This window comes from Triturus cristatus, chromosome 7 (genome assembly GCF_964204655.1).
Source record: "Triturus cristatus chromosome 7, aTriCri1.1, whole genome shotgun sequence".
In the NCBI taxonomy this organism is placed as follows: Eukaryota; Metazoa; Chordata; class Amphibia; order Caudata; family Salamandridae; genus Triturus; species Triturus cristatus.
In genome coordinates this window covers 399,650,938-399,723,026 of record NC_140590.1, presented here as the reverse complement: position 1 = coordinate 399,723,026, position 72,089 = coordinate 399,650,938, and the positions used below count along the sequence as shown (strand labels likewise).

Sequence of the window (72,089 nt, the reverse complement as noted above, 5' to 3'; positions counted from 1 at the left end):
CAGCTTTTCCTCTTCCTCTATTTTTCTGTAGACTGGTCGTTTGGCTTGACTATCCAAAGCACTGTCTAATATGTCCATTTCTTGACGATTTTTTCCACAACAGAACTGATTTAATGAGCACAGTTCTTTTTGTCTTGTTTGTTGAGATTGTTAAGAGGGCTATCTGATGTTTCTGTTGACTTTGGAATTTCCAGGGTCGAGATTTAGTTGGTTGATGAAACGCTCTCTTTTAATTGTGGAGTCTCAACCGGGGGTTTGAAACTCTTCTTGGATTCGTCAAAGTTTTGACTTGTTTCTGACCTTACTGCCTGTGCTCTTATTTCTCTCAATAAATTCCTCATTGATAAGAGAGACCTACGCACTCTTATTGAAAGCTAAGAAAACCAAACCCACTGACTGATAAGCAGAAGCAGTGCACAATCAATCCAAGCCAAAGGCTACCTACCTATTTCCATCATCATCACAAACGGCAGCTCCGCTGAACCATCTCACATAACCAACAAAAATCCCACAAACCCTATCCAAGTTCCAATCGCACCCCCTAAACACCGTCTGCCTAACCTCACCAGCTCTTCTCTCGGATGCGTGCTTTTTAACTTCCGCTCAGCAGCCAGACACTGCTATGAGACTTTGGAAATGGTTACGAGTTTAAACGTGGACATCATGTTTCTCACTGAAACGTGGCTCATGATGCCACAAACAATGTACTGGACCTTTTTCTGCGTCCGCTCTACTCCATTCTTCGCTATTTCCAGGAGGGCAGGCACGGTGGCATTTTAGCAATCATTAACAAAAAATTCACTACGTTGCATGTTCCTCCCCTTGAATTGCTATCACTCCTTCAAGTGTATGTCTCCAGGAATCTCCTCCCTCACTGCTCCTAATCTCAGAATGAATGTTATATATCACCCTCCGGTTGAAATTAACACTTTTGTTGGAGAATGCATGAAATTTGTCACATCCCAATTAATTTGCTCTGACAACATCCTCTTCCTTGATGAATTCAATCTTCACTAGGCTACCAAGAGCTGTAAACTAATGAACACCTTCTCCTCTTTTCTCAGCAACAACGATCTACTGTAACACTGCCAGAAACCCACACACTGCAAGGGCTCCACTCTGGCTTTGATTGTATCAAAAATCCCTCACCTAACAGCCAATTAGCCTATCCTGGTAGATATGTCTGACCAGCTTCGAATCCCCTTTATCTTTATCTGCATTAAAAACTCTTATCAACCATAGAAGGCGAAAACCTGCTAAAGGGACACAAAAAACATTGATATTAAGGCAATTGCAAAAAAGACTCGCCCTCATCTCGACTTTGTAGTTCCCTAACTTGACAACAACGCTGCTACAGACAAATTTAATAAACGCATGGAAACCTCCATAGAGGAATTTGCGCCTCACAAGACCAAGTACAGCAGACTCAAACCTTCTCTACCTTGGTTCTCAAAAATCCTTTATGAGGAAAGGATGTACCTCAGAAAGCTCGAGAAAGAATGGAGACAATCACATCCTCCGAGTCTGGTTAGGCTGTGAGCCGTAAGAAAGAGCTGCAAAGCCCACGTCTTCAGAGTCAAAGCATATCAGATATCTTCTGGACACAGCAAAGAAAATACGTAAACCTCTATTATTCAACGTGATCAAGCAGGCACACAACCCTCCATATAAAACCACACCCATGTGCTCTGAGGCCCTATTTAATGACTTAGTGGCATTTCTACGCCACAAAATTGAAGGCCATAGACACTTCCTTGCCGGCCACCTACTACAGTATAACCGAGGAACATTTTACTTGCAAAGCGCAGAAGTCCTGGTCTTCTTTTCGCCCCAGTTTCATTTAGAACTACTGGACACTTTAAGTAAGGTGAAACCATCAAACCACCCTCCTGACTTTATTGCTGGTTCTATCAGTAAAGATCTTGCCAAAAAGCTTATCCTATTTTGATCCACCTTGGTTAACTCTTCCACCGAATGCGGTACTTTCCCAGACTGTCTGAAACTCTCCCCTCTTTAAAAAAAAAAGCAGTCGCTGGAGAACAATGACTCAAACCACTTAGGTCCACTTTCCACTCTTCCCTTCTTAGGTAAAGTGATAGAAAGCTGTGTAACTGACATCTTACATTTATGCAAATACCCACCTAGACACTCTCCACTTTGGCTTCAGAAAGGGTTATTAACACGAGACTGCAATTCTGCAGATCATTGGTGACTCACTCTTCATCATTGACACTGGCAATTCATCTTTTCTTGTACTGCTGAATCTCATGTGAGCCTTTTATACAGTCAACCACCCAGCTTTTATCCACATCCTGAGCAGTTGAATGGGCATTGAAGGGATAGTGCTTGATTCTTTTACTATCTGATGAACGGTTCACAAATAGTGAAAACTGACAGCTCTTTCTCCATCAAGTCGGCCTATAACAAATGCTTCCTCATTGCTCAAACCTATCACCAACCCTATTTAATCTTAACCTTCAGCCGCTTTGTGAAACCCCTAAGGGGTTTGCGATCCTATTTCACCAGTATACTGACAATACCCAGATCTGCCTGAAGAGCCCCTCTATGAAAGAAACTAGCCTTCTCTCCAACACCTTGAAAATAATTCAAAAATGGATGGAACTCATCACCTGAAAATAAAACCTGCAAAAATACAATTCCTTCTTGTATCTCAGAAAAGGTCCAGCCTAACTGTATAGGAATGGATAGAATCCCTCTCTGCACTAGTGTCAACCAGCAGCGTTCAGAACGCAAAGTTGCTTGGCTTCATCTTCAACAGTTGGTTTAACCTCCGGAGTCAAACGCAGCTATGGCCAAGAGTCCTCAGTTCCAACTAAGACTGCTTTGGAGAATCAGGCAGCTCATTCAGGTACAGAACCTAAAATCAGTTGTTTAGGCATTAGTTCTCTCCAGGCTAGACTTTGGGAACTCACTCCTCTCAGGCCTCCTCAAACTGCTTTGCTAGTAGACTCAAGAAATTTGACCACATTCCTCTCATCTTGCTATTGCTCCAACGGCTTCCTGTTGAGACAAGAGCTCAATTTAAAACTACCTGCACCACACACAAGGGCCTACATTCCTCTTCGTCCATATACCTATCTGGAAAATTGAAACTCTTAGGCATTTAGCTGGCACAAGAAATGCACATTCCCTTGTCAGGGACCGTCCCACCTTCAAACGAGAATGATACATGAATCAATCATTCTTAAAAAGCATCACAAGAATCTGCAACTCTCTTCCTCCATTTTACCCCATACCACGAACCCTTTAAAAGGAATTTAAAACTCTCCTCTTTGAAAGACACTTTGGCAAAATCTATGATCACCCACACATGTTCTTTCCATTCCAGAACCCTTCCTCTTTAATCTTAATACACTATCTTTTGCCTTCTCACCAATCCTATTGTAGACTGGGAGTCTTTCTTATGTCCCCACGAGTAAAAGATTTTCTAGCTTACGCAATAAGAATTTTTAATTCTATTAAGGACACTAAGCAAAGTATTATGCTTATCTATCTTTACTGCATGAATCACCAGCAGCCAATTACAATAAAGACACTAAAAAAACTACATATCCCATAACCGTTAAACCACCAATAGTCATATTCTTCAATCACGGATAACCAAGTCGGTTAAGATTAGGAACCACCATTTTGTATTCATCTTTCTTAGCAGATGTAGCTGAAACCATCAATTCAATAAAGACATTACTGATTAACTAAATCCAGGCCGGAGCCAAGGTAAGGATAAGCTCCTAAAAGGGAGTCAACTTAATTCACGAGCGAACTTGTGACTCATCTTCTGCATCAGACTTCAATCCTTAATCCATAGACCATTTTACCCTGAAAGCGTCCAAACTCAGGTGTGCTTCTGAATGTTTCCTGTGAAACCAGAAAAGGAAGTCATAGAGTCCATTCCACAAGGTATAATAGCATACAAATCATGTTAACAGGGTAGGCAAACTAAGTGATTTCACAATTGTATACTTCTGCATGAACCCAATTAAAATACATAAATGCATAACAAATCAGGGTGGGATAATCCTTGCCTCTGTGTCCTTAATAGAATTGTTTTTAATTCTATGTCAGGGCCAGAGGCTCGGAATAGGTGTGTTTAAAGCTGTGCTATCTTCACTGACGCCACATCAACAATCAGTTACTTAAAGGTTGATTCAGAAGACAAATCTGCTGCTTTCAGAATATCATCTAAGTAAGAACCCAAGAAGAAAGATTTTAAGGCCATTCCACCTCTAGCAGATTGAGTTTCAAAAACTGATGTATCAATACCAGCTTCCAACAAGAGCCAATACATTCATCTAGCTAAAGTAGCGAATGCCACAGGTTTGAAAGGTTTGTGCAACTCAATGAATAGTTTAGCACCAGGGTCCATTCGGAATTCGATAGTAGAGGCTTCGTATGCCCTAAGAAATTGCAGCACACACAATTTTGTATTAGGAAATGTGGGGCATGATAGCCACCTGCTATTAGACTTAGTCCTCCTGCAAAAGGAGAAAGAAACATCATCAAGGGAGAAAACTCTACCTGAGAGATAAAGGGCACGGACATCTGAAACCCTTTTGCAAGAGATCAGACACAACAGCATTGTAAGTTTGGCCAAATATTGGTTGTCAGGCATTTTATACAAACAATTGAGGACAATATTCACATCCCATAAGGTTTATAAAGATGTGTGCCCCTCATAAGCTTACACAAACCTGTATGTTCTCACACCGATTTCCCGTCAACTGGAAGATGTCCAGCACAGATGACAGACCTGTAATTATTAATAGATCAATATGCTAGCCCCAATGATGCCGAAGAAGATAACAAATTAACACCAGGTAGACATTCTACCCAGCGGGAACGGCATTCCGTTCGCAACTCCATCATCTCCATGCCGAAGCCTAGCATTTATGTGTACTGGAAGCCCGGGCCTCATTGATGTAGAAGGAAGACTCTTGAAAAATGCCTGGCAAACTCCATCTTTACCTGAAAGTTTCTATGCGATTAGCCTGAGCTGATACCTGAGGATCAATGGATGAGGTTGGCCTGCTGCGTACGACAATAGATTCTTATTGGAGATGCACAACACAGTTTCAGCGCCATCACAAACCAAGGCTGAGACTTTCAGAGCGGACGCACATGAATGATCTCTGCTTTATGACAATGCACTTTAAATAGGACCCTGGTAATCATAATGAATGGGGGAAACGCATACCACAGTAAAAGAGATAAATTCTAGAAGAAAGCATCCATTGCTTCGCCAACTGAAAAATTAAGGAATCTGCCGATTGAGGCGGGAAGCAAACAGATCAACTGTGCAAAGGTCCCACATATGACTGACAGTGAAGAAGATCCTCGGGTGAAGTCTCTAATCGATGTAATCCTTAAGGTGGCGCGAATGCCAATCTGCCACTGTGTGCTTCTACCCAGGGAGCTACTACGCAATGACAGAAATCCGATGTAGAGACAGAAGTGCTAAAAGTTCTTGGCAATCTCCACTAACAGATAGGATTTCGTCCTCCTCAGTTTGTTAATGTTACAGACTGCAGAGATGTTGTTCATCCTCGGCAATATACAACAATCCGTCCAAGATGGGGAAAGACTGTATCGTAAAAGAACCCGCTAAGAGTTTCAGGCAATTGATATGAAGGCAAAGTCCCTTCTCTGACCAACGCCCCCCCCGTGGAGACTGGGCTGCATCTCGCCCTCCCACCCCCCCATCTTCTGGCATCCGATTCCAGAATGATGGCGGGAGTGCTGCCAAAGATCCCCTTGCCATTCCAGGCATCCATGTGGTCGAGCCACCATGTCATTTTCGTTTTGGCCTCGTCCAAGAGGCAAATTTGATCCACATAAGATAGTCCTTTCTGAAGGTGCTGGATCTTGAGCTCTGTAGTGGAGGGGGCTTGGAAAGATGGCTTTAATGGAAGCCTAGCCACCGCTTTCAACTAATGCATATGGCTACACAACGCAGACCTAAACTCTTTCTTGATGGCTCGGATATTCTGAGACTGGATCGAGTCTATCTGAAGCCCCAAAAATTCCATGCGTTGAGACGGAATTATTCATGACTTGGGTTGGTTTATCATGAAGTCCAGTTCCTGTAGAAGTTGAATTGTCCAGGACATTATTTGGCAACCCTGAGCTAACAGGATCAGATCATCGATGTAGACAATCATCCTCAAACCTTTGGCTCGAAGGGACTCCACAATGGGTCTCATCAATTTGGTAAAACACCATGGAGTTAAGGAGAGACCAAAGGGGAGGACCTTGAACTTGAAGCAATGGCCTTGCCACATGAACTGAAGGAAGCGCCTGTGAGGGGGAAAGTTGGGAATTGTCAAGTAGGCTTCCTTCAGGTCTAGACGGAGCATTCAGTCTCCCTCTTGAAGGATGTACCGAAGAAGGTGAATACCCCTTATCTTGAAATGCCTGTACACAATCCAGGCATTGAAGTCTTTTAGGTTCAACACTAAACAAGAATCGCCTCCTTTCTTGTCTACCAAGAATTTGGTACTGAGAAAATCCTCGGGATGAGGCGAGGACCAGCAGATTGTGTCCTTCTGTAGAAGAGTTTGAATTTCTGCTGAGATGAAATTCTATTCTGTTAAAGAAAAATACAGTTCTTGGGGTGGGTAAGGTTGGGGAGCATTTTGTAAAACTCCAGTTTGTAACCCAGTACCGATTCCAGGACCCAAGTGTCCTATGTTAGGAGTTGCCAGCTGTGGAGGAATAAGCGTGTTCTGCCCCTCAAATTCACCTCTGAAATACGTATAATTATCACCTTAACATTAACACATTAACTCCGGAATCGCAATTGACTCCTTGATGGCCTCTGTTAAAACCTCTGTACCAGCGTTGGCAGCATCCCCGAAACTGGGAGGGGAAGAAGGTGTTGCCTGAGGAAGGATCATGCCAGCCAACCCGACCGCGGGAGAGTACTCCCTCTGGGATCCTTGATAGTATCTGCAGTCTGACGATTAACCCTGAAATCGCCTGGCCCTGCCAAAAAGGGTCTGGAAAAAGACCTTTATTAGACATAGTTGTGCCTTGTCCATGGTGCTGCACATGGAGGCAAACTTGGCTAAATCTTTCACAAATGGATGTCTGAAGAGGAGACCCTGGGCCACTAATCCCGCTTCTGAGGAGGCTAGATCGGTTAACTTGGGGTCAGTTCGCATTAGAACTGAACGCTGTCTCTCAGTGGAGATGGCAACGTTTGCATTCCCCAGCTGGCATACTGCATGCCAGCCAACCAACCAGATCATCAGGATCTATATGTGCGGAAGTATTTTTAGCCTGGAAGGATAGTTCTAGGATCTTAGTTAGAGGACCTGAAACATCCGAGAGTGTATCCTGACAGTTATGCCAGGCCCTATTGAGGCCCTTTTTGGGATCCTTAGCCCCTTCTTCATAAAGTTAACCATAGTGGGGTCTGTTTCAGTGACTTTAATCAGAACGTCAGCTCCATGGCTCTCGGCGAGGAGTCTAGCACAGACCTCTTTATCAAAACTATGTCTAATATGCATATGCACATAATCGGTTACCTCCAGGGGAGGGGCTCAACTAGACGACCCTGGTGGATAATGTCAGCAGGTTCGAAATTCAATACTTTCCGGATATTAGTAAACAATTGAGCTGATCAAAGTGCTTACTCTTACTTGGTCCTGCATTGTCTTCGTGATCACTATAAGACTCTGTTGTGGAAGAATCTATATCTGTAAGGCTGGAAGGTTTTGTAAGGCCTTGTGAGGATTCCGGGACGCTGGACTTGGGGGGCTGAGGGGCACTATAATCTTGGGCACCCATGAATGTATCAGATAGTTTCTCATAGACCTTCATATTGGGCCAACGCTTGTTTTAGATTTCACCTTACCGGGCATTTGAAGAGGAACTGGAGCATCTTCAGATGAGGTGAGGTGTTGGCAGGCAAAGCCCTTGAATTGCTGGGTAAAGTGACCCAGAGCCCTAGCCAAGGCATTGTTGATTAACTGTTGTACACTATTGTCTAGGGCATCAACCAGATCTTGCTTCAAGGAGTTTTGTAAATTCTCTTGATAACATTCCATGTCTGCCTCAAAAGGATTGTACTGGGCCATATTGCCGAGTTATAGAAGGCTCACATTTAACAACAGAGTTCCACCTAAGGGCAGCCAGATCCTCGCACTGACACTTGGCCACTTCTATTCCCCTCCCCCTCGGTTGGATCTAATGGGCCTGGAACCACCTCTGTACCATAGGGAGGATTATGTAAATTCTATTCCCCTGGGATATCGGACTTACCCCTTATAAACAGATTTGCTCCTCTTTCTGGTATGGACCTTCGTGATTGACTATCCCTATGCCCAGTCGAGGGCCCCTCCTCACCTGAAGTTACTCTGCTCAAAACCATTGAGTCCTCTAGGACTTCAAAACGTAAGATTGGACAACCTAGCTCATTTCTATTAGCATCCTGGAATGTGGTGGGTATAGCAAATAAAGTGGGCACAGATCAATTGGTGAAAACCTGGCAGGAATGTAATATAATCTCCTTCCAGGAAACCTGGGCAACGGATCCCATTTTTGTAAATGGCCACCGTTCCTTTCAAATGAGGGCAGCACCATCGTCATCAGGGAGGGCGAAGGGGGGTCTGCTAACACTGATTCCAAATACGTCAGCACTGAAAATAAAAACGTTTATAGAAAATAGCATCTTCTTCCATATTCTTATCCTTGAGTTGGCCAAACAAGGCTCTTGGCTCTTAATAAACTTTTACAACAACAACTTTGGGCCTAATATGCATTGGCCGTAGATGAGGTAAATAAGGAACTGGATGCTATTTTAAAATCACAAAGGATAAAATAACCCCTACATGTCATTTGGCTCAGAGATTTTAACATCCACCACTGCATACACAACCTAGAGAAAGTATGCGGTTTGACAGACCTCATGGGTAACCCGATATATCACTTTTCTCACAGCCCCTATGGTAATAGTCTTAATCGGACACTCTTGGTTAGGGATATGGTGATTGTGAACAAGTATGCCTCCATTTCTAACTCCCTACCAAAAACCTTCCGACGTTTTCAACATGAAACAACCATAGACTTTTTTCTGGTGTCAAACTCCCTTAATGAGAACTGTACCTACGTTGATGCCCAATTTAAATCTTTTAGCAATCAAGCCATTTTAATCTGTGAGATCCGTTCTGCTGTGGTAAATAAAATCTTCTTTACCGGACTGAATTTCATACGGAATCTTAAAATAAAGTAAAATAGCTCAAAATAACAAGAGGCAGAATCCGTGGTATAAGAGGTTTTCTAAATGGGCTTTATTCCACTCAAAATGGCCGACTCGAGTCGCGGCCTTCAGGTTCCGTCACCACGAGGGTTCAGGAAGTGAAGTACAATACTTTATTGACAGACATGCATTTTTATAATAAGTACATTACAATGAAACGAATGTAGAAGGCGTAACATTTGATAAGAAAAGTAACATAACAGGTACGTAATCGAAACTAGGCGTAATAAGGAATAAAAGAAACATGATTGGTTAGGATTATCAGACATAGGTGGATCTATAAGATAATACTTGGCATAGATGCGCGCGCAGCAGCATGACGTGTGAGTGACGTGCAACTAGGGGGTGAAGGGACTTGACATTTAGCTCTACATGTGGAGACGAGAAGTCTGGGGGGTCGAGTCAACCTAATCCCAAATCATATCTAACATCCTATGTTTAAAGAACTATGTTATCCACAAGGAAGGACTCTCGGACAGAATCTAGTCTATACTGACTGTGTGCGTGCACAAACGCCTAAGTGTCTATATGAGATGCGAGAGGCAGAAAACTTTCCATGGCAGCAGGGCTATGAATCACTTGCAGGAGGACGGAAAGGCTGAGTCCTTTGCTTGTGAGCTAAAGGAAATGTTTACCTAAATCACTAGACAGGAATGCATCGGCTGAAGAGCAAGATAGATAATTCGAAGGTGAAATACAGCTTCTTGGCAGGCAGGCGAAAACTGGCCGAGGCAGGCACCGTTAGCTGCACAGGGAGTAGGACAAAGTTCATGGATACAGATGCGAGCTCAAGCTGAAGCTGTCAAAGACAGAGAGCAGGGAAAGGCTTTGAGGACAGAATCGGGCCTACTTGCCTGAACTGTAAAAATGGAGTAACTTAGCCATATAAAGTCGGTGGCCTTTCATACTTAGGAATCGAATATCCAGCCCATTGATGGCGGATCTGACAGAGAACATGTCGACGGTAGACACACATATATTTGCGTTCTTAGAAACTGGAACTGGAGGGAACATACATGTATTTGTAACATGCATATAGAACCGTTGGGGTCCAAGATAGGGGACATAACTGATCAGGAAAATCCACATTTCCACATTCCCTCCTTGTCCCCTACTTGCCCTTTAAGAGATATCAATCTTCATCATTCCATCGATTTGCTCATGGAGCATCATTTCTTCTTCCTTCTTCTTCCGGTGTTTTGAACGAGAACTGTGATATGGAATGCATGATGTGGCACACAGACCACAAATCGCTGGTCCACATTGCAGGCATAAACAACAACTGAAAAGCATAAGAAGGCCAATACCTAGGAAGGATAGAACTCTCCATCCCCAGGCTGATATCACACTCCAAAACCACCCGGACCACGTCCAAGTGCCTGGATTCTCGTGTATCTGGCTCACAATCTTATGAAGGCGTGTTATAGCTTTATATACAGATGGCGAATTTTCTGGTATAAATATGCAGCAGCTGGATCCGATGACCCTGCAAGCTCCGCCCCTATCGACCAGGATGACGTCAAGGACAAGACGATTCTGGAGAACAACAATTCTCATCACTGATTGTTCTTCTGTCAGATTGCCTAGGGCGGCTATAGTCTCGTTTACTACAGCTTCAAGAGTCTTGGTTAGTCTGCGTATCAGCTTACTATTTGATATTGTACCTATATAGGGAAAGATACCTTTATTGAAATCTACATACTTGTCCCATGCCGTCTCAGTATAATCGACAACTGGGAGATCTCTTCGCTCTCTATTGTGTACTAAATGAACATTTCGATAATAATCAGGGGGAGCTAGAAAAACAGGTGGCAAAAGGAATGCTATGTAACAGGTACCATCCCAATCTAGAGGCAGACGCATATATGCAGTCTGACCACATATAAAGTAAGAATGGCGAGAAGCTCTAAATGAAGATTTACCTTGATCACTATATTCTACGGTAGTAACGCATTGGCTATGGCCCATGTGTATGGAACCAACTTTTCTTACACATAATTCACCCTTAACTGGAAATACTGACATAGTGGGCAGAATTAGTTCAACTTCGGTTTTGACATTCAAAATCATAAGATTAGGCGTAAAATTACCTAATTTATACACTTCATTTTCTAAATCAGTTCCTGTTCCACTGGGGTGACCCTCCTTATTAGGGTGACAGACTTTGAATAAAACTAGATTCAGATTTCCCCATATCCAATGTTGTTGATAAACTGCTGTGTCTGGGTCTATGGAATTTAATAAACTAAACCATGCTCCACAGGAGCCATTGTGTGTGAACGGATGTGGAAAGAAAGGCAGAACTCCTTTGTTATTCTGATAGGGAGGGAGTCGGCCACACACCCAACAATTGGTGGCATTACTAGTCTGATGGGAATGATGTAACATACTAATGAAGGTGTTGTTGCGCAGCGCAAGTCTATAGGACAACTCATGTGGGGGTAATTCACTAAAAGAATGTTCATCAGTTATATTGAAAGCACGTTTAGAAACAGGATAATACATATGCAACAATATGCTTGCAGTAACTATTAAAAAACTCAAGGAAAACAAAATTAATAAAGTCACAATACAGTGGCTACGCAGTAATTTACAATAAGCATGTCGTTTTATTATGATTCTGGACTCTACATCATTCAGACCTAAGGGATACATGTCGGGACAGATTCAACCGCTTCACCTTGGAGAGGACTTAAACAATCAAATCGTCCGACAGTTTGGATCTGGACCTGAGTTTCTGCTTATAGAGTTCGGTGCTACTGGCCTCAGCCAAAGGTAGCTTTGAGTCAATGGGGGAAGACACACGAGGAGTACTGTTTGTGTCAGGAGGAAGTCCATGAAATTTCTTTATATGGCTGGAATGCACCCAGCCTTTTCTCCCTTCGATCTTCACAGCTGTTCTGGTTGTCAGCAGGACCAACTCAGGAAGCCTCCACCTTGGCTCCAGTTGGGTTTTCCGATCAAAATTCCTGACGAGAACATAATCGCCGGGAATTACATCATGAGGTTTCACCTCGGTGTTGTCGGGAAAAGCTGCGACTACCTGTGAACGACAAGATTGTAGTGCAGACATCAAGGAAGCCAGGTAATCTGTCAGCATATTACAGTCAACATCAGTTATTTTACGGGGTATAGGCGTCCCCCACATATTCGGTGGTCTACCAAAGATCACCTCATAAGGGGATAGCCCTGTTCGAGAGTGTGCTACCATCCTCATGTAAAATAGCGCAACTGGTAAAGCTACTATCCAGTCCACACCTTTTTCCTGACATATTTTAGACAGTCTGATTTTTAAAAGTTGATTATGTCGTTCCACGAGACCTGCTGCCTCGGGGTGTCGGACACAGTGGAATTTCCACTGATATCCCAACAAAAGCGAGACATGTTTCATTAATTCGGATGAGAAAGGCTGGCCGTTATCTGAATATACAACACGTGGTAAACCGTACCGTGGGAAGAATTCTCGAACTAGCTGCTTGGCAGTAGTCGGGGCAGTGTAATCTGATACGGGATACGCCTCTGTCCAACGGGAGAGAGCGCAGACAACTACGAGAACATATTTGAATCCTCGACAACGTTCCATCTGAATATAATCCATCTGGAGGACTTCAAAAGGATGGTCAGGAGGCTGAAATCCACCCTGCTCTACGGGAACACTCTTTCCTGGATTAAACTGACAACATATCATACAGGTACGAACTTTTTGTTTAGCTGCTGCTCGTAAATGTTTGTTGAACCAAATGTGCTGAATGCTGTCTAGCATAGCCTTCTCTCCTAAATGTGCTGGACTGTGAACTGTAGCTATAATGGCTTGAACCATGGAATCAGGGAGAAACCATACAGATTTCTCCTTCGTCATCCATCCTTGATCTGTCTGGATCCCTCCTAGTTCAGTCCACTTCTTTATTTCTTCTGCTGTGGCATGTGTCTGTATGTCAATTACGTCAAGTGCGGGATCCTTAATTGTCATACACTGTGTTGGTGTCTGAACTATTGGCTTTGTCATGTCTAATGTGCGATTCTGAGCAGTCTGTTTAGCTGTTCTGTCAGCTAAATCATTGCCTTGAGAAATGGTATCAGTAACCTTCGTGTGTGCTTTACATTTCATAATCGATATAGCAGTGGGTAGATGTATTGCGTCTAACAAAGCATGAATGAGGGGTCCGTGCTGAATGTGGGCACCATGGGAGGTTAAATAACCTCTCTCTCGCCACAGCACGCCGAAGTCGTGTACAACTCCGAATGCATAACGTGAGTCAGTGTATACATTAACTTTCTTATTTGTGGCTTGAATACAGGCTTGTGTTAGAGCAATAAGTTCTGCTGCTTGGGCTGACAAAGTATCTATACAATTTGTCTCAATAACTTCAGTGTCTGTTGTGACTGCATACGCGGTCACTAAATCTCCTGTATTTGTTCTCATGCACGATCCGTCTACATACAACGTCAGGTCTGGATCTAACAATGGAACGTCTGTCAAGTCTTGTCTAGGTTTCGTCTTTATTTCAATGATTTCAACACAATCATGAGCTAGTGGGTCTGTTCCAATTACAGGTAATAGTGTAGCAGGATTCAATGTATTACACCGTCGGATCTCTATGTGTGGTTGAAACAATGTCAGTTCATAACCGGTAAGTCTTGCTATGGTCAAGTGTTGTGTTTGTGTTCGGTTCACAAGAACCTCTACTGCATGTGGTACTTGTACTGTCAATGGGTGTCCTAATACTATGGCATCGCTTTGTCTGATTGCTAAAGCTGTCGCTGCCACTGATTTCAGGCATGCAGGCAAAGCCTGAGCTACGGGATCTAATGTACTGGAAAAATAAGCACATGGCTTGCGTGATCCTGCTTGATCCTGAGTGAGTACTGACAAGGCAGTACCTTCGCGTTCTGTAACAAAGAGTGTAAAATGTTTGCTATAACATGGTGTTGCTAAAACAGGTGCTTGACATAAAGCTTCCTTTAGGCTTTCAAAAGCTTGTGTATGTTCCTGAGTCCAAGGGAGAACAGTCGATGTGGCTGCCTCCTGTGTGGTTAACTGAATGAGTGGTTTTGCTAGAAATGCGTACTGAGGGATCCACTGCCTACAATATGAAGTGAGGCCTATGAAAGCCCGCACCTCCTTTTGTGTCTGGGGTATTGACATGTTAGCAATTAACTGGATGCGATCTGGTGTAAGCTGCCTTCCCTCCTTGGACAGCGAGTGACCAAGATAAATAACTCGCTGGACACAGAATTGCAGCTTAGAAGGAGACACCTTGTGCCCCTTGTCGGCTAGGAAATGTAAAACTGTCAGAGAAGCTTTTTCACATTCTGGCTCGCTTCTCGCTGTGATCAGCAGATCATCGACATATTGAAGCAGTGCAGTATTGACTGGCATGTGGATACTGTCAAGTTCTCGTTTCAGTGCTTGGCTGTAGATGCTGGGGCTTTCTGTGAATCCTTGGGGAGCGCGTGAGAATTTAAAGCTGCGCCCATTTAAACTGAATCCGAACAAGTATTGGCTTTCCGGATCTATTGGGACGCTGAAAAAGGCATTCTTGAGATCGATTACAGTAAAGAATGTTGCTTCGGAATCAATTGCTGTCAACAATGATGATATATCAGGGACCACAGGGAATTGTGGTACAATGCACTTGTTTAGTTCACGCAAATCAATAACCAATCGGTACACTGGTGGGGCAGTAGGATCAGTTCGTTTAAGAATCGGAATTATCGGTGAATTACATACATTGGAGTCTGTTTCTACAACTACTCCCTGGGCAATCAGCTCATCAATGATTTTCAGCAAAGCCACTACAGCATCATGCGGTAACTTGTATTGTCGCATTCGTGGTAGTACCACTCCTGCTTTCAGTGTGACTCGATAGGGTGTAATGTTCATGCAGCCAACATCCGTAGGGCCTTGTGCCCATAGATGTACTGGTAAAGTCTGTAGTCGGGGATCCATGTCTCTAGACACATAGTGACCTTTAAAATCACGTAAAAACAACCTTACTCCTTCCGGAGAACAACATATTATGGCTCCTAGTGCTTTCAGAGTTTTAATTCCTAACAGATTTTCTGGGCATGATTTAGTAAGCAATAAATCTGTAGTTCGTGTCAAAGGTCCTATCGTAAGTGGTAGAGGCTGTGATACTTCATTAACAATAGGTTTTCCTGAAAAACCAAGGGAAACATTTTGAGAGCCTGAGAGGGGTGCCCCTGGAACTTCACTACGTTTTATGGTTGTTCGACTTGCCCCTGTATCGAGTAAGAATTTTCTATCTTGACCTAATAATTCACTATGTACATAAGGTCCTTCTTGATCTACAGGAATCTCGATAAGCGGTAAGTCAACTTCCCTCTCTAGGCTGGTTCATGCGTAACGCTGATACTCAGGGTATTCATACTGTGCAGTCTGATACATTTGTCGTGTTGTGGTTTGTGTGGCAGTAGCAGGCAACGGTGGTGCAGCTGGCACAAACTGTATGGGTTGCTGTGAGGCTGGCATGGACTGTTGTTGAACTGGCATGGACTGTCCATGCTGCATAGCTCCTTGTTCATTCTGATCTTGTCTAACTAATCGTGGTCTCTCCTTTGCAATACCTGTAGCTATATTACGTTTCAGGACTGGACAATCGTGTACATAATGGCCCAGTTGTTTACAGTAATTGCAGGTTCCCTTTACAGGAACTGCAGAATCACCAGAATGTGTCACACCCTTTTTGTGACCATCTGCTGGTACTGTCTGAGAAACTAGCATTTTCATTTTTGTATCCTTCATGCGTCTATGCTCGTGTTCTTGTTCATCCCTAATTCTATTGTGATGATACTGTAACATTTGTAGCATTTGCGACGGAGTGTTACTTTGCCAGGTACTCTCGAATTTCAATATTCTATTCTTTACTGGAGGCAATGCATTTTCCACTAATTTTGTCACAAATAAATGTGGATATGAGTCACTACTTGCTTTTATACCACTATTTATACCAAAACATTTTTCAAATCGAGCATAATAATCGCTTGTGTCTTCATCTTGCTTTTGTTTGCAGGCTGTGATTGCACCCCAATCTTCCTTTTTTGTAGTTAATAAACGTGGCAGTACCTGTACTAGTAAACCTGGTAACAGTTTAACTTTATCCCCGAGCCCTGAACCTGCAGTTCGGCCCCTTTCTTCCTCTGCTAATGCTGTCCAGTCTATCTTTTGGTCACCCACTTCCCACTCTTTTTCTTTCAGTTTTTCATAAATGCCAGCAGGCAAAAGCACCTTTAATATCGTCATAATATCAGGAAAGGTGTACTCTCCCATCAGTAACATGTCTTTAATTTCTCGGTGGAAACCCGCTGGGTCTTTGTCATGACTAGGTACTACTTTTTTCATTTCTAATAATTCCATTTTTGATATGGGTGTGTAAACAAATACACGGTGAAACTCATTGTCTTCGCCTTTTATTGGGTGCACTTCTCGTAGGGGATTTTGTCTATCCATATAGTACGGCGCTCTTTCTCTGCGGGGCAGCGAGAGAGAATCCGGACTTACAAAAAGGACATACTGCTTACGTGACACTAATATCTCTTTAATTAGCTTGTTACTAGAACCTCTCCATCTGTTCGTGAGTAGTTCCGTTAATATATCAGGTAAAGGACCAGGGTCAGCATGTTGGCTCTTATATAATATGAGGAGTTGCTGAATCATATAGATTCCAGCTAAACGTTGTTCATCTGTACTGAGATTAAAAAACGTGTGTGCTACGGTCTCATCACCGTATTTTTCAGGACTGTCAATCCAGTGAACGGCTGATCTGGCTAATTCTTGCTCATCCATGGAATCGAGGAGGTGGTAACCCCTTCGTTCTCGTAGTATTTTATCTGCGGCTTGAAACGAATGTTCAGGAGACTTCAGATTTATTATAGGCGTCGGATACGTTCTGCTATTATTTGGGCATACTGGGTGTATGGGATCAGAAAAACATCTAGCATTATCACAGGATCCTCCTCTGCCTACATAGGCTATGGTCTCTGACTGTCTTGCGGAATTCCCTGATTCGGACACTTCATCTTGCTCAAACTCGTCTGTTCCCAATCTTTCTTCATGAATACGCTCTATTTCTTTACGGATTTTTCGGCACATGGCTATTATACAATTTTGCTTATCGTGTCTCCCTTCTGATATATTCTGACTCCATCTTGTAAGAATAAGCATTGCATTCGGGTCTACCCCCGGGCGGTCTTGATTTCTGATCACACAGTTTATGAGGAAACGTAACAGTTCCCCCTGTATTTCTACTTTCTGGAATTCCATAGCTCTGTTAATACATCCTGGATCTCGTCCTGTTTGAACAAAATGATATATGTTATCTAGATGCGTAGTCATTCCTGGTAACCTTGCTAAATACTCTGCGGCTCGCCTGATACGTAATGATGCCAGGACCATTTCGTCCTCTTTACCAACCACCGGGTCATATCTACAATTTACAAGGAGTTCCTTAAGCGTACGTTCACTTACGAATTTAGGTGTACGTGAATGTGCTGACTCTTGAAAGACAAGTTTATTTATTCTAGGTGGTGTAAAGGTAATGCTAGCACCTCCCGTGGCCCCATCTGGGGCGTCGGGTGTGAATGGGTTCGTTGAACGTGACACAGCAACTATGGGTGTCGATACCTCTGTAGAGTCGACTGCGGAGACAGATGCGGAAACAGATGTGCTTGCCGAAGCTTGTGTCGGGACTTGCTGTTGCACGGGGACAGATACCTGATCCTGACGTTGAACCCCTACACCAGACGGTCTATGTGGTGCGGCGTTAGCATACTCGGGAGCTGCGTCGTCTAGATATGAGGAAAGAAAAACATCTTCTGCGGTTCTGGGATGCCCTTTTGGATGTACCTTAATTGGAAATAATGGGGGTGGCAAGTCTTTTGGCATCTCTGGAGCAGCCTTAGGTAGTCCTTCGGCTAGAAGGGGATACATACCATTCATAAGAGCATTTCTTTGTCTATTTACTTGTTCTGATTTCACTCGGATACCTTCCTTAATTAATAGATTTTCTTGAACTTTATTTGAACTTTCTTTACTCCTCTCTTCTTGTCTACGTGCTTTTTCTGTTCGTCTATGAGATTCTTTACGCCATAACTCAACAGCGTCTTTCTGTGATTGTCTGACCTTTCTTTTCCATAACTCTTCCTCCACTTTCATGATGCATTCTGCATCCCAGGTTCCCGCTACGGGCCACCTTTGACTTTCCGGCAATCCCTTGGTATAATCTACCCATAGATCAAGAAACAATATGGCATCTAAGCCATGCTTATGGTACATAAAATGCCCTGGAGTGTCCCTAGGAGGAATAGGAACTGCTTCTTCAAGCACCCCTTTTCTGGTAGTAATCTGTCTTAACTTCGAGAAGAGCGGCATATTGACAACTGATCTGATACTTACTCTTGAACTTACTTAATACGAAAAAACCCCAATAATGAACAGTGTACAATGAACAATCATTCATACCACAATATGCAAGACATTTCTGAAAACATTAAACATTAAACATTTAACAATGACCGACAATGATGACAGTCTGCCTAACTAATCACCACGCTGAATTCTTGACAATAACTGCATACTTCGGAATACTTGATATACTGCTAAACAGTACATATACACTGCTAAACAGTGCAGACCGGATTTGTGTACCCAAATCCGTCTTGACCGGCACAACCTATGTGCGCGTCAACACGCCTCCCCGGCGATGGTACTCACCGAGTAGCTCCTTGAAACGGAAGGCCTCAGAGAATGGACAGGACTCGATGACTGCGGACAGCGGACCCTCTGGACATCGGGATTTCGAAATATCTGGTGGGCCTCTGTATACCTCGGATCTTGCTCTCTCAGCTAGGCTCTGGTCGGGATACTTCGCACTTCTCACCGCCTCGTCTGGGTTGATCGCAGCCTCAGTCGCCCCCGCTTGACCGGAGGGAGCTTACAGGAAATCCTGCTGGTACGCGTTTATGGTCCGTCCAGCTGTGGCAGGAGACCGGGCCTGCAACGCACCGCCGGCGCGTGAGATGAGAAAGTGTCCCTATTCGGGCGCCATTATGTGGTAAATAAAATCTTCTTTACCGGACTGAATTTCATACGGAATCTTAAAATAAAGTAAAATAGCTGAAAATAACAAGAGGCAGAATCCGTGGTATAAGAGGTTTTCTAAATGGGCTTTATTCCACTCAAAATGGCCGACTCGAGTCGCGGCCTTCAGGTTCCGTCACCACGAGGGTTCAGGAAGTGAAGTACAATACTTTATTGACAGACATGCATTTTTATAATAAGTACATTACAATGAAACGAATGTAGAAGGCGTAACATTTGATAAGAAAAGTAACATAACAGGTACGTAATCGAAACTAGGCGTAATAAGGAATAAAAGAAACATGATTGGTTAGGATTATCAGACATAGGTGGATCTATAAGATAATACTTGGCATAGATGCGCGCGCAGCAGCATGACGTGTGAGTGACGTGCAACTAGGGGGTGAAGGGACTTGACATTTAGCTCTACATGTGGAGACGAGAAGTCTGGGGGGTCGAGTCAACCTAATCCCAAATCATATCTAACATCCTATGTTTAAAGAACTATGTTATCCACAAGGAAGGACTCTCGGACAGAATCTAGTCTATACTGACTGTGTGCGTGCACAAACGCCTAAGTGTCTATATGAGATGCGAGAGGCAGAAAACTTTCCATGGCAGCAGGGCTATGAATCACTTGCAGGAGGACGGAAAGGCTGAGTCCTTTGCTTGTGAGCTAAAGGAAATGTTTACCTAAATCACTAGACAGGAATGCATCGGCTGAAGAGCAAGATAGATAATTCGAAGGTGAAATACAGCTTCTTGGCAGGCAGGCGAAAACTGGCCGAGGCAGGCACCGTTAGCTGCACAGGGAGTAGGACAAAGTTCATGGATACAGATGCGAGCTCAAGCTGAAGCTGTCAAAGACAGAGAGCAGGGAAAGGCTTTGAGGACAGAATCGGGCCTACTTGCCTGAACTGTAAAAATGGAGTAACTTAGCCATATAAAGTCGGTGGCCTTTCATACTTAGGAATCGAATATCCAGCCCATTGATGGCGGATCTGACAGAGAACATGTCGACGGTAGACACACATATATTTGCGTTCTTAGAAACTGGAACTGGAGGGAACATACATGTATTTGTAACATGCATATAGAACCGTTGGGGTCCAAGATAGGGGACATAACTGATCAGGAAAATCCACATTTCCACACTGCCCCCAGAGAAGCACCTAATCAACAGGAAATAGCCCCACCATCAATGGCAAAGAGCAACGGATATCAATTAAAATGGGCCCAAATTGACAGTGATAAAACTCTTTCTGAAACGGTCAGTAACTCTCTAGATAGCATTGAAACATGTTTGGATCTTAATAGCTCCCCCAGTGTAATATTACTAGGTTTCACAAACTTACTGGCAAATATAAAAAGCGCATTAACAGGGTATACGTTTGATAGATCCAAAAAGGCCAATGGCTGGTTCGACTCCCCCTCTTCAAAATCCAGAAAGGTCCTGGTAACAGCACTAAGGACACAACCCAGGGATGCAATAGTAATTTCCTCTTTGCGTAGGGAGTATAAACTTGCAAGAAAGTCTAGGGAGAAGGCAATGAGGGAGGAAATCTGGGCCAGCTTAAAAGGAGCCTCAGAATCAGGAAACAGGAAAGAGTTTTGGGACATAATTAATGCTCCTTATTTTAAGACCCAAGAAAACCCTGTTTTAGACTCGGATATATGTGAAGATGATTGGGTGGCTCACTATTCAAGCATTTTCGCCCATATTTCTCCTTTCCCCAGTCCTCCCAATTCAATAGGCACTAATCTCCAAGAAAACCTAGTGTTCTCTCTTCTAGAGGAAAAGTGCGAGCTAGAGGCCTGTAGCACGGGGAAAGCGCCGGGCCCGGATGGGGTCCCAATAGACTTTTTCCAGGAGGATCAAGATCTTTGGTTTCCTCTGTTCACAAATGTTTTCAATAAGATAGCACCATTGGGTCCATCCACCATCGTGGAAGACGAGTTTAATTGTCCCAATTTTTAAAAAGGTAGATAAGGGTAATCCTAAAAATAATAGACCCATCTCCCTTATTGACACAACTGCCAAACTGATGGGTTGTCTCCTCTTGTCTAGGCTCGAATCCTGGGCACAACAGGAATCTTTTAATGCAGACCCAGTATGGATTTCAACAACGGAAGGGCACTGTTAATCAGTGCCTGAACCTCTCTCTTATCATGGAAAAATATGTGAGGGCTAAGGGTGGGAAATTGTATCTAGCTTTCATGGATTTAACCGCAGCGTTTGACTGCGTCTCGCACCCAAAGCTCTGGATTATTATGGCAAAGAAGGGAATTGAGCAAAAACCAAAGGAAATGATGGACGGAGTGTTGAACATTGCAAGCACTCACCCCCAGTCAACTGATCTGGGTTTAATCCACCACCGTTCTTTAGCCCACTCTGCCACCCCAGTTCAGACATGGCCATATGCAAATCAGTCTGACCCTGTGCCTCATGGGAACAGTCCAGCCCGAACTGCCAAGCCATGTCTTTCCTGGACCGGAAACATGCTTCCTAGGACCGGTTTCTGGCATTTCAGCCGTCTTCAGCCAGGCTTGCTTGAATCCAGTGGCAAAGTGAGCAAGGGACTCACGTCTGAGCATACCTTGCCACCTTATGGCGAACAAAGCAAAACCAAAGAAAATGATGGACGGAGTGTTGAACATTGCAAGCACTCACCCCCAGTCAACTGATCTGGGTTTAATCCATCACCATTCTTTAGCCCACTCTACCACCCCAGTTCCTTGCTCACTTTGCCACTGGATTCAAGCAAGCGTGGCTGAAGACGGCTGAAATGCCAGAAACCGGTCCTAGGAAGCTTGTTTCCGGTCCAGGGAAGACACTGCTTGGCAGTTCGGGCTGGACTGTTCCCATGAGGCACAGGGTCAGACTGATTTGCATATGGCCATGTCTGAACTGGGGTGGCAGAGTGGGCTAAAGAATGGTGATGGATTAAACCCAGATCAGTTGACTGGGGGTGAGTGCTTGCAATGTTCAACACTCCGTCCATCATTTCCTTTGGTTTTGCTTTGTTCGCCATAACTTGGCATGGTATGCTCAGACGTGAGTCCCTTGCTCACTTTGCCACTGGATTCAAGCAAGTCTGGCTGAAGACGGCTGAAATGCCAGAAACCGGTCCTAGGAAGCTTGTTTACGGTCCAGGGAAGACATGGCTTGGCAGTTCGGGCTGGACTGTTCCCATGAGGCACAGGGTCAGACTGATTTGCATATGGCCATGTCTGAACTGGGTTGGCAGAGTGGGCTAAAGAATGGTGATGGATTAAACCCAGATCAGTTGACTGGGGGTGAGTGCTTGCAATGTTCAACACTCCATCCATCATTTCCTTTGGGTTTGCTTTGTTCGCCATAAGTTGGCAGGGTATGCTCAGACGTGAGTCCCTTGCTCACTTTGCCACTGGATTCAAGCAAGTCTGGCTGAAGACGGCTGAAATGCCAGAAACCGGTCCTAGGAAGCTTGTTTCCGGTCCAGGGAAGACATGGCTTGGCAGTTCGGGCTGCACTGTTCCCATGAGGCACAGGGTCAAACTGATTTGCATATGGCCATGTCTGGACTGGGGTGGCAGAGTGGGCTAAAGAATGGTGATGGATTAAACCCAGATCAGTTGACTGGGGGTGAGTGCTTGCAATGTTCAACACTCCGTCCATCATTTCCTTTGGTTTTGCTTTGTTCGCCATAAGTTGGCAGGGTATGCTCAGACGTGAGTCCCTCGCTCACTTTGCCACTGGATTCAAGCAAGCCTGACTGAAGACGGCTGAAATGCCAGAAACCGGTCCTAGGAAGCTTGTTTCCGGTCCAGGGAAGACATGGCTTGGCAGTTCGGGCTGGACTGTTCCCATGAGGCACAGGGTCAGACTGATTTGCATATGGCCATGTCTGAACTGGGGTGGCAGAGTGGGCTAAAGAATGGTGATGGATTAAACCCAGATCAGTTGACTGGGGGTGAGTGCTTGCAATGTTCAACACTCCGTCCATCATTTCCTTTGGTTTTGCTTTGTTCACCATAAGTTGGCAGGGTATGCTCAGACGTGAGTCCCTTGCTCACTTTGCCACTGGATTCAAGCAAGCCTGGCTGAAGACGGCTGCAATGCCAGAAACCGGTCCTAGGAAGCTTGTTTCCGGTCCAGGGAAGACATGGCTTGGCAGTTCGGGCTGCACTGTTCCCATGAGGCACAGGGTCAGACTGATTTGCATATGGCCATGTCTGAACTGGGGTGGCAGAGTGGGCTAAAGAATGGTGATGGATGAAACCCAGATCAGTTGACTGGGGGTGAGTGCGTGCAATGTTCAACACTCCGTCCTTTGGTTTTTTTTGGTGTTTTTTTTGGTTTTTTTAGAGAAGGGAATCGACCAGCCCTTAATTGGCTTCATTCGTCAACTGTATTGTGATGCCTCTGCATCAGTGCGGTATAGGAGGAATAGGGAGCGCACCCGTCCCTTTAAGATCTTAAGAGGGGTAAGACAAGGCTGCGTCCTTGCACCATTTCTATTCTCAATCTATACAAATGGTGTGGAGGATGCGCTGGCGGGTGCATCCCTGGATGTGCGCAAATTTAACTCCAATTGGCTACCTATATTGGCATATGCTGATGATGCCGTACTGCTTTCTAGAACTGGCGTGGGTCTCCAGCGTTTGATAACAGCATATGCAGCTTTTATGAGTACGTTGGACCTAAAAGTCAATCAGGCAAAGTCATTTATACTAATTGTAGGGGCAGGGAAAAAAGAAAAAAACTCCACACTTCCACATGGATTCGATAAAAATCCAGGTGGTTAATTCCTTTTCATATTTAGGAGTCCTTTTTGATAAGAATCAATCTTGGACACAGTTGGTGGAAGGAAGGGCTATGGTCATGGATAGGAGCTTGACGGCACTAAAAACCTTTACTACAAGGTTGGGTGCTAGACCTCTTGGCCCTATAAAAAAGATCTATAATGCCAAGACAGTATCAGATGCGGCATATGGGGCAGGCGTATGGGGCATGGCCCTCATTGAACTACTCAAGATAATTGACATTTTTTTTTTTTAAATCGCTAACCTCCCTTCCACATTCAAATTATATTTCCCATATAGAACTAGGCCTTCCCCACATCACTGACTCAATTTGCTTGGCTCCACTCATGTTGTGGTTGTCGATTTGGCGTAGGGACACAGTCCCCCTTAACCAAAGGATTATTATAGACATTGTAAAAATGGAGAACCACAACAGGAGTGGCTGGCTAAATTATGTTGAGCAGGAATTTAGTACCTTAGGTTTGTCAAATCTATTCAAGGATCCAATGACATGTCAAAATTTCCCTAAACTGAGATTGTCCAAGATTTTTAAGCTGAGGGCTCAATATGACCGTAGAAAGAAGAACCACGGTGCACAGATGGTTTGGATGTACCAATTAATACTCCAATTAGCTGAGGGAGAGTTTTCTTATCTAGCAGAGGTCCCACTCTCACACTACAAGTTTATCCTCCTGAGATTTTGCCTAAATCTGATCCCATTGATGCTGGGGTATCTGGGCAGAATATTCAGGCACTCTGAATTATCTTTGCGCCCATGCGATTTTAACTCGCCACAAAACGATTTGCACTTGGGACTTTTCTGTAGCATGTATGCTCAGGAAAGAAAGACATTTACTGTACCGATTTTAAAATCACTCCCTAACCTGTTTGTTTGCTTTGCAGTAGCATCTTTTTTTTAAAGTCTTTTTATTAACAAACATGCTTTATTTCAATACCCACATACAAGTCGCATTTAAGGAGAGATAGCCGAGACAGGTTCACAGTTCTCAATATGCAGCCCATCAGTGATTCCTCCCATGCAACATCCACCCTCCCCCACCGCAAACCCTAGCATCCTGTCTCCCACATCAATATATAGCAGTTCACAGGGCTCAGATCAAAGTTCTCTGTATTCGACCTATGCACTCCAGATTTTCTCCCCTTTGCGAGGGCAGCCCCGGCTCTGGTAAATAACCCGCTATGCCCCACAACACCAGTCCAGGTCTCTTTTCCAGGCTGTCAGAGTAGGGTCTGGCTCTGCTCCCCATGCTTGGGCAATGTTTCTCTTGGCTACCCCACCCGCAAAGGCCAGCCAGGTCTTGGCCCACTGTGGCCACGTCGTTTCTCCAGCTCCCCCCAGGATAAGCCACCTTGGGTCAAGCAGGACACTCTCGCCCACTACCTGTGCCATCACACGTGTTATACCAGTCCAGTACGATTGTATCCGTGGGCATGACCAGAGTATGTGGAAGAAGGACCCTACCTCCACACATCCCCGCAGGCATACATCAGTCTCTCAGGTGCCCATCCGAACATACGCTATTCGGGATGCATAGGATCTATGGAGGATTTGGAGCTGGATCAGCCGAAACCGTGCTCCTATGGCTATTTCTCGGGGGGGGGTCTGTAATGCTTCAGCCCAGTCAACATCCTCCAAGAGGCCCACATCCAAATCCCAAGCCTCCCTTAACAAGCCCAAACAATCTGGGGTGTTGTTGATCAATTTCAGATAGGTCAGAGAGATGGCCTTATCAATCATAGGGTCCAAGAGCAGGCGGTCCTCGAGTGGCGAGTATTCTGGAATCGGGGCCCCCTCTTGCAGATGACAATGAAGCACATGACGCAATTGTCGATAGCTCAGAAATTCCCCCCACCCATTTGGAACTGTCCCTGCAGTGTGTCTAAGTCAATTATCTTCCCATTCTTCCAGACATCCCTCAAGTGATCAATGCCTATAAGACTCCATTTCCAGAAGCCAACAAGTCTCGGCACTTCACCCAGCCGGCTACCCTCCCAGAGAGGAGTTTGAGCGGTAAGTTTGTCTGCCCACCCGGTCATTTTGGTTGCTTAATGCCAAACATCAATAACCGTTCAGGTATGTGCCGGGAGGCGCGGTCTACCTTTCCCCTTGCGGTATAGTTCGGCGAGGTAGCTGCTAGTTCCAAAGGCCAAGCGGTCTCCCCTATATGCCGGTTCCTCTAATGGGGAAAAAGCCCATCCATTAATGTTGATGAGCTGAGACGCCCAGTAGTATTTCCTGATATCGGGGACGGCGAAGCATCTTTTTTATGGGCATGCATGCGTAAAAGGAAATATGTGGTCCATTAATGTTCACTGTTTGCATTACTCTTTAAAAAAACACACTTAGTAATTTTTTAACCCAACGTGTAATGAATGATCTTGAGTGTGTTTTACATGGATATGCATTGTAAACTTGATCAAGGGGGGCACTTTTGCGACAAGTACTGTGATTGGTTGTGATTTTATATACTTGCTTTCACCTACTCTTTATGTACTTTTATAATCTGAACAAAAAAGATTGAATACAGTTTTGATGATGATGAACAACAGGGAATGCTGGGTTCAAGGGCAATCAGAGATCACAGTCAGGGGGAGTGAAGGCCCCAACAGGCAAGTACAAATATCTTTGAATGTAGAGGGAGATGCCTGTGTAACACCCTAGGCAGAGCCTAGGTTTATTTTACAACCCTGGGCACACTCTGATGCACCCGGGTGTTAAAGAGGAGCAAATGAGGGTAAAATGCCAAGAAATGAGCTCCAATGTTTATTAGTAATGAGCGCCGCTAAACGCTTTCACAGGAAGCTGCTGTCATTTTCGAATGGCACGCGGCATCCCTTCACAAATGTGTGCTCATGCTCTCTGCCTCCATGAGGCTGGAAATGGTACTACGGCAGTCACAGAGACAGCCGTGACCTGCTCCAGGCAATAAATAGCCTATGAAGCATTCGCTGGGCTCGAGAGGCTAAAGGCACTCCCCCTACATGCAAGAAAGAAGGGATTAAGTGCCAGCGGGGGGAGCGTCCACAAAACTTTGAGAAGCGTGCATACCCATTGGTAGTTTCACAATCGCCCACAAGCAACTATTGACAGTAACTCTCTATAGCACAGAAGTCGAATAAACACACAATATTCACACAACGAATTGAGATGGTCAGTTAACTGGCTGCACAGCAGAAAAGAAAGAGGAATACAAGATTGTGGTTCCTGCTCTTAAAGGACTGGGTAATCAGTGATTGGAGCATGTAACTATTGGTGGGCTTGAGGTTTATAGGTTATGTCGTTTTTTGTTTCTTTATTGTAAGCGTCTGCTGTTATACACACGGAGAGGCAAGTGCTTCTGAACTCTCTTTTGAAACATTTGCCTAAGTACAACAAGGCTAGGTTGTGCATTGTCAGAACCCCTTTCAGAGGGCCGTGGGGCAAGCAGAATTTGCTGGGCCCAACCATGCTGGTTAAAGTCTTTTACTCCTGATGTCCCGGGGCCCAATTACTATGAACCATGAGAAACTGGGGCAGGTACTACCCTTCCAGCACTTGACTTTCAGTGGTAGCATGGGTTGAGCAGTGCAAGCCTTTTTTGGGGGGAGGTAGATACACAGTGTCCACAGATTCAAAACTCTAAACACACCCAGCAACCCCACTACATTAACGTCCAGCCAGATGCATGCTTTTATGAAACAAAATAGCATTTATAAACAAACACAAAGTGAACTACAACACCAACAAATAATAAAGATTCTTTGTAAGGCCAGCACTCCCGTGTTGTCTGGACAAATTCCTGAGTCCTACTTTCCTGTCTAAGGACGGAAGTAATTCCCCATTCACTTGAGACAATCATACATGCAAGGCCCTGCTAGAATGTACAAGTCTAGAAGTTGCATGATGGCTTCTTAAACGTCAAAGTGTCCCAGTCCCATAGAACTTTTAGCCCGACAAAGTTCACCCAGAGGCTTGGTGGCCAGGCAATCAATCCCTTACCCACTTTCACTGGAGCTGTGGTTTAGCAGGCCAGGGCATGCTTCTGCAACCCGGGGGTGAGTCTGGATCCCGCGTGTGAGGCAGTAGGCGTCCAAAATGCTTCTCCGATCGTGGGGTAAGTCTTCCTGAGTCTGGTGGCTGCTGGGTCCTCTGAAGTACAATACCCACTGTGCTGCTCCGGCATATGCTGCTCTAGGGTGACGGCCCTTATCTTCACCATGACTTTCTGGGAAATGGGGATCATGAACAGCACATTCCGAGAGAAGGGCTCTTCGGGTCACAACCGTGCACAGGGTCAGCGACCTGCTTCTTGTCAAAGTACAGCACCAGGGCAAAGGCCCTTATCTTTAATGCAACCCCCACCTTGCATATAGGGGTCGCGAAAACAGCACTCTGACGGGTAGCTCGACCGGTGCCATAGCCCGCAAACTTCAATGCGGGTGATCGGCCTCAACGCAGACCCAGAATCTCACACTCTGCTTCAGGGATCAACTCGACAGGATCCCCCCTGGACCTCACACCCTCCAGGTGCTCTCTTCCTCCTCCTCACAGGTTCCTTTGGTCTCTGCAGGTAGGCAGCTGCAGGTGCTCCAGGGTGATTCTCCTAGATGATATCCTCTCACCCAACAGGGAAATTAGCAGACCATAGTCCCCAGTCCTGATGACAACAGGCAGAAGTTGTGCTGAGCTTCTCCACACTGATGTACAGCTTCAGTTTGACAATTCCAGGAGACTCAAGCTTCCCTTTTTATAATCCATTTCCGGATACAGATATCATTTAGTGTCCGAGTCCTTGAAATTTGTGATGTCAGTGTATCCCCCTTTGAAGTGCATTTTCCTCCATCCTGTACTTTGTCCAAGAAGCTGCCTGTCACAGAAGGAGCAACTCCAAACTTGACAGTCACACAGAGGCCATGTAAGTGACTAGAGGATCACATCTGGATGACAGCCTCACCGATATATCCCTATCAAAAGGTTACCAAGGCCCCTAGCCCTTTTATTTATAATTCCCTAATGAGCCTCCATCTCCTTCCTGAAATGAGACCTGGCCCCACTGACCAGTGACATTTTCAGAATCAAAGAAACCTTTTGAAGTGCACAAGGAAGCCTGGCTCTCCCTTCCTCCAGTGTGTGCCTCACCAAACTCTCAGGAATGCAGGTAATTACAAATCTGCCTATGATGGTTCCTCCACCTCCCTATGACTTTCCAAGGCCCTGAACTTCCAATATGGAACCCACAGGCATCCATGTACTGTACCATACATAGGTACATATAAATTACAGCATGCAAACATTCTACACAGTGCTACATTTTAACATGATGTAGGCCAATAACGAGTAAGGTAAACAGCAGTAAAACTTTACATGACTGGGCCGAGGTTTCATTACACTGACACAGGTAAAAAGGTCCTTTACCGCTCACTGCCATTTAATTGGTATACTGCCACCACCGCATACATGCTACTTAACCCTAATTAAGGGTAATAGCCCTTTACCACTCTCAGGGTAATGCTTTGTGCTCCCCTCCTTGGTCTAACAAGACTGCAATCTATGAGACAGGCCCAAGTCATGACGCACAAGCATGATCTGTGTTCACCAATAACAAAAATCGGTACCATGGACCAGACATCACTGCAGCTAGGGCAGGGGAGTAGGAACTACTTTTTTCTTTCAGGGAAGAAGCATTTTGAATGCATCAAACCATTGTCTTCAAATTATCGGTGGGTCACCATGGGTTTGAAGAAAAGGTAGAGGAGGGTCAACTGATTTCATAATTTTGTTCTGTTCTTTTAAGAAACAGAACACAAAAAATGTAGAGTACTTGTGTGAGAAATAAACTAGCAGTAGCTAAGGGGAAAGAAGCAGATATAATGTTACTAAGAGTCAATAAATCCCTATACCATCCTAAGCTGACAACTCCACAAAGCAGGCCTCCAGGGACATGCCGTCAAATGGATCTTCTCCTTCCTCACAATAAAAAATGAAAAACATCAACATGCCCCCCTAGTCCACTGAAGCACAGGATCTTATCTGATGAGTCCTGCAGGGCTTCTTGCACAGCCCAATGGTCTTCAACATCCACATGACCACGTTGGCGGACGTCATACGAGCTCACAACATAACATCCTCACTTACCTCGATGACACACAAATGATACTGTCCCAGGAACAAGGTCAACACACGCATGACAAAAGTAGCCACCTGGATGAAATCCAATTACCACAAACTGAACTTGAATAAGACCGAAGTAGTAGTTTTCTGGAAAAACGGTGCGTCATGGGAATCCACCGCGTGGCAACAGACCTTAGACCCACCTCCACGCCCTGCTCATAAGCGAGAAACTTCGGAATCATCACAGACAACAAACTGGAAAGGACTGCCCAAGTCAACGCAGTGGCTCGTCCTGCTTCAACAACCGAAGGATGCTAAATAAAATCTTCAAGTGGCTACCAGACATCACCAGAAACATCTACCAAGCATTCATCATAGCAGACTCTATTATGGGAACACAATGTATGCAGAGATAACCAACAAGCTGATAAGACATCAAACCATGCGAAACACAGCAGCCAGAATAGTAGCCAGCCAGCCGAGCCACATCACACCACATCTTAAGGAACTCAATTGGTTCCTGATATACAAGGGCACACACTTGAAACTCCTCACCTACAAAGCACTCCACAACACTGGCCTTACCTTCCTGAATAGATGCATTCACTTCCACTAACCTTCCAAACAACTCCCCTCTGCTGGTCTCCCACTAGCACATACCCCACGCATACGCAAAAGCAAAGCAGTGGGCGACGCCTACTCGTACCTGGCCTTTAAAGCCTGGAACAATGTCAGACAACGCATAAGAGCCTGTACAGAAAGAATGCTCGTACAAAGTTGGGTGATGAACTTCTTTATTCAGAAACACCAACACAGACTCTGCTGAGGTGCCGAGCTAAGGAGATGCAGCCGCTCCGTCAGTCACCAGCTGTCAACTGTCAACATTCTAGAACTGACAGCTGGTGACAGGGAACACAATAAATACGGTGTCCGTAGGTGGACATAAGTATACAGATTCCAACACATCTTCCCCCTTAGGGAAACAGGGGAAGGGGAGGGGGCGGAGAGAGAGCGGGGGGAATGGGAAGGGGAGAGAGGAATATTTACTGGTACATAGCATATATGGCATGAACATAGAATAGCAAAGCGTTGCATGTAAGTACTATTCACAAACATAATCTGAGAGTTTCAATGGAGGCACCAACCTCCTCTCTACTCTACTTGAGCTACTGGGACAAGGAGTCTCTTGCATGGGAGTAGCGCTGAGCTCGGAGAATGGAGCCTGAACCTCAATGTTGGTTTGAGAAGAATTGCAATCAACTTCCTCATGTGACACATCACTCAGTGCTCTACCCTGGATAGGGGTGCGCAAATCAGGGTTGAAGTTGTTTTTACCGGGAGGGACTTACCTAGGTCAGAGCTTGCATATTCTACAGGAGTTTGTTTGCACGAAGAGAGTGCAGAGAAATGCCATACCTTACCATCACTAAGGAGTACAGCGTTGCAAAATACCTTGACTGATAAGGGTTGTGAGAATTTGTTCGTCCCTTTGCTTGTGTGTCCGCTACTTTTTACTCTGACCATGTCTCCAGTATTTCATTTGACAGGTTTGCAACCATGTTTCTTGTCATCACGGTCCTTGCAACTGGATTGTGCCTCTACCAACCTACTCTTCACTTGGTTGGCCGACCAATGATCTCTTTTTGCAGCCATTAACCAACCTACATTGTCCTTTGACAAGGGTGTCCTACCTCTCGTGAGTTCAAAGGGGCTGTGGCCAGTACTGCTGCACGGTGTAATGCGATAGGCCCAGAGTGTCTTAAGAATTTCCTGTCTCCACACAAGCCTGTTATTGTTGGCTAATTGGATGATGCCCTTGATAACCCTGTTAAAGCGTTCAACGGCACCATTGCCAGCGGGATGGTAGACAGAGGTTGTTTTATGGCTTATCTTGTTTCTCTCAAGATAGGTCTTGAACACGTCTGAGATACATATCGCTAATTATGTACTCTGGTAGGCCTTCACGGGTAAAAACGTCATCAAGTAAGCTGACAACACTGTGGGTGTCGGGCTTGGTGACGAACTTCATCTCAGGCCAATTGGAGAAATGGTCAATGAGGACTATCATGTACACTTGCTCACCCTGTTCAAGAATGGGTCCCATGATGTCCACCCCAATTCTTTCCCAAGGCATGGTGGGACATGTGATGGGATGTAGGGGGAGGTCTGAAAGTGACTTTGGTTTGGTCGGAATTGACACATAAAGCACAGTCTCTGACTATTCTTTCGACAGCCCAGCTGATACCCGGCCACTACTACCAGTTTTTACCTCTGCTCATGGTCTTTTCAATGCCCAAATACCCATCATGGCAAATTTCTAGTATTTTCTTTCGAAGGCTGGCGGGAGGGACAACCCTTCCACCTCTCAACAGTAATCCATTTATTTCAGACAATTCATGTTTGACTTCCCAAATAGGGCGTAGTGACTCTGGCATTTTACTATTACTAGACCAGCCTTTGGACACCATATCTAATACCTGGCAAACAACAGTCTTTGGTTTGCTCAAGCATCTATTCATTCATTAAAACCCTGTGTAACTCTTCATGTATATTGGCAATGCACAACTCTTCTACATTATCATGGCTACCGGGATCCGAAGTGCGAACAGGCATGCGACTCAAGAAGTCAGCAACCACATTTTTGACACGGGAACATACTGGACCACATAATTGAAATCAAAAAGGCGAACAGTCGTGCAAGCCTAGGAGAAGCTGCATATAAGCCTCTTGTAGTGAATACTTTGGTTAGCGGCTTGCGGTCGCTGCGCAGGGTAACCTTATTTCCCCACACAAACTGGCGGAAATGTTCGAGCCCCAAACGCATGCTAGTGCCTTCTACTCTATGACAGAGTATTTTTCTTCTGTAGGGGTCAAAGAGGGGGAAGCAAAAGCAATGGTACACTCATCCTCTTTGGCGTCCTTTTGAGTAAGAACAGCACCCAGAACCTTGCAACTGGCATCAGTCATGATAATGTTTTCTAAGATGAGGTCAAAGCCTTGAAATGGTAATACGGAACACATTTCATTCTTTAAGGTACAAAATGAATCTTGACATGTATCGGTCCACACAAACTTATTCTTAAGATTGAGCAATTGCCTTAGTTCATAAGTTTTACATGAGAAATTCTTAATAAATTTCGCAAAAAATTCGACAAGCCAAAGAAAAGAACGCAACTCTTCCTTGTTACACGGTGCAGCTGCGTCTAGAATGGAATCTAGCCGTTCTTTCTTGGGCCTGATGCTGTCACCTGTAATATCGTATCCATGGTAGTTTACTTTTGTGCATGCAAATTTACAATTGTTATGTTCAACTGTTAAACCTTTAGCATCAAGGATACCGAGGACCTGGTTCACTTTCATGTCATGCTCCTCCCTTGTTCTTCCCATCACAAGAATGTCATCCTGGAACATTAAAATGTTTGTTTCCCCCATGAAAATGTGGTGCATCAGCCTTTGAAACATAGCGGCTGCAGAGGCCAATCCGAAAGGTACCCTTGTAAACCGATAGCATCCAAAAAGGGTTATGAATATAGTAAGGTTTTTGCTATCGTGGTGTAGGGGAACCTGGTGGTAGCCGGATTTAAGGTCCATAGTAGAAAACCATTTTATACCTTCGGTGCATGCCAACAGTTTGCTTATTCTCGGTAGAGGGATTTGCTCAACCACAATGTTTTCATTGAGGTCGTGCAAGTCTACGCATAGCCTCAGGTTACCGTTGGGCCGCTTGGCCACGACCAAGGGAGCCACCCACTCTGAGGCTTCTACTTGCTCAATGATACCATTCTGAAGTAGTTTATCCAGTTGAACTCTGACCTCTTCTTTAACTGCAAAAGGTAAATTCTGGACTTTATGCACAACAGGGATGGCATTAGACTTAACGTGTACCTCGTGCTTATACCCACTCAAGGCACCCATCCTACCAGAGAAGACTTTAGGGAACCTGTTTAATGAGCCCTTGCAGTATTCCTCATCATTTTGGATGACCAGGACAGGATCAGATCTACTGGGATCAAGTATGATTCCCAGGGTGCCCTGGTCCATCCATCCCTAAACGGAAGGGCCCCCAGACGATACGTATAGTTTGCCTAAGGACTCCCGCCCACTGAAGGAAAAACCTACTTTTCTAAAACCACACACTTCTATGAGATCCCCTGTGAATGTTTTGATGGTGATGTCACCTTTTTCCAACTGTTTCCCTAGGTGCGGCACAAACGTTTCCTCCAACACTTTACTGTTGACTAAGGAGCAGGAGGATACAGAGTCTATGCTTATGTCTACTCCCCCAATGGACATGTCATACACTGGTTTCTTATTTTCGGTGGTGTGGGCATAATTAATTTGCAATACGCACTTGTCTTCAATGTTGAGGGCATACATGTTTACTTCGTCATCGTCGGACGTGTTATTGGTTACATCATGATCCACATTGACCAGTTTAGCTGAGCCTGAAGATCTTTTCTGGCATACTTTTTGAAAGTGTCCTATAGTACCACAAATTGAGCATTTAACATTTCTAGCTGGGCATTTCCTATCGTCTGCCAAATGGGTGGAACTACCACATCTGTAGCAATGTCTCCTATTGCTGCTTTGCATTCTACTGGTAACAGGTTTTGAACCGCTGTTTTTCCTACTCTGTTTGGAAAAAGATTTAGTTTCAACCACCCTGGCCACAGTATCATCCTCTTCCTTTTCTTTATTTCTCAGAAAGAACAGCCTTGGCACACCGACCAGTGAGCTCTGCCCTCCTTGCAATATCCAGAACGGGTTGTAAAGGGGATTCACCCGTGGCCCACAAACTGTCCTGGATATTTGTGTTAGAACCCTGCATGACAATCTGATCTCTGATGAATTTGTCGTGCAAATTTCCAAAACGACAATTAATGTCCAGATTTTTCAATGTGGATACATAATCATCAATTGACTCCTCCTTGCACTGTGTCCAGTGGAAAAACGTGTACCTATCCACAGCGACACAGACAGTGGGTTTATGGTAAGTGTTAAGATCATCTATAGCATTAGCAAATATATCACCTTCATCTTCCCCTTTAACTTTCTTATTGCTACTACAGTAAAGTCTTCATCGTCATCAAACGTAGAGATATAGTTCTTGAAGTACCCTCTCCACTCCTCCCATTTGAGTACAGGCTTACCCCCTACTGGTAGGAAAGTCTGGGAAGGCGATACGTTCCACAAATACCCAGACGACATGTTAGTGGAGGGAGGGATAAGCCAAACGAACGGAAGAGCTGTGCAGTATTAAAAGGTTGAGTGAAGGAAGGGGTGAGTGTGAATTGGACTGGTCACTTTGCATATAACTGGCGCTGACAGAGAAGCAAAAAATCAGTTGTGCGGCAGTAGTATAGTGGGGCTATATCAGGAGGTGCAAATGAATTTAAGTTATGCTGTGCCCATCAGCATGAACGAGCACGAGAGAAAGAGAATTGAGTAAAGAGATTGTGAATATGGAGCATGTAAAGCAACTCGCAAGGCAGCAGAAGGAATGGTAAAGTATGATCATTCACAGTGTACGCTGGCAGATACCGTAGGAGCAGTAACATTGTGCTCATCAGCGTGAGCGAGCACTCACGAAAATACCTCCTTCCATCGTGTAGTTCGCAGAGATTTCCATCCTCCCATGAATTTAGGAATAAGGAGGGCTGATCCGTGTGAGGAATGCCCGATGAGTGAAGAGCTGTATCCAAAGATAGCGTCACGTACCGTGCGTAAAACGTAGGTAGCAACGGGAACTCCAACCTTGAAATGAGCAAAGATGTCGCCGGATGACGAGCAGGAGCGTACGTCGTTACCAGGCAACATGAAGACAATTACCTCAGCTGGAAAATTACATCGAGGAGCGCGCGCAAACAGCTGTCAGTTGGATTTGTTCGTTGGCCGACGGTTGAACTATCACTACAGTACTGACAGGAAATCGTAGCGCAGATGTCCCTCAGTGTAAACATACCACAACACGCTGCCATCAAAGAAGAGTAATGCTGGTGAAACGCATTAAAAACAAGAATTTCAAAGATGGGCAATTCCGTGGTATGACAGTGGGCTGTCCAGGCGTCACGGGCCTGAGCGTAGCTGCACTGCTACTGCTGCGTAGATGCACCACTGCACAGTGCCAATGGAAGGGACAGGAATTGAAATAAATTTAGCGCTGAGGAGACGTAATGTTAATCTGCCCCCAATGACAACCGGGTGAGTTATACCCAGAGCGAGATGGTATGGTGTAAAAGAGCGGACTGACGTGGTGCCAAGATGCCCCCTTCCGTAATGTGATACACGAGATGCAGTCCTTCAGTATAAGAAAGGTAATCTTCGTGTCATCAGCAAGTGTTTGTGTAATCTGATGTATGTCAGCGCAGGTTGAATTGACGTGGGTTCCTGTGTTGGTGATCGTCGCCAAAATTGTACGGAAATAATGCTCGTACAATGTTGGGTGATGAACTTCTTTATTCAGAAACACCAACACAGACTCCGCTGAAGCCCGGAGCTAAGGAGATACAGCCGCTCCGTCAGTCACCAGCTGCCACTGTCAACATTCTAGAACTGACAGCTGGTGACAGGGAACACAATAAATACGGTGTCCGTAGGTGGACATAAGTATACAGACCGCAACAGAGCCTTCTCTTCTCGACTTTCGCAAGAAGCTGAAGACCTTGCTTTTCAAGTAAGCTCCCTAGAGCATGCTTCTCACACCTGCTGTGGAGCACCTGGATACAATCACAGTTGAATAGCATGCTACAAAAATATAAAAAACATCACATAAATGTTGTTTGAATCAGTGTGCACTACCTAAAAAATTGATGCGTCCACAAGACACAGTAAACGAAGTAGCACAATTTAGATAGGTCAATCAATGCTCCATCCAAGCCGCCGCATGCGTGCCCCAGGCATGCCCCCGCTCAAACCAACCCATAAAGAGTCCAGCGTAAGCGGGAGCAAACCTGGAACCCATGGCAGTGCCCTGGGTCTGATGATACCAGTTGGAGTCATGAAGGAAATAGTTTTTTGAGAGGATGATATTCGTCATCTCCAATAGCATTTCATTGTGAAGTAAGTGGTCCGCAACTCTTTGTCCCAAGGATTGTAGGGCTGATATGCCAAACTCCTTCTTGATACAAGTGTATAAGCTTGTTACGTCTAAGGTAACAAACATTAGGGTATCGGACCATGTGAAACCCTCAAATTTTCCCAGGATATCCTTTGTATCTTTTATGTACGCTGGCAGATTCTGCACTAGGGGTTGAAGATATTGATCCACATATTCCGAAAGTTTTTCCGTGGGTGAGTTAACCCCGGAAATGATAGGGCGGCCCGGTGGAAATGGGCCGCCCTTATGTATTTTGGGCAGTACGTAGATACAGGGGAAGGACGGTTCTGACACAGTGAGGTAGCTACATTCTTATCAGACCAACCTCACGCCATTCCACATATCTCATGTTAATGTGATCCCCCAAGACTCGAATGGGATTTTCTGAAATTTTCCTGTAGCAAGTAGTGTCTGTGAGTTGACGTTCTATCTCTCTCATATAACTCACTTTATCCATCACAACCACATTCCCCCCCTTGTCAGCCTCACGGATGACAATGGAGGAATCAGTTCTTAGATTTTTTAGGGCTGTGTTTTCCTCTGAAGTCAAGTTATAAATGCGTTTGTTAGGACAAATAGATTTCTCCAATAGATTATGAAAACCTTGTGTGACCCTGTCAAAGAAGATGTCTATATTGGGGTGTGTACCCACAGGAATAAATTTAGATTTTGGTTTTAGACCACTTTTGTGTGTATTGACATAATGATATTTAGAATGTGACACTGTTCATTGTTGTATATACATGTTTGTAATTGTATGTCTATGTATTTTTAACAGCCCTGAAGAAGTCCTGTCTTAGGACGAAACGCGTCGGCTGTGCTGCACTGTAAATGTTTTATGAATTTGGAATAAAGAAACGAAACTAAGGAATACTTTTTCGTCTTATAATTGGAATGAGACCATATATATTGTCTTAATTGATTATCATTGTACATATGTGGTGCACCTTGGCTTTTTGATTTGTCTAAATTAAGTTCCCTAGGGAACTAGCATTGTAACAGTGGGTGCTGTTCAGAGTGCACACATATCCCTAATATATGTGAATAACAATTGATTGGGGATTATAATTTGGGAGTAACTTTAGGACAGGTGCTGTAAACTAGAGGATTCCACTGTTAGTCTCAATAGTACCAGGTCCATCAATGTTTACAAAGGCACTTTGGATGACAAAATGGAGTTGAAAACTGTACTAAAATGTATACATATCTCTGTAATATTCCTTTTACTGAAACCAAATGTGTAAGAAACAGTGCACATATCAAGGTGAGATGCCTTGAGGTGAAAGGAAGAATTTTTGCATGTAGCAAAAGGAAGATTCGGCTGGTTCTGTCGGCACACCGGCGGCTGCATGCAGAGAAGCAGAACAAAGCTGTGTCAACCCAGGATGGATGATGAATGTGATCCTCACAACGTCACAATCGACTCACTCAGCTGCAGGAGAGGAGGTGTTTTGTGCCTGCGTAAGACGGGATATCGTTTTGGAACATGATCCGCGTTACACCAATGCTACAATGAGTTCCTCAGCACAAGTAGGTCGTAATACTATGATTCATTCCACAGTGGAAGCAGGCTGTGATGTTCGTTTCACTGTGGACTGATTTCTTCTAGAAATATGGGTAAAAAAAAAATATTAAAGAGTCACCCACAGAGGGCATTGGCCCAGTGGTATGGCGCTTGTAATGCTGCTCCTGCACAATATCATATTTTAAGGTTTGTGTTCAATGTACTTGCGAGTCTATCGTTTGCCGTGTGCACACAAACGTCCATGAAGATGAAAGCAGTTTGAGGGCACAGCTCATCACCAGAAGTTTGCATTATCTCAGTAATCTAAGAAAAACACTACCGGGGACATGCAGCAGTCCCCTGGATCACTGTATGCTCCTTCAGATGCTAGCAACCACCATTCACAAGGGGTAAGCTACCCTGAGAGGGATTTTCCTCTATGCTAATGTGTTACCACCACTTCTTGGGCCCAGTAAAACCTCAATACATTGCGTAGGGACATACAGAGGAAAGTTGATGCCTATAACATGTCCCATTTCTTTTTCAAATCAGTATAGGATGCAAAGGCACTTTCAGCTGGGAAGACATTTCTGACTTGTAATGTGTCTAGAACATTTTGACACACTGTTTTGTAGTCACTAAGGCTGCCATTTTGCAGAAAGTCACCCATACAGAGGCAATGTCACAACAAATGGGAAACATTCTAGGATGGCAATACGCCTCCCCTCATGAAACCACCTCTCCAGCTATTTTGTTCAAAGTTGATGCTGTTGTTAGATAGTAGAGTTCAACAGAGCTCCATGTAGATGTTTAAGTGACAGAGGACAAGATGGCGGAGGGTTGAATAAGTGGTGCAAGATGGATGTAGGCTGGTAGTGCTTGCATTTTCTGAAAATAATTATCCCAGTTCTATAAGGGTTACTCTTAAATGTGTTACTTTGCATCTATTGGTAGATAGATCAGAGGCAGTGGCAAGTCCCGAAATGTAAAGATCATTCTGGTGTACCTGTTTGAGAACAATGTGCAGGTCAGTACAGTTGTAAAAGTTAGGTTGAAGGACTTGATGAGGTTTGGGATGATTGGGGTAGACACTGAAGAGGAGTGGCGAGAGGATTAAGCCATGAGGTGTGCTAGAGTTAGTGCTAAAAAGAGCAGAGATAAACTGGGACAGTTAAATAATTCTAGACCCCCAAATAGGTATACCTTCAAGCATCTTCCTCATATTCCAAGCTACTATACAGCCAATAGCAGGGTTTGTTGGTGCATCTTGTCAAAGACGACAGACAGGTATAGCAGCAATGGTGCAATCACAGTGGTTTTCAGGCTATACCATTCACCTATCAGTGCAGATTCAGTGCTTCTGCCTGAGCTGAAGCACATTTGGTAGTCAGTTGTTTAAAAAAAAAAATAATAAGTCTTATCTTTCTGTTTTCGTAAGAATTGATCGCTGGATATCTATCCATGGCTGGCTGAATCTGCTGGGTTGAAATTCTTCTTGAAAGTGGTCTGATGTAGGCGGTCTTGAGCAGAGGTGAAAGTGTGTGACATTAAAGAGTTGTTGACATTAGTTCTTGCTGGTGAGGCAGCAGATTTAGACAGCAGGGTGTCCTTGAAGAGTTGTGCACAGATGGGGCTAGCTGCTCAATTTGCCTTAACCAATTTCTTGAATTTGGGTTCATCGTTTATGGTGCAGAGTTGTCTACCTGTGCCCTTTCTCTTGCTAATCCCAAATTAACCCTGTTGTCGGTCAGCTGGATGCTTGAATCTTGCTTTTGGAGTACTATTCCAGGATCTGTTTTTGAGGCAAATGTGTTTACAATTGTACAACATCGGGTTATTAGTTGTGAAGGATGTGAGTCCTTCACAAGAAATAAGTCTGCATGGAACCAAGCACTCTATGCTAACATTTGACTCTCTCAGGATAGCGAAGCAGAGCAGTCCAAGGCCTATTCAGGGGAAGTGGTTTGAGCTAGCAATCTAAATTAATTGGCACGCAGAACCAACTCTCACCAAATTATTATCCAGTCAGTGCTTTTCCTTTAAAAAAGGAAAAATACTTTTATTACACACACATTACTAAACACTATGTATTAAAATACAAATATATACACACCAGGTAGAAGTGACTACCACATTACACACATTGTGGCTCCTGAACCCTATAATCACAGTACTCCCACCTACACCAGATGCAACATCACAATATAAAGAGTGAAAGTATAGATAAAGCAGGCCTATTACACATTTGTCAGTGTCGCATTATTAAAAGTAACGGTGTTATACTTTGTCAATGTAACACCATTAAAACGAATAAGACAATAGAATACTCAAAAGCATTAAATATAATGTACAAACTGCATTGTCAATACCAATTTGGTCAATAAAGAATTTTCAATCAAAACGTGTTAGTGGTTTTTTTTTTACCAACATTAGACTGACACTGCAATCAGAGGTCAAACCACAAGGAGATCCTGCACTCCAGAGCCCAAGAACAAAAGTTCAATCTCTGGGAGTGCATAAGATTAGCTAAACTGTATCCTCATGTCATACATCCTATGACCTGGTAAACATGGGTGACTTTGTAGTAAAAACACTTCTGAGGTGATGCTAAACACTTTTGAGGTGATGCCGCACTCCCTTCAGCTCCCCACACACTTGAAAAAGAGTTGGGCACCACAGGGAAGGCATGTTAATTTACAGCCCCCTGCATATTACAGGACACTCATCGATCCGTTCTTGTGGATATTACCTCAGCAGCAACTCCCAACTGCTTTCAACTGCGGCCTCGTGCTGCGGGTCATTTTGTCCCTTTAATTTCTGGGTGCACCGATCCTACCCGGGATACCAACAGACTCTGCCATATTAAGAGCAATGGGGAGCCCCAAAGCTTGTGCTGCTGACACTGGGCCTGCACCTTGAGTCTCCCCAACTCCGTGCTTTGGAGGCCTGGTGGGAACAGTAAAGTATTTTTGAATTCTTGATGGATGACTTGTAGATCCTGTTGGGGCGTTGAATGCACGCTGTCATTCTGGTTGTCTGATTTTATTTCTCAATAGGGTTCCTAACATATTTAACTCGGTCTTCAATTTCTCTATTAGTTGATGAAGCCATTAAGAGTAATGCATGAGATTATCATTAGGGGTATCAGTTTGTCAAAGTTTTAGGAGAACCAGTTGTAGAGGTGTTCTACTTGAATTTTTGAGTTTGGGAAGCAGATGGTAGGGAGGTGGGAATGAAATGCTGACAGGCTGTGTTTGTTCCAACGTTGTAGTAGATTTAGACGTATCACTTTATTCATCATTGGTTGAATGTGGGTATGGAAAAAGCTCATCTGGGAAGAGGGGCCAGAGGATTACAGGTGGTTAGTGGTAACAAACCATGGGTTGAGGATGAAGCTGGAGGCAAGAAAAGTTGAGCTACCAGTCATGATATTGTCCTCTGGGTACAGAAGGGGGACAAGGTTATTGGCAATGTAAGGGATAGCAGGAGACAAAGTAGAAGGAGGTTGGTTATTTAGAAAAAACAGCTGAAAGGCATTAGATATGGAAGTAATTATGAGGAAAAAAGGGTGGGTAACAAATAGTGGATAGAGTCCACGGGTGATAGAGGTAGGGCATAAGGTAAGGGAGTGTTATGATGTTACATTCAAAACGTAGTGTAGGAAATAGTACAGTGTATGTTAAAGGAAGGCACTGCTTCCAAAAACGACCACTCTTACTTGGTAATTAGGTGTCCATGGGGTACACTAAATCGGCTTCAAAGAACTACCAGGTACTTATGAGTCAATGGGGTTCATCTAGTAGCAAAGAATTCACATCCTACAGTAAGTTACAGATTCCAAAAGCAATAAAACATCAAGTTGGATTCAGTATGTTGTGCATACAATGCATACTAAGGTTGTATGGAATCCAATATGGACAGGAATGGAAATACAGTTTGCTATTACAGGTAGTAATCGGTGGTTAGCTTGGTGTACCATCGGGATCAAGGGCTAGAATTATGGCTGTATGCCCTAACCTTTCCTGGATAATCTTGGAAAAAATGTTAGGTAGACCTGGTGAGGCATATGGTATCGTGGGCACTGCAGACCGGGAGGAACCAGACTGAGGAAGGATTCTCTAGTTTTGACAGGAGAGTATTTGCAGACCCAGTGGGGAGGTGCCCAGAGGAACACTTTAGCAAGCAAAAAGATGCTGCAGTCTCAGAGTTACACAACCTGTAATGTGAAACAACATACTAGGTACAAAAGAAATCTGGTTCACTCCAAACAATTTCTGTATAGGTAGAAGGCAATGCTCCAAATCCCTACATCTCATCTCAGTCACTATAGTACTGTAACTTTTCCCAGTCCATGCGCCCTGGCCTCTTGACTTACAATATTTATTTAACCTGAGCCACAGAAAACCAAAGCTCTTATCAGTCTATGGCACCATCATAGCAAGGATGCCATAGGCTTAATGGAAACAAGAAAAATACCGCCCCCCCCCCCCCCACCCCCTGGGGCAATTGTACCTTCTGCGCTATTGATAGCTATCCCATGCAACAAGCACTGCATGCTAAATGTAGCTCTTCACGGTTCCGACAGTGCTGCCCACACTCACTGTAGTCCAACTTAGTGTAAGGAAGCATGACTGGAGACACTTTTCAAAGCTTAGTCTGGCTTGAGCATTGGGAATCTGTATACTAAATCCACTTGTGCGAACTTCAGAGAAGGAAAGGTTGGCGGTTAGCACAATGTCTCTGGAATGAGGCAGGGTATGCATGTGGAGAATGTGCAACACAGCAGCATGCTGCCACGGTACGACAATATCCAGCAGGCCATGAACATTTCCATATGTCGAAGAGGTGGTAGGCATCTTGGATTATTTGGATCTGACTGCTCATGTTTCATGGCATCTTCACTAGGCAATCATGATACAATGTTGCTAGAGCCCAGACCCTGCTGCACAGACATTAGATTTCCCTTGCCAAGATATGCTGCTTTGTAAGGCTCTGTTTTGAAGGACATTGGGAATCCAAAAAATGTTGTGCTGTTGATGAAAATGAACTTTGGGCTACTACTTATTGAACATTTTAACTGAACTCCTTAAGACTTGAAGTTGTTATATTATTGCAAATTGTTACCCAGATGGAACAGAAAGTATTCTTAGACAAAATTGTACTGCACATGCATTTGTTATACACAAGGCATTCGATTTCTAGCAGGCACATGTGAGCTGCTAATAGACAACAGCTGAATATTAACCCTTTCTGTTATTTTGTAGTTCTAAAAAAGAAGAATCTATAATTTACCTTCCATTAGAGAGTGCATAGTGGTGATGATTGAGATGGTTATTCAAAAACATCAGGAGCATGGTAGATCTGGTTACACTGACATATTGCTATGGTATAACTATTCACCAATAACAATTAAGCACAGAAACCTAAATAGGTCACAAAATCTCTTTGTATTGTAGAACTACTACACCCCACAGATATCCTTGATCAAAAGAAGTGACGAGTCAATGTGGAAAGCCATGTGTCTTGTTTTTTGTCTCATACCCCACTCCCCTTTCCCTAATTTCCACAGCCTTTAATACTCATGTGGATGTGATCATCGGCGGAAGAGGAGAGTGGCAGAAAAGTGCATGGCCCCTGTTGGAATCCAAGCACAAAGGTTAAGGAGTCCTGATATTTAGTTCCCTATGCCTCCTGTATGTAATGCATTCTGTAACTTGAAAGTAGACTTAGCATTTACCTTGTATTGTGCACGATCTTATCAACTGTGTAGGATCTCTTACAATGTGCAAGAGTCAACCTACGTTCAAATAGCTGCCCTATTTTATATCAACACTGTACCTGTGTACTTTGTTTCCTCTATATAAACACATTGCTGCAAGCTTGTGGAGCATCACATAAGCACTATAAAAAGGGAGTTGCTTTGGGCAAAAAATAATAATTATTATTATTATTAGTCGCTGCCAAAGCAGCCTTCTTTCCCATAGTGGTTTCAATTGGGGTTATACTATAACATAAAAAAGAAAAACAATCACATTTGTAAAGTAAAAAAAAAAAAAAATGTAAAATATCTTGGAGCCATCCCTTCGAAAGTTGCAGAAAATGAATCCAAAATGCATACGTTTACACAAACATTCAATGCAAATCTCTGTTTATAAGAATTCAAAGTATCCCTCAACTTTGAGCGAAGCTGGAATTATTTTTTAAGTTGATGGCAGAACAATTGATGGTTAAGATCAGTTTAAATCAATTCAACACCGGCCTAGATGTTCCGTTTGGCACCACATCATACATTGTACAGTAACATAAATGACACAAAAGAGTTCCAATTTAAAACATCTAAAAGCTTCAGTTTACTTCTAGAGAGATCATGGGGAATCCAGTCTTTCTAACTTTGAGTGCAGCCTCATCTTACTAAACAAAGGCCATGGGATGTAGCATATTTTGCTTTAGGCAGAGTGTTTATCTGAGCCAAAGTTCTTTTTAAACAGAAAACGTAACAAAGGTTTATCCTAGTATGTGTTTATGCACAAGAAGTCTATTCTACTAGACTAAAAGGGACATTTGCACCATCCACCCATTCCCATTACTGCTCCTATTTTTTTCTGTTGGTGACTACTGTCTTGTTATGCTCTGTTCTTATATTTTGGAGCTTTTGGTCCAATAATATTCTACCCCCTTTCCAATGAAATAAGCAGTGGTCAATGTGTGGCATTATCCCTTTGAAGCACTGCCTCTATCCTGACATGCAGAGACTCTCAAATTATGGTCTGGACTTTCCCTCTCCGAACACCACAATTTTTGCCTTAGGCATACATTATTTAGATACAACATGTGTCTTCCCTGATGTGTATATTGTTTACACTAGCTATACAGCCTAGGCCTAGAGGCACCATCTTTTTAGGTTACGATTAGTAGATGATTTTGAAACAAATGGAAATAGCGTAGGCAGTCAGTGGTTAACCTAAAAATATGGCACGTTTTTTCCCCTTCGCCAAGGACCCCCTGCACAAATATAGCAATTCCCCGCCAATTAGCAATCCTTTTAGGTTCAGTACATCTTACAGAGGAGGATCTCACCCATTGCAACTAGAGTATGTCATTTGTTGCATAGCACTTTTCCGCCTGGGTTTTATTTTCCACCAAAACGTAAGTTCTCTACAATTGAGTCCAGAGATCACACTTAAGGCAAGATCTGCATTTTTGCACTCAGTCTCATGACATTTCTTCTCTCATCCAGTCCCCATCCATACCCCTTGTTTATACTATTCTTATTCTAGGATTTAACCCTTGTGCCCTCTAATAAGAGTGTTACTTTTCATGTCGCTCTCCTTTGATTCTTCACCAGTAATTGTTTTCTACGTTTGCCCCATTTGACTGACCAAGTTGTTGCTACTGGTCCACTATGTCCTTAAGCTCACGCCGTGTCAAGTCTCCAATTTGGATCAAACGAGGTCTACTGAAAGTTCGGGACTGGGGCAATATGTCTTGCAGATCCGACTTAAATCCAGCTTCCCCGATGTCATCAGAGCTGGACATAAATGGTGGCAATGTGTCCTGCAGCTCTGGCTTAGCTCCAGCCTCCCCGCTTGGGTCCATTAAACATTCACAGAGCTGGGCATCGGAGACGGTTTTATCTCACGGTCTACTCTCACCCTGCGTGTGCATTTCCTGTGACTCCTCGGCCAGTTTCGCGTCGTTCTCCAGGGTCTGCTGAAGCTCGTGGATGGAGCTGAGAAGGACGTGGAACTGTTTGCGCTTCAGCTCCAAGCGGTCTTCCGTATCTCCTTTGGTTTGAGTCAGGCGCCCTAGCTCCACGCTCAAGCCCTCTAGCTGCCCCAGCGTCTCGTGTCTGTCCGGGTGCCTTTGAATCACCTTGCCCAGGGAGTCGTATTCCTGTCGGTTTTTCCGAATCTGCTTGGCATGCAGGATCTGCCTCTTGCAGTCGGAGATCTTCTCGCGGGCTGCAGCAATACTGCTCTCTATGTCCGCGTACATCTGCTCATAATTGAACGTCTCTCGCAGGTTCATGTTGAACACCAGAAGCGCTTTTCCCATGGCGAACTCGCACTGCGAGACTGTGGCGAGCATCTGCTGGTAGGAGACGTCCCCGTCCTCAGAGTCGGAGTGACACCACTTCGCGAAAGACTTCACTAACAGGCTGAGGCGTCGGTCATCACCGGCACCGTCGCCATCGATTAGGAGCCGCTTACGGATAATTTCGTCATCGGTGACAGCCCCCATGCCTTAGACGTCCTAAACCAAGAGTCAAGTAAGTCGCAGCAGTCACCCTGATCCGGCTATCACAACGCGAAAGTCGCCGAGCTACAAACTGCCACAAAACCACACGTGTTACAGAGACCACCAAAACAGAAGGAGGACTCTGCACTTTAACGGAAATAAAAACTATCACTCAAAACACAATAGAGAGTGAAGAAGGACTAGGTTATATAAACTCCTTTCCCTGCTTTTTGTCTGTTGATTGTTGGCAGCCATCTTCTAACGTCTTCTAACGTCATAAAGGACAGTCAGTGGTGCAGAAAGGAGCAGGATAAGACGAATGCTTTTTGAAGTCGAATCAGTTAAAATATTTGTGGACTATTTAGTTACACTCTCTTAATGAAGATTATGTGATTACAAACTTTTCTGGATGTACCAATTGCAAGAGCAGACAGCTGACTCCTCATTTATGTCGTCTGTTGCTCAAAGTGGCCTTTGTCTCTAGTCCACAACAGAAAGAAAAACACAAATATTGGGGGAACTAGTTAGTATAGGCAATGCACAATGACACTGCTGAGTGACATGCTGAGTGAGCTCTCAGGAAGTGATGTCAAAGCCCTGTCAATCCTTTGGAGGAAAGTGATAGTTCTGTGTCTTTCTTGTTTCTATGTCAAGACCAGAGGCTCTGATTATGCTTCTCATTTCTTTACTACATTCACAGCAGACAATGAAAATAAACTTTTCAGTAGTATTACATTACCCATGAAACCACCATAAAACATGACCAACCATAGAGCATAGCCCTATAGAAGCCCTAACGAAGGTCTCAATGTCCTCTTTCTTTGCTGCTCCGCAGGCAGTTAAGTGCTCTTCACTTATATCCTTATTTGTTCTGCTGATTGATGTTTATGGTTTTACTGCGAGACTACCTCGTTTAGCAGCTGAATTAGGTATTGTTATTCTTTGCTAGCTTTTTGCTCTAGTGTAATTGTTGTGCGGCAGTATTTCCATACCTGTAGCAACGAGCCGCGTTCGAGTCCAGGCTCGTTTCAATATAGTATTGGTTTCACAGCGCACGCGTCTTCATTGTTAGAGTGGCGCTCGTGGTGTCTTTTTTAGGTCTCGCCTGAGCCAGCGTGTTGAAGATTGCATTAATCTCTTAGCATGAGCTGAAAGCCATTTTGTACTTGGCAGCCATTTTAGTTAGCTATGTGCTGGACATTTGCTGTTTCCCTCTCCCAGAGTCTTGCACATGCGCAGATGTGCTTAGCTAGTAGAGTGCACCTGTTCCTAGTATAGAACTGTCAGGCAGTTCTAATTGATGTCAGCAACTTATTACTCCTCCTACTTGTTGACTGTGCAGTTTCTGTATGACCATCTATGTGCATAACTCTTCTCATGTGTACTTGTACCGCCTTTTTCAGCCCCTGTGTGGGTATAAAAGGACCATGCTTCTTCTGTTCAGTGTGCTACTTCACTCAACACCGAAGGGTGCTGTGTGAATGTAGTTCCACCTCATGAGGTTTATTAAACTTTGTATTTTCTATTCCAGTTTCTGTGCCAACTTCTTCCTATTGGTCTGAGGACTCTGTGCAGAGAAGGGCGAACCCCTTGCACTGGTAGGCCTAGCTGAGGTCACCATCAACAAGCGCTTTAGCGCTGCTCTGGCGAGAGCTTTAGTAAACAGGGGATTTGGAAGTGCAAACTAGTGCTTTTCAGGCCTCCAAATACAGTGCATGTACGCCAGGCGCGCGCACCATTTGGGAGCCTGCGTGATCATTTCGCGGCCGCTTTGATGTTCTCAGTGAGCCGTGCGCCCACTGAGAACATCAAAGCGGCCGCGAAAGTGCACACCATTTGCCAGCCTGCGTGCCTCTCTCCCCTTAGAGGGCGCGACGTGCTCTACCCCCTCCCTTATCCCACTTCCTGGCTGTTGCATTTGCAAACAGCATTATTTAGCAATTCAGCCTTTTGCAAATGCAAAAATTCTTCATACATATCGATGTGTGTTTGATCTTGATGTTTAGAATTTTCTATGCAATTTGTTATCCTATCTTTGAAATCACTAGGAACTTGAAGATGGATGACAAACATGTTTCTTCTATTTGATCCTGTGGCAACATGTAATCAAATATTTAACATAATTAACTGTGGCAACATGTAATCATAATATTAATGAACTGATACGTCAGCATACAGGGTTCTCACCTTGGGTTCTCTGCTGGTTTTATTTCTTGCACTGCAACACTTCATACATGTCACAGACTCAGACAAGAACCTCCGAGGCAAGTACTTAATTTGTAAATGAATAATTGCCGGTGTACGGCGCGTGGCCAGAGCAATTAAACATTGGCATGCCGAATAGCATGAGTGGGTAGATCCCCCTCAGGCCTCTTCAATCCACTTGCAGTCATGGACTGCCCTTTATCTCCCTGTTTCAAGTTCCTTCTTTATACCTTTGTGCCCATTTCCCTGTCTTTCATTCTCTCCTTCTTTCTGCTTTGAGTGTTTTTCTCTCTTGCTCGCTGTCAATACCTGATGAGATGAAATAAGTGCCGTTCCCCAAAAATGAGTGCGGGTGGCTCCCCACCTCGACCAACAATCAACTCAAATTAAGCACTGCCTGTCGTGTCTTCGCAGCACCAGTGACGACAGACACGATAGGTTTGCTCAGGACTCTTTATTTTCCCTGTCCTTACACCAGCGTGGCCCTACTCTTACTGCCCTTCCTACGCCCCGCTCCGCCCCTTCCTGTCGGGGCAGTCCTCCTCCTACTCCACCCACTACACTCCACCCTCACAACCACTAGACCACCTCATCTCTACATCTCCCCCTTTGTTAGCAAATGAAGTGAGTCACTAAAGAGTTACATCTCTTCAATCAGCCGTTTGGGCTGGCGGATTGTTTGTCGTGGTCTAAGTGTACGTCCTTCAAGCGCTGCAGTAGCGCCGGCGCCGGGTTCCTGTCCCGGGTGACTGTCGCCTTCGCTCTGTGCTTCTGACTGTCGAGCTCTTGGTGGTGTCATTCGCGACTCAAGCGTCTCTTGCAGAGCTGGACTGCACTTCTGAAAGTGGGACACGTTTCGGGTTACGCGCCTGTTGTCCGACTCCGCTGTCAGCATGGTGCCTTTCTGTCGAATGACTGTTAGAGGTTCCGCTCTGAATTTGCTATCCGTCTTCTTGCATTGCTCCTGCTTGACGACCACGCAGTCTCCTTCGTGGAACGAGAGGGAACGAGCTCGTCTTCTGCCATCCGCATACGTCTTCATGCTTTCTTTGCGAGCTTTGTCAGTGGCTTCCACTTCCTGATGGACGCGGCTGGGGGAAATGGGTCGTAGTGCTCCCTCCCAGGTCGGTATCCGTGACCTGACTGGGCGTCCCAGCATGAGTGTGGCTGGGCATTTGCCTGTGGTGGCATGCGGTGTCGTCCGGTATGCTCGGAGTACATCGTTGAGTGCCACTTGCGGGTCTTTCTTGTACAAAGCAGCCTGCTGGAATGTCTTTTTGAGGGTGGCCATGAATCTTTCAGCCGTGCCGTTGGCCTGCGGCCATAGTGGTGTTACCCGTCGGTGTCGCACATTCATAAGTGTCATGAAGTCACTGAATTCCCGGCCGTTGAAAGGGGGACCATTGTCCGTTTTCACCTCTGTGGGTATTCCCCAGGCTGCAAAAACTTCGTCCAGGATGGTGAGCGTGGCGGCTGCATTGGTGGATGCCACAAACCGGGCGATGGGGAATCGCGAGTATTCATCTATTATGACTAACACATACTTGCCCGACGGCATGGGGCCATAGAAATCCATTGCTAGTTCTTGCCATACTCCTGGCGGTAGGGGCGTCATCTGGAGTGGGGCTGGCGGGTCTCCTTGCCTTACCACTTGGCATTGCAGACAGTCTTTCAGAGTGTGCTCTACCATCTTGTCTAGGAAAGGGAACCAGACGCGTTCACGAAGGGCCCTTTTCGTCGTGACCACTCCTCGATGACTTTCGTGTGCCAGGTTGACGACTCCTTGCCTCAGCTGCTGAGGAATGACAATTCGGTGATCCCGTAACAATAGGCCGTCCGTTGTAACTGATAGTTCCTCACACACATTTCGGAATGCTTGCCACTCCTGGCGTTTTGTTGTGTCACCGCTCTCGTCCTCCGAGTCTTCGTGCCGCCACCGGTTTGTTCGAACTCTTCGCATCACCTGTTGCAACATTGTATCTTGCTGGGTGGCGTCCAGGATGGCCTCTAGGGGGACCGCTGGCGGCCGCGCCTGATCCACTACAAAGTGGATGTATTCATCTGCCATGGACGGTGTGTGACACTGTGAGTCTTCCGGGTGACGCGACATATAGTCGGCCGGGTTGGCCGCCTTCCCTGGTTTGTGCACAATGGTGAACGTGTATTCTTGCAGACGGAGTCCCCACCGTTCAATGCGGGGCGGCATCTTGGACCGTGGATTGCCATAGATGGTGACGAGCGCTTGGTGGTCCGTCACCATGGTGAAATGTTTCCCGTAGATAAACACGTGGAAGTGTTCGCACGCCCACACCACCGCAAGGCTTTCCTTTTCCGGTTGGGAGTAGGCCTTCTCTGTGTCGGAAAGGCTCCGGCTGGCATGGGCCACTATGTGTCGTTGGTCCGTGTCTTTGTCGTATTGGGCCAGGATGGCACCCAGCCCGACGGGGCTTGCGTCCACGGTTATTTCGGTTTTACGATCTGGGCTGAAGTACGCCAGGCTCTCCACCGTGCCCACGGCCCTCTTTATGTCTTGAAATGCTCGCTCGCATTCGGACGTCCACTCAAACACTTGTCCCTGTTTGGTCAGTGTGCGAAGGGGGTGGCTGAGTGTGGCGTAGTCCTTAATGTATCTTGAACAGTAGCTCGCCATGCCTAGGAAGGACCGCACATCACTGACGTCAAGTGGACTCCTGGTGCTGTTCAGAGTGCTCACTTTGTCAGGGTCTGGCTTCATTCCGGCTCCAGAAAAGATGTGGCCAAAGAATTTCAGTTGCGACTGGTGAAACTCGCACTTCTCTCTGTTGAGCGTGAGGTTTGCTTCTAGGAGGGCATGGCAAACCCTGTCCAGGGCCGTGTCGTGGACTTGGATGTTCGCCCCGTAGACTAGAATGTCATCGCTGTAGTTCAGCGTGTTCGGGATGTGATGGATTGTTTGTCTGATAGCTTCTTGAAATATCTCAGCGGCTGATGAGATGCCAAAGTTTAGCCTCTTATATCTGAACAACCCTAGGTGCGTTGCAAACGTCGTGATGTATCGGGAGCTTTCGTGGAGTTCCAACTGGTGGTAGCCTTTGTTGAGGTCCCCGCCTCCATTGTCTTGGCCTGCTCCTCCGTCTGATCGTGGAGTCTCGTGATCTCTTCAATTTCATCTAAGGTGTGGGTCTTCTTCAGTAATTTCCTGCGTAGTGTCTCTGACTGACAGCCGTCAATCACACGCAGCCGTATGGCGTCATCCGTCGAGAAAGCGTCGAACTCGCAGTGGCGCGCCAATCGCCGCAACCGTGTTATGTATGAGCCCATGACCTCATCTTTCTCCTGTCGCGCTCTCTGGAACACGTACCGTTCGTAGTCCACATTCTTCTTATGCACAAACTTCCTATCCAGGGCTGCCCGCACACTGGCATACGTACCCGCGTCTGCGGCGGGGAGTTCCTTTATCATCTTGCTGATGTCCTTTCCCACGAGGTTGCGAAGTGCGATTAGTTGATCTTCGTCCCCTATCACCTTTGAGCCTTTGATATAGTCCTCAAAGTCCTCCACCCATTCTTCCCAGCGAGGGCCCATGCTGCTCCCAACCACGAGCGCTAGGGGCTCCGGAGGGCGCAGGTGCGACAGTCCCATGATGATCGGCTTCGCTTCTTGGCGGGCTGGGGATCGGGCTGGGGATCCATGTTTCGACATCGTGTGGTACGTGAAATGGATACTGCTTCAGCACAGTATGGGCACTGGCAATACTTTTTAGGGGTCTTGATTGTCTATATGTTTGTGCGCCTTGTTCAGGTTTTTTTTTTTTTTTTTTCGTTTGCTCGTGCTTGTTTAAATTTTAGTGGTGCCTGACTTCAAAATGGCCGCTCGGGTCTGTTTGCATGGGACGTCTGGAGACCCACCTGACTTCAAAATGGCCGCCGGCTGGATAACGTGCATGGACATCACACGTGCTGCCGGGCTTTCAGCTCATTCATTTCTAGACTGCGCACTGCTCAGGCGGCCTCCTCTCATCATTCGCTTCACTCAGGGCTTCATAACAGGCAGGTGGGTGAGAGAGTCTGCACACTGCTCTGACCTGGGGGCGCGCGCGTCAGCGTCGTCGTTTCTTCCTGCCCTTCGAGCGCCGACCCTCTTTCAATGCAGGGCGCGGTCCGCGATCTCGCTCTTCCCGCTGCTGGGCTCTCACACGCTCCGGGCGTGTCCCGCGGGTGACGGCGCTTCGGCTGGTTTCCTCGTCAGCGTGCCGGTGTTCTGGGAGAGCGTTTAGCTCGATCCCACTCTCGTCGCCAGCTGTCGTGTCTTCGCAGCACCAGTGACGACAGACACGATAGGTTTGCTCAGGACTCTTTATTTTCCCTGTCCTTACACCAGCGTGGCCCTACTCTTACTGCCCTTCCTACGCCCCGCTCCGCCCCTTCCTGTCGGGGCAGTCCTCCTCCTACTCCACCCACTACACTCCACCCTCACAACCACTAGACCACCTCATCTCTACACTGCCTACGGCTGGAAACCATCCAGGACTGTGGCTCCGACCCTACCCCAGCCCTCAGTTTACTTGTAGAACACACCTAAGTGGTAGTTTCAAGTGGTATCTAATCTGAGCTTTAGAGATATTGCTGTATTCTAGCTGAGTGGTGCAGATAATTTCGATTAGCCAAATTGCGTTAAGTAATCTAGTCTTTCAACCTCTTTTTGTAAAAAACATAAATGTGATCAATTTGCACCAGATAAAGTAATGATGGTAAATGAGGTAATTGAAAAAAATAAAAACTTCAAATGTTTCAGTGATATTTAGTAGGCCTACATCTCTGATCCAACAATGGACCTTAAGTAACACCGTTCCTGCATACATAAAAAGCTAAACCATTTTTCTTTTGAATTCACTTTTTTGTAAACTATCCCCCGTACAGGCATTCACACCTTTTCTTTTGTTGATACGATGCAGTGAAGCCAATCAAACAGAAACCGTAAGCAACAAATCTTATCGGTAAATCCTTTCCAGAGACCAAAATATAAAGCAGTGCATACACGGAAAACCGCCCATTAATCAAACACTCAATTCAGGCCGGGGACGTGGCGTCCTTTTCCTTCAACTGAAACTCAACTGCCAAAGCGAGAGGGAAGGTCTCTGCGCACCGCGGCGCTGCCCGGCCTGTAATTCTTGTACATTTTGAAAGATAAGAAGCAAAGTGAGCAGTTCATCAAATAAAGATGGCAATTATGATTTAATGCGAGGACTGCTCAAACAGCGGCCAGGAGGATAGTCCGTCACAGCTGGCTTTGGAAAGGAAACTTGTGCAGCGCCAGACCTGATTCGCCAGTAGATACATACAGGAAACCAACCCAAGTAGTTCTATACAATAATCTAGTGCTGACTAAGGGGCCCTCTGCCGCTATGTTCAAGTGCGAGGAGTTAGCTGTGCACCTTTTTTGGTTGGAAGTTACAGAAAACAAAATGTGCCTGGCCCCTTCTTGAACTTAAAAAGGAACATGTCAAAAGCTCTAGATAGGGCGATTCTAAAGTTGGTTCAATCATGTGTGCTGTTCATATATATTGCCCTACAATTAGAGAGTTCATTCGTTTTAGCTGGTATTCCCGAAAACAATGTGTGTCGTGGTAAATGAAATGAGCGAAGAATAATAGGATTCGATGGAATCGTATAAGTGCATATGGTAATCTGATAGCCTAAAGGACCTGTTTCAACCGATTCACCAGTCTGAGGTGGCCCTGAGATGCATTATCAGCAGCTCTGGATGATGCAAGGTCTGGTATTGGCCAGTTAGTCGTTGTCCTCATCTAATCTTGTATCCAGTGTTGGTGAGTGGAGGGAGGAACTGCAGTCAGGTTCCTCCTTGAAAAATGTCTGATTGATCGAGTTATAGGGAGCGTTGTCTGCAGCCAGTGGAATGCTGAGCACGAACTATCTGTTATGAGATAAGAACCATATCTATGTGAGAAACGGGGCATAACGGAGACCTGCACAGCCCCCGCGGTGTGGGGTGTCCCACATTGTTCACCTCAAAGAGGGCACCCTTTGGGCTGGCCAGCTGCAAAGAAACAAGCATTGGCATAGCCAATAGGTCTCGCCTTTGGGTCCTTATAAGTGTTTAGCCATGCAACAGTTGATGTTGTTGCACTAAGGATATTGTGCTGCTTAACTAAATACTTAGAAGGTCCCAAAAGCGAGACCTATTGGCTATGCCAATGCTTGTTTCCCTTGCTTTGGGAGCGCATAGCCTCCCGACGGGGCGCTCTGCGCCAGTGTCTTTTTGCAGGTGGAGAGGGAGAAGGGTGCGAGGACGCGCGTCTATGTGACGTGCAGTCCTCTTTCAGTATTTTGCAAGCAGTCGGCTCCGCGCATGTGCGGCGGCCATCTTAAGTACATTCCAGTGTCGGAAAGGCTTAAGTTGAACACGGGATCAGCGTATAACTGCTCTTAAATCCTGGACCCTCGTTGCTGCTCCCACTGGCACCCGGTCTGTTTAGCTGCAGCAGGGTAGTATAAATCTTGCACAGGCTCTGCCTAGAGTGGTTTTGGCAAGCCCTTCCTCCACCTTTATATGGATCTGCATATTTATTACTGATTGGCTTGCCTGGGTTAGCTCACTCCCCCTATAATGCTCCTGAAACGGGTTGTTACCCGCCCCTTGGCCATTGGTCTTCATTTGTGGGGCTACTACCTTTGCACTGCAGACTCTTACCACGGCAGAATTTTATAAAGAAGAGTATTTTGAGGAGGAACCCCCAGGGTCATTGGAGCAAGACCTAGTTAATGCACTGGATGCAAGGGTGCAGCATTCTGTTAACAGGGCCCTAGTCCGAGCCATAGAACATTTGAAACGTCACCTGTGTGGCTAGGCACAGCAACAGGGCTGGCTCCCCACCCCTCCTTTGCGGGCCAAACCCAGTGGGAAGATCCCTAAGGGCCCCCATGCGGTGGACTTCACCAGACTGGCCAATAGCATGGCCAATGAACACGATTATATAATGCTCCTCTGGAGTCTGCACAGGCAGAATCCTTTCAGGAGGACGACGAGGACCCCTCATCCTGCCACACATCAGACCAGGAAGACGACCCCAGGCCTAGCAAATGCTCAAAAAAGGAGCGTCATGTAGACCCCCCATGTAGACCCCCCAGGAAACCAAAATTGCTAACTTTTGAGCCATCAGAAATTATACACCCAAATTCCACAGTCTGGTTACCTCCCCAAGAGGTGGTTGGATTATGTACAAGCCCATCTGCGTCAGCCTTTGACAAGGAAGTTTGAGTGAGATTACACTTTGAGTGCCCAAGACCAGATCTTCCGGGTAAGGTGGCTGACACCCATGAGGTAGACCCCACGATGGTGACATATCTAAAGAAATAGTCCATTGACTGGCATTCCTGCCAGGACAAGCTCTTCGACATGAGCGGACCCTTAACTAAAATATTGGAATTAGGTTATCGGGTGAAGGACTCGGCCGTGGCAATAGATCCAGAAGTACTTATAGGTTGGGTTCAACGTGCCATATGCCAGCTGGGAAACGTGAACTGCTCCATGTCTAGTGAAAGATGACCCTCTACCCTTTTAAAATTAGACCCCAAACTCTCTGAACTCTTCACGTCAGAAGCCGGTCCTCTAGTCCAAGGCTTGCTCTTTGGACAGTCCTTCCTCAAGGAAATGACCAAGTTCGTGGCTGCCATTAGTGGCCCAGACAAGGCTCAAGGGTCTCTCCGAAGAGCCTTGAGACTGGTTTTCATCAGGGCCAGATGATTTAGGGGGCATTCATTTGGTCAGGGTTACCAACAAGGCTCTCAACGTGGTCAGCACCATCAACAACGTGGGGGTTATCAGGACCCTAACAGCCCCTCATTCTACACAACCTTGCGGTCCAGAAACCGTTTCACAAAGGGTAGATACGGAGGAAGCCAGGATTCAGGAACCACAGATGAGACTTATTCTATGTTCAGAAGTGGTGTTGGGAGGCAGGATTCAATCCTTCCTTCATGTCTGGCAAAAAATCTCGCAGGATGCTTGGGTTCTAGAGACTGTGCAGAGGTAAAGATTGGAATTGTACAACTCCCCCTTCAAGTATCTCTCCCCCCAATGATATCTTTTTCCCATCAAGATCAAAGTTTCATCTCCTCCAAAATTTTATTTCTTCTGGAAAAAGGGGCCATAGTAGTCATGGACCCTCAACCCAGGGGTTTTATCAGCAGTATTTTCCTGGTAGAGAAGAAAGGGGGCAGATCGCAACTAGTGCTAAACCTAAAAGACTTCAATGGTTGGGTGATTTATTGGCACTTCAAGATGGAAGGTATCCATCTTCTTCACGATCTCCTCCAGGAAGGGGACTGGATGGTCCATTTGTATCTAAAAGACGCTTACCTGTCTGTTGCCATTTCTGCACCATTTCGGTACTTCCTACACTTCCTGTGGCAAGGAGTTTATTACGAATACAGCGTCCTTCCTTTTGGTCTCTCATCAGTGCCATGGTGTTTCACGAAACTCCTTCGGCCAGTAGTGGAGTTTTTGAGAGCCCGGGGGGTATGGCTAATTATTTACCTGGATGATATAATCATCATGGCGCGTTGTCCCCAGCTAGTGGTCACCCATCTCGAACGGTCTATCACACTCATTCAGAGCTTGGGGTTAATTGTGAACTCACAGAAATCGGTTCTGACGCCGACCCAATCAATAGAATTTCTGGGTTTCCAGATCAACTCCCGACAAGGTCAACTGATTCTGCCGGCGCAAAAGGTCAGGACTATCAAGAGAGAATTGATATTGATTTAGAACATGCAGACTGTATCATTGAGATCAGTAGCCCAAGTGGGTCTACTGGCCTCTTCGATACAAGCAATATTTCCACGCTCCTTCACTAACGGGTGCTTCAGAGACTCAAAATTCAACATCTCTGGAAAGGCGTCAGTTACGCAGAACATATTCTCCTCTCAGAGGAAGCGAGGTTGGAGATGTTGTGATGGTTAGATCACATGGAGGCCTGGAACGGCAGGGCCATTTTTGGTTCCATCCCATAAGTAGTGATCCAGTTAGATGCCAGCCATTGGGGCTGGGGGCCCGATGTGGGCTGATTTCCACAGGGGGTCGATGGTCCCAGGACGAACTGTCTTTGCATATCAAGTGTCTGGAGCTCCTGGCGGGCTCCTTTGCAATTCGCAGTCTCTTATTACGGAAGATGAACTGCTGTATTTTACTCCACATGGACAATGTCTCAGCGGTTCATTGTGTGAACAAGCTGGGGGCGGCGAGATCCCGAGTATTAGCGGTGATCGCCAAGGATGTTTGGCACTTTTGCCTCCAACACAGAATATCTCTAGTAGCGGAATATCTTCCAGGCTGCAATACCACTGTGGCGGTTTGGCAATCCCGGTATCTACAGGATTTCAGCGACTGGCAACTCCATCCTCGGATTTTCCAGGCGTTGAATCGTCTTTGGAGCGATTAGATCTGTTTGCATCTCATCTCAACAGACAAATCCCGCCCAAACCCGGAGGCAGCGGCCACAGACGCCTTTCTCCAGGACTGGTCATCCGCTCTGTGTTATCCGTTTACCCCGTTCTTACTGATCCCCAGAGTATTGGCGCAAATGCGCAGTCAATGGGGGGAGCTAAAACTGATTACTCCTCTCTGGACAACACAAACAAGTTTCTCAGTACTTATGGAAATATCATGTGCATCTCTGATCCTCTTTACACATCGTTGGAACCTCTAGCTGGACCCAGAGGGCTCTCCACATCCAATGATCTCGTCAGAGCAACTCTCTCTGGTAGCTTGGTGGGTTTCCGGGGCAGATGGAGTGTCCCTGGCCTTTCAAAAGAAGCTAACAGCTTTATCAGTGAGGCCTGGGCAGCTAATACCCACAAACATTGTTCCTCAGTTCGGAAGCGATGGTGTAGCATGTGCAGTGAACGAGACGCCAATCTTCTATCGCTTCTTCAGGGATGGCTTACAGATCTATAAATAATTTTCGGTCAGCCATCTCTGCAGGCCACGATCCGGTGGATGGTAAACCGATGGGAGAGCATCCCTTCCTGTGCAATCTTCTGAGGGGCATTCGAATGGTCCGTACCCCATGCCCAAAGTACTCTGTTCTATGGGATGTGTCCATTGTTCTACAATTTTTGGAGGCATGGCCATAAAATAAATAATTATCAAGAAAGCAACTATCTGCCAAACTGACAATGTTGCTTTGCCTTATTTCATGCAAATGAGTGTCAGATGTCTGCGCTTTAGATTTAGCGGGACGCAGATTCTCCCCAGAAAGGGTTACATTCTCCATTTCCAGACGAACTAAATGCAATACCTCATTGGTCTCTTATCCAGCTTTAAAGGCGTATGAGGTGAGTACTGCTGAATTTCATACGGATATGAAGGGTTGATTGTTGATTGCATTGCAGAAACCTGTCCGCTCAGTGACTCCTGCCACCCTGGCGAGATGGGTGCGGTGGCTTATGGGCGAAGCAGGCATTGACGTTTCAAAATTTGGTGTCCACTCGGCTCGAGGGGCCATGGCCTCAAAATCATTTGGGGGCCAGCCTTGCTGATATCATGAATTCAGCTGATTGGTTGACAGAGACCACTTTTAAGACTTTTTATTGTAAACCGATTGTTGATGTGGCTTCTGTGGTGGTGGCTAAGCTTTAAACAAGCATAATTGGAACCTCCGGTCCTGACATAGAATAAAAAATTTGCAAACATTCGTGACAAGAATTTTCAATTCTATTAAGGAGGCGAGGATTATCCCACCCAGTTTAAGTTATGTACATTGTATTAATGTAATGAATCTGATTTCCTAATGTTTCCCTCCCTCTCAATGTAATCGAATTGTGACATATGTGATGAGGCCAGTGTTACAGTATTGCTCTCTACATTTCCAGGTGCGGATGGCAAATAATCGGTTATGGAATGGAAGTTTCCTGTACACGCAAACCACTGTTTGGTGAGAAGCAGGATTTCGTTATATCCAGGTGCAACGTCGTGTGTTGAGCTCCGTGCTGGACTCACAAGAGAAGGTTCTCCAGATGGATCTGAATCTACGTTTTCAAAGTTACATGGTTGGAACTCACAACTGTTATGGATTTTAGAAAGAGGACACCGAGACCTTGGTTAGAGCTTATATAGGGCTATGCTCTATGGTTGGTCATTTGATATGGTGGTTTCATGGGTAATGTAGTAATACTGAAACGTTATTTTGATTGGCTGCTGTGAATGTAGTAAAGAAATGAGAAGCATAATCCTCGTCTCCGTGTCCTTAATAGAATTGAAAATTCTTGTCACAAATGTTTGCAAATTTTTAATTCTATGCACTGACGGTCCTCTTTGGGCAGCGCCTGCAGCAAGTGCTACACCATTTCAAGGCAGGGTCACAGGCAGACACTCATAAGAAGTGTGCCAGCACATTATTTTTCATTTCATAGTGTCTTTGACTGTTGCTTGCTTTGTTCTGGGGAACAATGTCTTTTTAGCATGCCCTTTCCCAAGGAGTGTTAATCCAAGCCCATTAGCAGGGAGATGTTCCTGTTTATAAGGATATCTTCACCCTCTCACTCACTGGACTTGAAAAAATTAGAAAGACAGGAATGACATTTTATTTCATATTTCAGTAGTCTGTTAAGTGCACTGTGACTTATTAGCCATTCCTAACTTTTCAGCCAACAGCATATTGCATTGTGGGGCTTGTATTTTTGCTTTACGTTTATTTATCTGTTCAAAGTCACAAAATGCAAAGCATTGTTTGATAAAATGTCAGAACTGGCTGAAGTTGTAATACATGACACAGAGACAATTGTCAGGTATGTTTGAAACTGTTACAATGTCACCTAGTTCATTTCAAAAGCTGCCTGTTTCATAAAACCAAAAAATAAACTCTCTAGACATATTTTGTGAGGGTTCCCTCTTTCATTCAGGTCAAGCTTTAAAACAACCACTGTTAATATAAATATTTTTGTCTTTTGTGTAGTTAAAGTTTTATGTTGAGCTTCACAACACAGGTACAATATGGACAGTAGCAGCACAACTTTCCCTAATTCAAAGAATAAGTTATAGCAAAAATAACATCACATGATTCTCTCACTCATACATGACAAGTACAAAGCAGATACCCGACACACTCAAGAGGCAGTCAGAGAAGTTAAAGGACTGTTGTACGCTCTGCTACCACATATAAACATTTAAGAAGCACAACAGACCTGGAAAAAAGAGCCAAACCAACAGAATGATCATACATTCATGTACTCATATAGCTGGATGACATCCACCTAACTTGTGTGTTATGGTTTATCAGTGGATTCCACAACAATCACTGTAATTATCCAAGAAGTATGCTGTTAACTGGTTGTACAGTCTCCTCGGTATGGGCTTTCTAGTGTTGGTAAGGTTCTGTCCCCTAAGTCAAAATGTATGTTCTCCCCTTTGTTAAACTCTCAGACATATTTTAAATGTTTGTGTTGGTGAGCCTAAATGTTTTACTCATGTCTCCCTGCTACAAGATCTAAAATGGAGGGTAAGGCAAGGGACCCAGCTTCTCTTTTAAGGCAACATGTTTTGGTGCATCAATATTGCCTCTTTGGGGACAGAACTTCCTCAGGACTACAGGCATCATATTTAAAATATTTTGGGAAAAAAGCTCTGTTCATAGGGCATGCTATGCCAGTGCATTCTGTATATCATTTGTTTTTTACATAAGTAGTGGGAACACCCCTTCTTCATAGAACAGGTACACCTTGGGCAGCAACGGTGTAAGCTTCCCTCCTTCAGAAGACAAATCTAGGTAAGACAGCAGTAGTGTAAGCTTTCCCCATCACAAGAAACATACAAGTCAGGCATCAGAAGTGCAAGTTTTGCTGCCACACAGAATTGTTATAGCATGGCAGTAGTAAAACAAGGTTCTCACTCTCAGAGAAGGCAGTAAGTGCAATCTCCCATTCTCATGCAAGTGATATTCCACATCAACATCCTGAAAGTCCCAGGTTTTTCGCATATTGAGAAGTAGATGTTAAATTGTAGATGATTGTTATTTGTAGCAGCAAACTCTATAATGGCACACATGTGACAACCTCTGCAAAATGGTTTTGGATGCATGTGCACCAGGTATTGTAAAATGCCAGCACGATTGCTGCACCTGTTCAAAATGCTGAGGGCTGGCAGTGATTCTATGCTAGAACCAGAGGCACATTTATGCTTCTTTTTCTTTACTGATTTTCAACATCAACCATTAACAAACAAACAAAAAACTACACATCCCTTGAGTATCACCAAAACATCAACAGTTTATCCACCAATTTCTGTGGGCCTCCTGTTCAAAACTGGGAGACACCATCTTGTTGCCTCTTTCTTTGCTGCTCTGCAGTCAAGATAAGTGTCTCAGTTTTGAGAAAATGTCTGCTTAGTATGCTTGCATGCTAAAAGAGTACTTTGATTTCATTATTGTTCCTGAATGGTCAGGTAGTGAAACTGTTACAGTATTGATAAATACTGGCAGTTTTGTAATTTATCTGAAGTTAGTTTCCTTGCTAATATACTGAATAACTTGCCTCAGTAGCAAACAATGCAAGCACAACATCTCTGCCCACGACAAGTGCTCAGCATGCAGGTCCGGCTGAGCCGTGTGGGAGCAAGAGGTGCACTCGGAGCCCTATTGGGTGAACGGGACAGTCCTCTTTTTTATCTTCACTCCTGTAAGATCTGGACAATTCGGTTCAGCAAATGGTGACCAGGCCACTTGCAGCCTTTTAAAAACCTTTCATAGACAGTTACTAAGTTAAACTCCACGCCAATAAGGATCCCAACCCTCAGGCTCAGGTGCTTCTCAAGGAGATGGAACAAGGTATCCTTACAAATCTAAAGCAAAGTCAAACAAATGAATCCATGCCGAAGCAATGGAAAAGTTGTCAAAAGATGATCTACAAATCCACGGGTATAGAGCCAGAACTTCTAAACACGATAAGCTGCCTGTAAAAGTTGACCCCGACACAAACACTGGTACTGACACTCAGTCAGACCACTCTGATCACACTAAGGCATAGCCAACAAAAGGAAAAAAGCTTAGGAACCAGAAACAGGCCTGTGGCAACCCAACAGTAGACCCCCTTGATATTTGACCCAGATAAATTAATACACAAAAGGTTGTCTGTTTAGAATCCATACCCAGTAGTGGGAGAATACATTCGAGATGGTGCAGCGGTTGGAAAAGGAAATAGACCAGCTGCGAGGCTGCCTGGTTGTACATCAGCTGCGGATCAGCACTTCACCTAAAGCAGAGCGAGTCTGCTTCTTTGCACCACAGCCTACTAAGGTAATAATTGATAATGAAATACAAAGAGAACACTTGGACTTACTATAAGGAAAATGATACCGCTGCGGGACTTTGTGTCCCATCATTCTGTTCAAAAACGAACTGCACTATGTAAATGCCCACTAGAGGCTGTTGCTATATAAATGCCGGAAATAAAAGTGACCGGATTCAGAAGCAATGAGTGTTTAAAGTATTCTTTTTGAGCCCATGAGGAAGGGGCGGTGGCCCTGAAATGCGTTGGCAAAAGCAAAATAATGAGGTGCAGAGAAGCGGACTGCTAAAGAAAACCGTATGGTTGGGAGAAGTCGTGTGCGCTCCTATGCGCAAGGGCACATTGGTTTAAATATATATATATATATATACCTTTGAAAAAGTTCAAGTGATGAACGAAACGAGGCAGGACTGCCCGCAGCTGCTCATTAAGTGGTTTTAACTTTCAGTGTTCCGAGTGCGGCTCATGTCTTTCCGAAGGGGGAGAAGTGTGTGCATATTCAGCGGCTTGGTCCCGCCGCAGAGCGACGCACCGCCAGCAAGTGCGCCACCTTTACCCAGCCTTGGACCAACCTTGCTTGCCTCGTGAAAACGAATAAGGTTAACGGACGCTGCCATATACTGAATATAGCATGGATCCTGGCAGCCTCAAAAATAGGACTGCGGAAGGAGCAACACTGAACAGGGAAGACTTTCTTCCCGTGAGACAACGTATAGACTTTGCCACAACCCACTGGAGGGCTTCATTGAAACTGTGTTGTTAAACCACGAGTACCAGCATGCACCAACTGCTTCATCCATCAGGATGTCCACTAGAGGGCCGAAATTATTGAAAATGCTATCGTTTCCATTGGTTTACAATCAGTTGCTGTGGCCAGGGCTTACCTTTGAAAAAGTTCAAGTGATGAACGAAACGTGTCAGGACTGCCCGCAGCTGCTCATTAAGTAGTTTTAACTTTCAGTGTTCCGAGTGCGGCTCATGTCTTTCCGAAGGGGGAGAAGTGTGTGCATATTCAGCGGCTTGGTCCCGCCGCAGAGCGACCACACCGCCAGCAAGTGCGCCACCATTACCCAGCCTTGGACCAACCTTGCTTGCCTCGTGAAAATGAATAAGGGTAACGGACGCTGCCATATACTGAATATGGCATGGATCCTGGCAGCCTCAAAAATAGGACTGCGGAAGGAGCAACACTGAACAGGGAAGACTTTCTTCCCTTGAGAGAGCGTATAGACTTTGCCACAACCCACTGGAGGGCTTCATTGAAACTGTGTTGTTAAACCACGAGTACCAGCATGCACCAACTGCTTCATCCATCAGTATGTCCACTAGAGGGCCGAAATTATTGAAAATGTAATCGTTTCCATTGGTTTACAATCAGTTCCTGTGGCCAGGGCTTACCTTTGAAAAAGTTCAAGTGATGAACGAAACGCGTCAGGACTGCCTGCAGCTGCTCATTAAGTGGTTTTAACTTTCAGTGTTCCGAGTGCGGCTCATGTCTTTCCGAAGGGGGAGAAGTGTGTGTGTGTGTATGTATATATATATTCACTTAAAAAACCTTCGGTTTCACACTCGTAAAAAACCAATGAAATTCCACCGTTATAGTTAGTTCAGATAACTATAACTCGCGCGCCCGCAATCCAGTGCTCATGACGTCACATATTTCATCACTCATGACATTGTCAGTGGCATCACTCATGACATCACTGTTGACATCATCCTTGTGATAGAGTGGCGGTCGCGCGAGTTATAGTTATCTGAACTAACTATAATGGTGGAATTTCATTTGCTTTTTACGAGTGAAATGTCCACCTAACTATAACATGTGTGAAACCTATGGTTTTTTAAGTGAATTTGCAAGGTTTTTTAAATGTTAATTCCTAACTATAACGTGCCTGAAACCTATGGTTTTTTAAGTGAATTTGTACGTTTTTTTAAATGCTAATTTTTTTTTTTATGGTTTTTCACCGTGAGCGTACCCCACGATTTAAAAAAAAAAAAAAATGTTTTTTCACCATTCGGGGTCCTTTAGGGACCCCCTGACAAAGGCTAGGGGGTCAGGAACTACCCTGCCCCCTTTTCATGTTCGCCACCATTCTTTTTCACTCTCGCACCCACAACAAACAAAATGGCGGCCGACACTTCCTGATTTCGACCGATTTGAACGTTGACTGACAAGTAACCACCAATCAGAATTACGCTCGCGCACGTTAGGGTGCGCGCACGATGCGTGGCTATAGATATATATGTGCTTTTAAATTCAATTTTCTCAGGAACTACTGAACAGATTGACTCCATATATGCAAAAGGCACTTCCCTGACCTGAGGACTACCTCTCTGCCAAATTTCAAGTAATTCTGTTCAGCCGTTCGGGCTGTACCTTCGACTAAAGGTCCTATGGGAAAATGCATGGGGAAAACGTGTTTTGGGACCCCCCTTTTTTCTCGGCTTGACGAATCACCCCGAGACTTTCAGGGTAGGAGCCGAGCGGAGCGCCCCATTAGTTTTGAAAATTTCGCGAGGATTCGTCAACCGGCGCCAAAGTTATTCAAAATAGAATTTTCTGATTTCCTATGGAAACACGGTCCTAACTATAACTATCTACTGGCGACCGCCAGTGGATAATATATATATATATATATATATATATATATATATATATATATATATATATATATATATTTATTTTTTTTACACCTACTGGCAGTCGCCAGTAGGTAGTTATAGTTAGGACCTATTTTCCATAGGAAATCCGCAACATTTTATTCCCAATAACTTTGGCGCTGATTGACGAATCTTCGCGACATTTTCAAAACTTTTGGCCAGCTCCGGTCCGCTCCTATCCTGAAAGTCTCGGGATGATTCGTGTAGCGGGGGCCGAGAAAAAAGGGGGGTCCCAAAACGTGTTTTCCCCATGCAATTTCCCATAGGACCTTTAGCGGCAGCTACAGCTCGAACTGCTGAACAGAATTACACCAAATTTGGCAAAGAGGTAGTCCTCAGTTCAGACTCGTGCCTTTTGCTTAAATGGTGTCAATCTGTTCAGTAGTTCCTGAGAAAATTACAGTTAAAAGTACATATGATACATGGCCGCGCTGGATCCGCGCACTCTGAGCGCACCCTGAGCGCACCCTCCCGATCACCCGCTGAATGCTAATTGGCTGTCAAGTGGTTGTCAACAGCCGAAACCAGGAGCTGTTGGCAGCCATTTTGTGCCTCCGTAGAAGCGAGGCTGAAGAAGTCTGTGGAATAAGTGTGCAAAATGTATAAAGGGGGCAGGGTAGAAATACCCTGACCCTCTAGACCTGCTTTTGGGGTCCCAGAAGGAATCCCAGGGCCCCCCAATTATTATTATTTTTTTTTTAAACCGCAAAGTGCGCACAGGGTGCGCGGATCCTGCCGTAAAAATAAATAAAAATAAATAAAAATAAATAAAAATAAATAAAAATAAATAAAAATAAAAAGGAGCTTTTTTTGTAATTAGCCCCCGGGGGCAAAATATTAAATTTAAAGGGGGCCCAGAGGGACACCCCAGCCCCGGGGATCGACACCCCCCCGGAGCTACAAAATAAATTGGGAGAGGCTCGAAAGCCCCTCCCAGTATAATTTGTGAGGGGGCGGGAGTCTCCCACCCTCCCATAGCAAACTTGGTTTAGATTTTGAAAGAGAGAGCAGGGAAACCTGCTCTCTCTTTCAAAATCCAAACCATATTGCTTTTTCACACGGGGAGCTGCGTGTCAGCAGCTCCCTATGTGGGAAAGCAATGCCGACTCCCGAAGGACGTAGGGAGCCGACTGGGACCGTGGGGGCGTTGGGGCTCCCCCCACGGTCCCCAACGTTTTTTATAAGCCCCGGGGGATGGGGTCCCCGGAGATAATAAAAATAGGGGCTATTTTTTTACGGTAAAATTAGGAGTCGAATATCCAGTGCGGCTCTCAGCGCGGCCCCCTGGTGTGCACGCATTGGATGCACGACTACTAACCTGTAGGGTGCGCGACTCCAGCGCGTTTGGTGCACGACGTCTACGCGTTGGATGCACGATTCTAATGCGTTGGGTGCGCGACTACAAGCAAAAAAAAATAATATAAGTATATTTATATATATGCTCCTTCACTCCTTCAGATAGCCCGGGACACTTTAGCGCCGGTGCAACCGTGGGTCCGAAGACACCCACAATCATCCATACATTTTCACCACGTACTCACAAGTACCGTTGCACTCCCGTCAGAGGATAATCATCGCACAGAGTCCATCCGTCATTCAAGGAAATATTCGTTTATTCTTTACATCAGCTTCAAGCCAGAATACACCCTACGCGTTTCAGCGATACACTCGCCTTGGTCACGGGTAAAAGACATTTTGCCAAGTGGTATTTTTAAACACACCATTACGTAAAATGTAACAACATAGAAAGTGGACTGTCGTCATAGAAACTAGGATCCAAATGATGGCGGCCATCTTAGAGCAGTATCCTTCACAATAAAGTTTTGAACAAATAAAGTTTAAGCCTAAAGGGTAACAGCGTTAATAGCCAAAATCTACTGCAGTATACTTTGACAATTCTAGAATTCAAATTCCTAAGCAACAAATGGTGTATCAATCACGCCTACGAACAAGGATATTATTTACCAGTCGGCATTTGAGAAAAACGGAACGGAATGCAACCCATCTCATTCCTGCTCCTGCACAATATTGACCATCTCTGCGTATGTTGCCATGTAATCGAGAAACAAATATATACATGGTTGTATTGTCCTCGATTGGCTAAGTAATATTTAAACATTTAAACATTGGTACTTTTATGTACACATACATTAATCGAATTGTCCTAGATGGATTAAGTAACTACATATACCCAAGTCCTATCATATTTTTAAACAAAACATGTTGGAAAAACTGCTATCCTACCCAAGTGGGTAATGTGTCAAAGAGCCTATCTTCAAGTAAAAACATACGATTATTTTGCAACCAATTCGTTGAAACATAATTTTTTCCCCTTAGACACGATTTTGTTTACTCCATCTGCATCAACCCCAGTGGGCAAAAAAACATTGGTAAATTCATACAAGTAGATATGGAAATGCAAACAGAAAGAAGAAAAGAAGACACTTAATAATATTATATAAATATCAATGTAAGTGTGTTATAGTCCAAATGGACAATCAATACTAATCTTCTTTGAAACAATGCAAAACAGATCATCTTCCTTCCTTCTGACGTATCAAGAGAACTACAATGGAGGAAGAAAACAAAAGAAGAAAACCAATTAAAGAAAATTATCTCAATAACCTCGACACTGCAGTATGTTATAATTTGGTCCACCAATTTGAGCCATAAAAATGACAACTTAAAAATACATACATATAAATCTAAAATGGATGTTCAGGATATTCAAGAGTACGTTATACTACAAATAATTATAGGAAATCAGATCATTGTCGGAAGAAATTAAAAGAAAGAATTTCTAGATTACTAGAAACCTAGAATTTAAGGAACGACATGTTCCAATAGACAGATACTATTCCCCTAAGTGCCAAGACATCTCTTCTTATGAATTCAAACCCACAGGGGACTTGGTATTTAGTTCAAGGATATACCTTGATTCTAATTGACGGAGTTTACGTATCCTGTCACCCCCTCTTTGATTCACCTCAACTCTGTCAATCACAAAGAACTTCAACAGGTTACGGTTGCTTCTGTGAAATTCCTCAAAGTGTCTGGCAATCGGTGATAGTTTGTCCTTATTATGGATTGCCCTTTGGTGTTCTAGCACATGTTTTTTTGCTGAAAACATTGTGCTCCCCACATACTTTTTGGCACAGGGGCAAACCAGAACATAAACGCAAAAATCCGACAAACATGTAAGATATTTACCTATGATTCTTTCAGTTTCACTAATGGGATAAAATACCTTTTTTACATTAGTACTAAACTTGCATGCTTTACATAGCATGCATGTAAAGAATCCCTGTATGTCACTCTGTGTCCTGTATGTACTAGTCACCTCGTTTTTGCAGAGCTTATCTTTGAGAGAGTCAGATTTTCTGTAGGTAATACTCGGCACTGGTCCCAGCCTGTTAGCCAGAGTTGGTTCGGTGGACAAGATTCTCCAATGTTGGTTTAAGCATTTGCGTACTTCCCAGGAGTTGGAGTGATATGTAGCTATAAATCTTATAATTTCATCGCTACTACTGTCATCCTCCTGGGCTTTAGGTATCAGCAACTGCTCTTGCGTAAATTGATTCGCCTTTCTCAGTGCCTCATTGATCACATTAGGGGTGTAACCTCTCTCTGCAAATCTCTGAGACATACATTCGCTTTCAGTAGCAAAATCCACATCCAAACTACAGTTTCTCTGAGCCCGGAGAAACTCCCCATAGGGAATACTACGGATCAAAGTTTTAGGATGTCCACTGCTTGCATACAGCAGAGTATTCCCTGCAGTCGGTTTGCGAAAGAGCTTGGAAATCAATCTTTCACCCCGAACTTGCAGGTGTAGATCCAGAAATTCAATATTCTGGCTGCTCATTGTTCCTTCAAATCGTAGGTTCATTTCATTTTGATTTAATGTAGAGATGAACTCTGTCGCTAATAATTCAGACCCACTCCAGACGATAAAGAGATCATCAATATACCGCAGCCATAATTTCACATGGCTGCGGTATAGATATTGTGTCTGAGACACCTGCCGCTCCCAGCACCCCATAAATAGATTGGCGAAGCTGGGAGCAAAGCAGGTGCCCATCGCTGTCCCTTGTTTCTGCCTGAACAGCACTCCATCAAAGATAAAAAAATTATTCTCTAGGCAGAAAGTCATCATTTGCACTAGCATCTCATTGTGTCTCAGGAACGAGATGGAACAGGAGTTTAGAAATTCTTGGCAGGCCTGTATGCCCTGTATGTGTCTAATTGAGGTGTAAAGGCTACACACGTCTAATCTCATTAACAAGTAGCCTTCTTTCCATTCAAAGTCCTTAATTAGACTTAGAAAGTGTCTGCTATCCTTGATATAAGAAGGCAACTTCTCCACATAAGGATGAAGAAAATAATTGATGTATTTTGATGTTTTTTCTAATAAGGAGCCCATCGATGACACAATGGGCCTCCCTGGTGGATTAGCAGCATTCTTATGGAGCTTAGGCAGAAGATAAAGGACAGCAATCTTGGGATTACGATTGAGCAAAAAGGCATATTCATCCCACTCTATAATGCCAGCAGTATGCCACAATTTTAGCATCACGAAATACCTCATATTGGATTCCTCAACCACACTGGGAGAAACCTGTTCATAACAATTATCACTTTGTAGCTGCCGAACTCCCTCCCTAATGTAGTCAACCGTATTTAATATAACTACATTACCGCCTTTATCTGACTGGCGGATTACAATATCAGAGTCAGATTGTAAGGAAGTTACCGCCTGTCTCTGTTCTTTTGTCAAATTATCGTTTATCCATACTCTTTTCTTAGCAATTTTCTTTAAGTCATTAGTAACCAATGTCTCAAATATATCTATCCCGCAAACTGGTAAAGTGGGATTAAAAATAGACTTAGGTTTAAACTTGTTGGGACAGCTTAAATCAACCTTATAGCCCAGAGACACAGCATCCATGGGTCCAACATCAACAACATCAAAACTTTCCACCTCCAATTCTTTCAGCGCAATCAATGCATGTATTTCATTAATCGTCTCATTCGCTGGTATCTGATTACTTCCAGCTATAACCTGTGTATGAGTTTTCACTTTCAAGGCATTCCATTTATGTAGTCTCAGTTTCCTAGTAAAATAAAATAAATCAATTCTCTCTTGGGGATACGAAAATAAAGAGGTGGGACAAAACGATAAACCAAACTGTAACACATCATGTTCCATGGTGGTAAGGGAACGTGAGGAGAGATTTACCACATTGCGGCAGTCCTTCATTTTCCGCATTTCTTTTGCCCCCTTGTTTCCACTCCCACTGGGGTTGCTGTTTTTCTTCTTCCACCATCCACCTCTTCTTGATTGCTTGTGGATGATGTTATTCCTGTGGTTTTTCCTCTTCCTCTGCCTCGTCCTCGTGATCCCCTTCCTCTGCCCCGTCCTCTGTCGATCTGCCATTTCGGTTGATTTGATGACAGGTTCATCAGTCGGAATTCCTCCCAAAAATTCGTCGGCTTCTTTGATGTAATAGGTGCCATGGCTTGTAAAGTTTGCGGATTTCCATCTTCAGAGACATCACTCTCACTGATATCACTGTCAACTTCTCCACTAACATGAACCATATCAAGATCACCCTGAACGCCTTTCCGTTTCAAATTATCATATTTCCGACTGAACGTGAAGACTCGACCAGACATATAATCAATTTTATCCCGTAAGAATTTTCTTTCTTTCTTGGCAATAATTTCTTCCTCATGTTTGTTAATTTTCTTTGTTATGTCATCCAATTTGCTTTTAAATAGCTCTTCAGATTCCTCTTTCTGAATCTCCTCTTTCAATTCCAAGATTTGC

The 72,089-nt window shown here is 44.7% G+C and overlaps 1 pseudogene across 1 annotated transcript; it reads right to left on the bottom strand.

The window, feature by feature from the left end:
- Positions 1 to 40,905: 40,905 nt before the first annotated feature.
- Positions 40,906 to 47,258, bottom strand: LOC146809785 (THO complex subunit 7 homolog pseudogene; annotated as a pseudogene). Its single transcript, XR_014966486.1, has one exon. The product of XR_014966486.1 is annotated as a THO complex subunit 7 homolog pseudogene (transcript).
- Positions 47,259 to 72,089: the final 24,831 nt, after the last annotated feature.